This window comes from Ptychodera flava, chromosome 2 (genome assembly GCF_041260155.1).
Source record: "Ptychodera flava strain L36383 chromosome 2, AS_Pfla_20210202, whole genome shotgun sequence".
Taxonomy (NCBI): Eukaryota; Metazoa; Hemichordata; class Enteropneusta; family Ptychoderidae; genus Ptychodera; species Ptychodera flava.
This window is the reverse complement of record NC_091929.1, coordinates 49826144-49898232: the sequence shown is the minus strand read 5'-3', so window position 1 is coordinate 49898232 and position 72089 is coordinate 49826144. Positions and strand designations below refer to the sequence as shown.

General features: G+C 36.3%; 1 protein-coding gene and 1 long non-coding RNA gene across 2 annotated transcripts; both read right to left on the bottom strand.

The window, feature by feature from the left end:
- Nucleotides 1–22032: 22032 nt before the first annotated feature.
- On the bottom strand, nucleotides 22033–34805 carry LOC139123030 (stabilin-2-like). Its single transcript, XM_070689000.1, has 6 exons — nucleotides 34483–34805; nucleotides 29173–29311; nucleotides 28715–28897; nucleotides 27466–27600; nucleotides 26423–26587; nucleotides 22033–24421 (listed from the first exon to the last, which is right to left on the bottom strand). The coding sequence occupies exons 1-6, from the start codon at nucleotides 34795–34797 to the stop codon at nucleotides 24129–24131; spliced, it is 1230 nt and encodes a 409-aa protein (XP_070545101.1). The 5' UTR covers nucleotides 34798–34805; the 3' UTR covers nucleotides 22033–24128.
- An 8524-nt stretch (nucleotides 34806–43329) lies between these two features.
- Nucleotides 43330–46103, bottom strand: LOC139123072 (uncharacterized). The gene is made up of 3 exons (XR_011549575.1): nucleotides 45926–46103; nucleotides 45349–45483; nucleotides 43330–43472 (listed from the first exon to the last, which is right to left on the bottom strand). It is a non-coding gene; the product is annotated as an uncharacterized lncRNA (long non-coding RNA).
- Nucleotides 46104–72089: the final 25986 nt, after the last annotated feature.

The window sequence follows — 72089 nt, the reverse complement described above, 5'->3', positions numbered from 1 at the left end:
TGCCATGCGAATATTCCGTCAGCAGTTTTTAATTGAAAACGATTTATCCAAAACGAACACTAGCACAACCAGCAGCACAGTCTTCAAAGCTCGGAAGAACAGTCAAGAATTCAAAGACTTTGCCATTTAGAGCTAAGGTGATTAACAATTCAATTAGCATGAAAGGTAATGAATTGAGGAATATTTCTATCGGATTTCAATATTGATTTGAAGTTGTTGTTCTTTTTTGTTATAAACAGAAATCAAAAAGCCAAGGTAGACACACTGAATTTAGATAATTATTATTAACAAAATATATTCAACTATCTGCATCGTGGCAGACTTAAATTGATGTGTTTAAGTTTGCCAAAATAAGATAAACAATGCTGGCGACAATGACTAGTCATAATAAAAGTGGTTTGTCATACTTTCAATATCAAAGTGTGGAAGCGTATTCTTTCTTTGACACGTAGGGGAATTTTTTATGTACTTCATATACAGAAAAAGCTGCTCAGAATGCTCTATAAAATTGCCATCTATGCAAATTAGCTCTATGTGTGTCAAGTAAATGATATATTTACATCATACTGTGATTTTCTTGATGCAGTTTCCTTAAATATGTTCTATTTTGTTTATAAAAGTTTTATTATTTTTTAATGCAAATGTGATGATTTTTTTCATTAATACAATGTCCTTCATTCTTTTGAAGTGTTCGCTAAGTAGTACATGTACGCCCCTGTTGATTTCTATTGAAATATCAGGTAATCTATATTTGTCAATAAATATTCAGTGACGTGTTACAAGCAGGGCCACCATACGTGAGTGTTATTTTCAGAATACAACATTCCGTAATAGCAAGGTATGTGACTCTCTAAGAAGCCACATTGACACGACAAATACTTGTACAGGGTGATACATGAAATGAAAAATACCAAGTATTAACAATTATAGTTACTGTTGATTTAACACCAACAGTGTATACCAACAGTATATAAATATTTCTGTCACTTTAATGTAACGCAGCCAGCTATGCTATAAAGTTTATTCTCAATGACACACGTTGCTAATGATACTGATACTGACAGTGGATGCACATTGCCTTACCCATCGTTATTTCGTCACTACTTTAAGTGATCTTGCTCTTATGGTACTCGCTGAATCATAGAAAGTTCAAACAAGATGAAAGAGAGAGAGGGAGGGGCCGTCCGTTGCTAATGACACCGATATGGTTTGTTCAGATTTCGCGCCGTTGACCTCACTATTGTTATATAAATTACTGCAGCAGACGTGTACGAGAAGCTTCCCCCATCTCTATGTACCTAATGATGCCCTATTGAAATTTCTATGGCTATACTGTTTCATATGTATTGAAAATAATCTTCCCGCATCGGCAACTACGTTCGTGATCTTCAGTGTTTATCCAACATAACATGAATTGAATGCGACAACCCGCAGTGTGACCTGCAAATCTGAGGTCACACCCCTACCAACCAAGTGCCCGCATATCAACGGAGTTGTACCTCGAGATGCCGTTGGGTTACTTATAATTACGGCGTTCATACTTTTTTAAAAGCTTGAGTTAGGCCTCAAAATTAATATTTTATGTGAAATTGTCGATAAAAATTAAAATCACATTGCATAGTTTTGGCTGCGTGCAGAATGTTTACGCCAAATCATCGTACGGTCTGCGATGGTGAAGTTCAGGAGAGTGAAAACATACCGGGGCATGCGAAGTTTTAGGGGGGCATGAAAACAGCCTTGAGTCATGTAACATTCTTTAAAATGGAGAAGTTTTATGATCAGGAAATTCGATTTGGGATCAGGAAATAATCAAAACTAAGGGCGTGTAAAGAACCTGAAGAGAACCTTAGGGTGAAAAACGGAGGGACAAAAGTAACTCTAGAGATTTTTGAAAAAAATGATTAAAGTGTTAGCAAAGGTGACTTAAATAAATCTTTTAGCCACCATTGAATGCACTATATACTTTTTATCGAGGAAAAGTTGTGATTTTATTCCATATGACTCTTAATTTTGATTGTCAACGGTAATTCATACAGTTTGACAACCCCTACTATTATAATCGACGAACCATTGTCCAAGAATGCGCACAACTTTGCGCAGTGGATTTGTGCAGCGTCTGGACTCATCTCAGTAAATGCCCTCTAAAGATGACTAAACGTTTACTTTTGTTTACAATACCTCATTTGCATAACACAGCCTTGACTTACTGATTGTGAACTGAAACAGTCTAACTAACTCAAAGTTGCATATAATACAAGTACAAAAGACGACTTTAACTGAGAAGTCACAATATAGTGGGATTCCATAAGATGATCATTGTCTGTCACAATAGTTCATTTAATCCTTAGCCATTGTTAAGCGAAATGTATACACGTCTTACACAATGGAACACGACTTTCCCTTGAAGTTCCGTTGATACTTTAATTAACAATTAGCTTACTTAATACAAAAGACTCAACTAACCGATCATTATGTAGGGTTGTAGAGGACTAAAGCATCAGAATAGATTCAAGTCTGTACCTCAAAATGGGTCGTTACAAGCTATTCTGACGAAAACTGTATGCTTGTCCTTGCGAACGATGTATCTCAATAACCATTCATCCACTAACTGAACTGAATGAAAGCAAGTAAGGTCTTTTCCGGTAGGCAAGGCGTTGCATTATACGTATGGTTAACACTTTGCAGAAATTAGGCAGTGACTCACCGGGGTAACTGAACTGTGGCTGATAACACACCAAGGAAATAAATATGAGAAGGTATGACGATAAACCGTTGGTAAAAAGGTCACACGGACATGTTTTCATTTTGTCTAAGACTTGCCTAGAGACACGCAGAGACAATATGCATGGCTGACCGAGACTGCGAAGTTTTTGAGCCAATCATTCGCCTGAATCGAGAAACATCACTTTTTCGAGAGGTAAAAGTTCTACTACAGTGTATTCATTTTGTATGATAAGAGAACGTGCGGCAATTGACATATCATTTGATACTGTGTGTCAGAGTAAAATAACTTTTGTACTTAAAATAACTTTTGTACTAAAATAACTATTGTACTTTACATTCAAGAAATCCGTGTATGCGAAACACTGAAAATCCAAACCTAAATGACAAACTTTTTAAAAAGCATACATTCTTCACGCTTCTGCCTGTCTGTTTTTCGTCATTGCAGATGTGTCGTATATTTTAAGCATGTACTGGGACATGACGGTGTGAGAAGTATTTCGTCAAATTTGACCTATGGTTTTTGAATTCTATCGTAATATGAAGACAGTAAAAAACTGTAATTCAACATCTCAAATGAATACAATATGCGTCGAATTCCCTCAATGGTGGAAACTGCCAAAACGTCTTTATTCCTACTGTCTGACCACAACCAAGTCTTGATTCCTGCATCGGATAATGTGCATTGCCATCTGCTAGCCAACCAAGAGAACACTTTTCCATACCATTCTCCCATGCCTTGTAAAGCTCGTCATAGGTCGCCAGCCTTGCGTCATATTTGATGCATTCAGCCTTAGCTTCTGTAAAGTTCAGTTTATATACGCCCTCTTCACTTCGTATGAAGAAAAGTTCTATACCTGAAGATGAAACAGAGCATGTGAACACATTACAGACATTTTGATCAATGAAAAATCTTTACTTCAACTGAATGATTGTCTAAGTCGCAGATATGTCAATCAAACATTACCATTCTTGGCATTTAAAATCCCAAATATTTTAAACAGACCCAGACCTACCGCGGTGGGTCAATGGAGCTATTATGCAATATGCTGCTCGGTGCGTAATTTGTCTTGCACGAAGTGGGCCGGAAATCGAATTGATAGTGGACAATTTGAAATAAGTAACCGATATGGATATAGAGAAAGAAGGGGCCAATCACTGTTTTTTTGTTTTTGTTTTTAACAAAACTTTATTGACAGAAAGGAGGACAAGGGATACAAAACAAGAAAAAAACGAAGGGAGAAACACAAACAAAACAAAACGAGAGGGTTTCAAAGAAGCATAACAAGTTGAAATCTTTCTTAAAAGGCGGCTTTTACAAAGGAGAAATAGCATCCCATTTGTCGTGGAAGAAATTCATTTTTCCGTTCCTTTTTGCTATATCTTTTTCTGTAAAAATTACATCTTTAACTTTTTCAATGAAAACAGTAAAGGACGGATGATTTTTATTTTTGATTTGGTAAGAGAATGGTCAAAATCGTCATTGAGGAAAGTTTAAGCAAAAGTTAAGGCTTCACATTCGAAGGCCATACAATCTTAAAAAGTTTTAAGTGGATTTCATGGGAAACTTAATATGTGCTTGATATCAAATCAGCGTTGTAAACGTATATTTCACATGTCGAACGTAAACTTTCTATTGGTGGCATTTCATTCACGTCTCGTTACCTTCAGGTTTGCTCCCATATTACTGAAAGTGGAGTGCACAATGTTTGCCTCTGTTTGGTGGTACCATTTACAACTACAGATTGGTCGAAAATGTGACTGATAATATTTGTCTTTGTGAAGATAGTAAGCACGTTTGTTTCACGCTGTTACATGTATGTATGTATGTATGTATGAATGTATGTATGTATGTATGTATGTATGTATGTATGTATGTATGTATGTATGTATGTATGTATGTATGTATGTATGTATGTATGTTGTATGTATGTATGTATGTATGTATGTATGTATATTTTGTTACGTGCAGAGAAAACGAACAAAAGGGTGAACTCAGCAGTTAACGTTTAAACAAAATTTATTACGAAAATAAAACTAATTGCTAAGTCAGGGATAGAGTACAAGCTTTAAAAGTGTACAGACTACTTATCTCAGCTGGGACGGCAAAGCTCCAGTCTCAGAGTTGTAACAGTCAGTTGGATGAATGAACAGTCCTTTGGCTTGCAGGCTTGAAGCTTCACAAAGTCCACAGTATAAATCCAGCGTTGGCAGTGAAGGTCTTGAAAAGTCTTGAGAATGACTACTGCTGGAGTTTAGTAACACACAAGAGACACGATCCCAAAAGTCTGACTGGAAGCTGTGCACGTCCCTTTTATAAAGGCATATAAGAACAATCTAGAACTTTTATTGACATGCTAATTACTGTTCTAAAATTATCTCCCTTACACAACTAATCAACTTTCCAGAACATTCCAAACATGACTAATTGAATTCAAGGTTGTGAGGTCATTAAGGGCAGTGACCTTGAGAATGTTCTAGACTAATTGAACTCAGGTCATGATGAGTGTGGGGGGAAATGACCTACATAACACACCCGCTCTTCAAAAACGAAAATTTTTCAAAGAAAAATCTTTCCTTTGGAAATGTTATCTTGAAAAAGATTTAAGTACTCGAATTTTTTTTTTTTCTAAAGTAAAACTTCTTGAAAGTGAACAACAATAAACTCTAAATACGAGAAAGACAGTCTGCAATTAAATTGTCTCTGCCTTTGATATGTCTAATATCAAAATTAAACTCCTGTAACATTAAACTCCATCTTAGCAATCTCTGATTTTTGCCTTTAAATTTCTGTAGAAATACAAGAGGGTTGTGATCAATATAAACCACTATTGGCTGATTTGAAGAAGTAACATAAACTTCAAAATGCTGTAAAGCTAATATCAAAGATAAACACTCTTTTTCAATTGTAGAGTAGTTTCTCTGGGATTTGTTAAATTTGCAAAATTTGTTAAAAATAGCAAACAAGATGATCTGTCCCATGACTATCCTCTTGCAATTTGGTATTGGAAAACTTGAAATGGCACTGAATTTGGCATAAAGTATGCATGGCAAAGTCCGGTTATTTTTATTGAGTTCGATAAAGTCATTGTTCGGCAAATACTTGGCTTCCTCCTGGAGATATTCCGCTTTTGCAGGATTCAGTCCGTCTGGATGTTGTTCCACTGGATTACTGTCGCAGACATCTTCGTTGTGATAGGTGATGTTTGTCCTCGTTGGAATATCTTGGAACAAATGTTCATGGATTGGTTCTTTCAGCTGTTGTTGTTGTTCTGGCTGGAGGTGTGCCAACTTTGTAGACTCCAGCTTCTCCAGGATTTCTGAGTTCTGAAGCTTGACCGAGCCCAGCTTTGAGTTTAGAGTATTTTCACTCAAGTCAGTTTCAGTATCTTCATAATGGCTAGAACTGACTGCACTGACAGGCTGTGTTTTAGTAGGATTATCCCTATCCAAATATGGCTTAAGCATATTTATGTGACATAGCTGTTTTTGTTTTCGCCTGTCAGGTGTTATTATGATGTAATTTAAATCACTCAATTTCTTATCAATTAGGTATGGCCCAAAGTAACGATCATGGAGTGGTTTGCCAGGAATTGGAAGTAGAACAAGAACTTTTTGACCTGGTTCAAACTTCCGTTTTGAGGTGCCTTTATCATATTTGGTTTTCATTGACTGCTGAGATGACTCAAGATTTTCTCTGGCTAATTCACATGCTTAGAGAGTTTCGTACGAAAATCTGACACATATTGCAAAATATTCAGACAATCATCATCGTCTGATAGGAATTTCTCTTTAACGAGCTTAAGTGGGCCACGGACTGTATGTCCAAATACAAGCTCAAATGGGCTAAAACCAAGAGACTCTTGAATTGACTCTCTAACAGCAAAGAGCAAAAATGAATTCCTTCATCCCACTGCTTCTCTGTGTCAAAACAGTAGGTCCTAATCATGTTTTTCAAAGTTTGATGAAATCGCTCAAGAGCACCCTGACTTTCTGGATGATAGGCGGATGACCTATACTGTTTAATGCCTAGCTGATCCATTACTTGTTGAAAAATACCAGACATAAAGTTGGAGCCTTGATCGGACTGGACACATTTAGGGAGGCCGAATAAAGTGAAAAATCTGACTAAAGCTCTCACTATAGTCTTTGTCTTTATTTTCTCAGTGGTATGGCTTCTGGGAACCGAGTTGATGTACACATAATTGTCAACATGTACTCATTTCCTGATCTTGTTTTTGGTAGGGGCCCAACACAGTCTATTAGTATCCTACTAAATGGTTCTTGAAATGCAGGAATTGGCTGTAAAGGGGCCTTTGGAATGGTCTGATTTGGCTTTCCTACCATTTGACATGTGTGACAAGTTTTACAGAAATGTGCTACATCCTGCCTGAGATTAGGCCAATAAAAGTGACTGAGAATTTTATGATAAGTTTTCCTTACTCCCAAATGACCAGCCCAGGGCGTTTCATGGGCCAGGCGCAATATTTCAGCACGATAGGGCATTTGGAACCACAATTTGATGTTTTATAGCCCAATCGTCATCAACCAAAACATCTGGAGGTCTCCATTTACGCATGAGAATACCAGATTTTGTATAATAGGAAACAGAGCTATCTGAAGTTTTACCTTCATCATCTACCCTGTCAAACAAAGACAAAACATCTGGGTCTTTGTGTTGTTCTGCAATGAGATTTGATCTAGAAAATGTCTGACTTTGGTCAGCAGAAGTTTTACTGGAAGTTTCAAATCCACGAGGGATAACGGAATGATCCGTGTCAAACACCTGACTGAGAAAGGTGTCATTTAAGTCAACATCTGTGACATTATTTTTGAGAGTATTTTGATTCTCAGAAGTTTTCTTGGACATGGCTCGAGTAATGGCACATGAAGGAAAAATGCCGGGAATTTCTTCCTCTATTGGCTCTGGATTCTGATCTAAACTAGGATTATCAGTCACAAGTGGATTAGTAATGACCTTGTCCCCAGCAAGGTCGTTTCCAAGAAGAAGGTGAATCCCTTCAAAAGGCAAAAAAGGCCTAATACCTAAAGTCACAGGTCCAGAAACAAAGTCCGAAGACAAATAGACATTATGGAGAGGAACAGGAATAAAGTCATTGCAATCTACCCCCTTAATAAGAACTTTAGAACCTGAAAATGACTTTTCAGAAAACGGCAGGGTATCTGCCAACAAAAGAGACTGGGAAGCCCCGGTATCTCTTAAAATTTTGACAGGGGTAGCGGAAGAAAAATCACTAGAAAGTGATATAAAACCATTATGAATAAATGGTTCGAAAATACCCATAATGCTATCTTGAGAAGAATTGACCTTGACCTCATTAGTTGGGGATAAGAGGGGTTTAACCTCAGAAAATGTGTTACACACATTATTAGACTCTAATTGAGTTGATGAAGAAATAAAGCCGGTGGGCTTAGATCCACTTTGACCACTTTGACCTTCAAGTTTTCTTTTCAATTTGAAACACTCTGACATTAAATGGCCGTCTTTCTTGCAATAATTACAAGAAAGTGTACCGAACTGTTTGTCAGAAGGAGATTGAGACTTGGGATTTGATGATGTGGAAGTGTTACTTGAATTTTGTGAACTGTTGTCATTTGATTTCCTACTCTCCTTTGAAAAATTCTTGGATGAAAAGGAGGAGTTAAATTTACCTGCATTGTTTCTGTATGAAAAGGACTGGGATGGTTTGCTGAGAAATGAAGATTTGTGGGTCAATGAATAATCATCGGCCAAACGTGCAGCAACCTCTAATGTATCTGCCTTTTGTTCATTGATAAACGTCTTGATGTCACTCCGGATGCACCTTTTGAATTCCTCAATCAAAACAAGCTGTCGTAATTTGTCATAATTCTGACTGACCTTTTCCGAAGAACACCAACGATCAAACAGTTGTTCTTTTGTTCTAGCAAATTCAACATAAGTTTGATCCTTCACCTTCTCACAATCCCTAAATTTCTGACGGTAAGCTTCAGGCACCAACTCATAGCCCTTGAGAATTAATTCCTTCACAGAATCATAATTGAAGCCTGCTCTACTGACAACTGAATGTAAATTTCTCTGGCTTTACCCACCAAAGCACTCTGCAAAAGCATAGACCAGGACTCCTTAGGCCAATTCAGACTCTGAGCAATGTTCTCAAAATGAAGGAAATATTTATCAACATCCTTTTCTTGGAAAGGGGGAACTAACCTGAAATGCTTAGTGATGTCAAACTTGTCTGAAGGGAAGATTTTCCTGACTGTCCAAGCTCTAAACGTTTATTTCTACCTGTAATCGCTGTTCTTCTAATCGCAATTCCTTTTCTCTCTGTCTTTCTTCCATTTCTAATCTTTCCTGCCTATCTTTCTCTCTCTGTCTTTCTTCCATTTGCAACTTTTCACGTGCCAAATCTGCCTGTATTTCTAACTCTAATTTTCTGAGTTCAAAGGAAGACTCAGGTTCATAATCTTTTAAGGCAGACTCCTCAAAATGGCCAGAATTAACTAAATGTTTTGCAATCTTGAACTGTATTTCTCGCTTGCGCATAGATCTTTTGACATCTACTTTAAGGAAATTTGCCAGTGCTATGAGGTTGTCTTTTTTGAGGGAATCAAATGCGTCCTGATCAAGGTCATCCATAAATTCGTCTGGTTTAAATTCCGCCATGATTAAATTTCGCTGAGTTCACAGTATATAGTAGTTTTGAAAAGGCTGTCAAAATGTTGTCAAACGGCTCAAATATTCGTCTCCCGGACGAGCCCCAATTTTGTTACGTGCAGAGAAAACGAACAAAAGGGTGAACTCAGCAGTTAACGTTTAAACAAAATTTATTACGAAAATAAAACTAATTGCTAAGTCAGGGATAGAGTACAAGCTTTAAAAGTGTACAGACTACTTATCTCAGCTGGGACGGCAAAGCTCCAGTCTCAGAGTTGTAACAGTCAGTTGGATGAATGAACAGTCCTTTGGCTTGCAGGCTTGAAGCTTCACAAAGTCCACAGTATAAATCCAGCGTTGGCAGTGAAGGTCTTGAAAAGTCTTGAGAATGACTACTGCTGGAGTTTAGTAACACACAAGAGACACGATCCCAAAGTCTGACTGGAAGCTGTGCACGTCCCTTTTATAAAGGCATATAAGAACAATCTAGAACTTTTATTGACATGCTAATTACTGTTCTAAAATTATCTCCCTTACACAACTAATCAACTTTCCAGAACATTCCAAACATGACTAATTGAATTCAAGGTTGTGAGGTCATTAAGGGCAGTGACCTTGAGAATGTTCTAGACTAATTGAACTCAGGTCATGATGAGTGTGGGGGGAAATGACCTACATAACAGTATGTATGTATGTATGTATGTATTTGTGAATGTATGTATTTGTGTATGTGTGTATTTATGTATGTATCTTTGTGTATATATATATAATATATATATATATATATATATATATATATATATATATATATATATATATATATATTACTCGATCTACAGACATTAATGCGATTTTTGACTTCAGAGATCTGAAGAGATGTGTGACTATGAATCTGTGTTGCGTATGTATGCATGCAGATCTACTGAATACTTACCGCATAAACGTCTGCAAGGAGTAGTATCTTCTGATATTTCAGGATTGGAGCTCGTCCTGTCCGTGGCTGTTCGAGTCCGTACTCCCCACTTTTTCGGTGACATTGAAAAGGGACGTCCTTCACATTTACTCCAACTACTCCATTTACTCCAGCTGCCATCTGTAATAGAAGCTGTCTGCACTCTCAAAATTATTATACTTATACAGATCTTAGCCTTTTGTAACGAGATAGCAGGATATCTTATCTTACCGCCCTTCACTCCAGCACACTTTGTCAAGAAAACCTCTACTACAACATTTGAAATTATAAATTATCCCCACTTGTCAAATAATATTCCGTCAGCATCTGCTTATGGTGTGTACGTGTCTCAACTTCTCAGATATTGTTGAACTTGTGATTCCTTGTACACTGATTTTCAAATGAGACACAGCTCATTCGCATCAAAAAAAGTGAGACAGGGCTACACACCAAAAAGACTAGTGAGGACTTCCAAAAAGTTCTATGGCCAATATGACGGCATTCTGACCAAATACGACACCTCGGTCACTCAAATGATTAGCGACAGCATTCCCGACTTTGAATTATTACAATGGTTCATGTACTGTATCACTTGATACAATATATAGACAATTTTGGAACCATTGTAAAACACACACACACACAGACAGACATCAAGACAGAGAGGTAAACAGACAGATATCGCTACGACATTAAATCACGTGTGTGAACGCGTGAGCTAAAATGATAATTTGACCAGTTTTACGTGATATTGGCATATATGTGTGTGTGTTTAAATATAATAGTCTGAGGAGAATTAAATAGATTAGTCGACTGTCATGAGTTATGACCATATCAACATTTTAGCTCATGTGTTAACATACGTGTGCTAACGTCGTAGCGATGTCTGCCTGTATATCCGTGTATGTGTATGTGAGTGTGTTTGTGCGCCTGTCTGTTTGTCTGTCTGTTTACAAAATAAATGAAAAACGGCTGAAGAAATTCAAGTTAAATTTGGTATATAGGTACCATATTAAGTAAATAGACAGGTCATTTGCATAGTAAATGAAGTTTTGTAATTAGTGATTTGACTCCAAGAGTTCTATGCGAAAGTTGATGAGACCTGCTACATATAATGATCTGACAGATATCTGATTTTTCTGTGCAATGAACCTGTTATGAACCACGTGAGCACACATTGTTTAGTGATTGTAGTGAATGATTCCTATATCTCACAACCTTCCAATAATCAGTCCACGATATTTCCATGTGTTAAAAATTTATTTAACGATAAATTCTGATATTTCAACATTGAAATTTCATTCCCATAAACTAATATTTTATATTTGCTATTGATCAGACACGCCCATATCATTATTGGTATGAAGATTCATATTCCATTTAAGGTACTACCAAAACTTAATTGTACCGTTGCTTGATCGAAAACACACCCTGCAAACAGTGATGTTAAGGCCGAAGGAAAAAAAATGTGCTGTTCCGTTAATCCGACCTACCCTTTTTTTTGCCCGTCGACCCTAAACAATTTAGAGCTACGTTAACACGGAAGTAAAAATGGAAGAAAAAAATCGTAACGTCACGTGTTCTTTACCTGGCATTTGATATTTGCTTTAACGAGGATGTCGTTTACGTTTTTATTCCTTTCATATGTATGATACATTTTTTCTGGAAATGTTGTAGCCAGTGTGTGATCATCCTGAACCCCTGAAAATGCATATTTAATAAAAAAATATTTTGGGAAAAAATCCCTGCCGACCTATCTACCCTATTCTTGAACACCTTGTTATCGGACCAGCACAATTTATTTATTTTTGGCCAAATTCCTCTGTCTAAAAATGGTCCACATAGAAGTGCGGTTTTCAGGCACCGCATCACTTCATTGAAAATTCATATAATGCGCCCAGTTGAATCAGATTGCAGTCTTGGTTACTTTCTGATTTGTGTTCTTGGAGATCCTGTAGCTAGTTTCCAAACGACATGGGTGAATAATCTGCCACATACCTGTGAGTGAAGTCTGTGGAGGATTTCTTAACCATGTGCTTTCGCCATCAAAGACTGATTTCAGAAGGTTAGAGTAGTGCAAGTATCTGTCATGTGATAATGGCGGCCAAAGTAGGTTTCTGTCGCTTTGAGACACTGAAATGTATAGACAGTCGAGATTGGGTTTTTCATACGCCTTGGTGAGTAGTTGAACCAAAATTGTGACAATGTGACTCTGTGATTAGTTTATTCCCTGGCCTTCGAATTTTTACCTATTTCCTTTCAATAAATAAAGATTAATAAATAAAATAGCATTCAAATAGCCCATGTCCTCAATCGTTGCACAACACCTGAGATGCTTTTCGTTTCCATGTTGGAAAATTTCATGTTGGCATCTTCCCACAGGAGGGACAAACACAACAAAAGGAAACGATGATACATTCATTAGTCAAAGGCAATTTCTAAGTATCTTCATTTACGATATGTCTTTGCTTTGGAAACGTATTCTTTACATTTTCTTGAACAATTCAAGACAATTAAGAATGGCAGCGCTTTCTTATCACAAATTGTATCGACACGGTGTTTACATGAACCATCGAAATATATTAAAGATTTGGAAATCGTGAAGTGAATACATTACGCACCTTGACACTTATCAATGTTACACTTTTTGAAGTCGCTAGCATGTCCTTTACAACCTTCTTTACGACCAAGAGCGATAGTTCGGTTTATGCAATCCCTGTTCCTTTGTTGATAGCCTGTACCACAGGTAACCGTGCATTCCGTCCAAGCTGTCCACAGACTCCAGGTAGGTAATGGCTTTGATACTGTTGTGATAATTACATTATTAGCGAGATGATATTTGAAAGTACAATTGCGTGATCAATAGAGAAAATGTAGTTTTTGTTGATACTATTCATTTAAGTATCACATTTTAATGTCACCAATCAAGTACATTTTATAGAAAGGTGTTTGTATGAGATATTTGGACATGTGATCAAACTGTTTGGCTCCCAGCCAATGACAATTTTGTTAATGGCTTCTGATAAAATAATAAAAAACGATGCATCACTTTTGAAGTTTCTTACCTGGAACATCACACATCTCCCCTGTAAATCCTGAGTCCGCTCGACAAACACACTTGAATTCATAAGCAGATGTTGAGATACACCAACCGTTATTCTGACAAGGATCACTCTCACAAGGTGTGGTTTCATAAAAGGCGATCTGTCAGTGATGAAAGAACGTTTTTTGCTACAACTCCTTTAAACTTTAAGGGCAGATTGTTGACATTAACATTCTATTCTTCTTTTATTTTTGTAATTTATTTAAATGTTCACACCAGTCGCTGACTCACTATATCTTCTTTGACTATGAGAGACCTTAAGTATGAACGTGCCGTTTTAGAAAAGTACATGACCTTACTATCGCTTGCTATGCTTGATATACACGTAATACGAAGATATGCACTAGCAATTTACCAGTTGTATACTTGACTGATAATTTTTAAATTCTTGTTCAAACATTTTGCATAACATTTGATATTAAAGGGTAAACCTGCCACATTACGTATTTTTTCAGTGACAGACGAAAATACGATGCGTGTCTTTTCTACTACGGAAACTTTAAATATTGTAAACGCATATATCTTGATTTATTTTGATTACCTTTCATTGTTAGTTACTTTGTATATCTATGTATTCAGTGTTCCTTGTCTTTGTATGTTACATTTGCCATTTTGTCTAAATTCTTTTGTATCATTTGTCCTTTTTTCGTGGGACATACTATTTGGCGAAAGCATGATTCTCTAAATTAAATAAATAAATAAATAAATAAATAAATAAATAAATAAATAAATAATATTTTAGAGATAATTCGTATTTTAAGGGCGATTACGTCATATTTTACTTGACAACCAACAAGTTCAAGATCTCGTAACTAAATTTAGCCCACTATGGAAATCTATGAATACGGAGGCAGTAGATTTGTAGTGACGTTGTTCAGTTACAATATGCTTCACGTAAAACACTTGACAGTACACTGAGACAAACTATTCGATGATGCAAAAATGACCACAAGCAAAATGTACCGATTAATCTCGAAAATACTGCTTTATCTATATATATAATCCCATGGTATTGGGAAGTTGTACGGCTCCGCGAAAAACACTCTTATACGATGACGTCAAACAGAGAAAAATACCATGGGATTGTACATTTATCACATGAAGAATCTTCTTATTTTTCTTTTGACGTAGATGGATCAAAATTATCGTAACAAATTGCATGAATTTCGTCGCGATTTGTGGTTTACTTTCGCGGATTACTTTCATTTAAAGAGTAAAGCGGCTCGTCACCCAGGAGATATTCCATTCATAAATCCCATCAAGCTGAAATTTGATACATCAAATGGTATCTCCACCAACCAGACGTACGGATTCGGTCACGTGAACGTGTCAATCATTGTCTCGCGCTGTACCGATGCCAAGGCAAGTCGGCCATCGGCGGACGTAGCTTTCACCGTGCTAGCGACGGATAGCCATAGTATTCAGAGTTATTTAGAATATTTATAAATAGATTTATGAAGTAAATGCAACGACATAATCGAAACAGTAATTCTTATTCTCAGAGATGCCATGGCTTTAAAAATATCACACAAGTTTACGACCTTGGCGAGCGCGAAAGATTCCGTTCCATGACACACTCATTGCATGTTTGTGCTCACAACGCTGCCGTCACCGGTCTCTGCCGGTGTCAACTTCCCACTGTTAAACAGTTTGCTTATTGCACTACTTGGCCTCTTGAAAGTGTTCAGTTTTGTACTTTGTCCGATTTTGGAATGTACCATACCACACTCTCTGCTAGTGTGAGTTGCGTATAATAATAAAGATAAAGATAACTTGTCAATCCCGATCTCGATCGTCAATGTTTTCGTCCTACGGACTGTGATGTTTTGCAGTGACACATATCTCACCCGTGGTGGATAAATCCTAATTTTGTTACTTGACGGAAACTCTGTTTTGAGTGTTGTCTGAGTCAACTTTCGAAGTACATGGGATTCCACAGCGCTGCACACAGCTCGACAGCTTATGTCTTCGCTACAGCCTTTAATACGCCGCGCTGCAAGTTTGGTTCCGAGCGAGAATTTACGGAATTTTTGTGCGACGAGGGAAATTTTTCGTTGTTAGTCAAATGACTTTATGCTTGTGCCTCCTATGTCGCTTTCCCGAAGATTATACTGTACTCATTTATTCAGTTGAACTTACGTTGGGGTGTAGGTTTCGGTTTTATCGCCAACCGGGATCGCCAGGTACGACGTCCACATTGAGCCTACACGACTCGACTGGAGCCGCGACGTTACTGAGCCATTAAAATAAAACGATCGACGGTATCTCCATTCGATTCTCGGGAAAAGCTATAGTTTTAGCGACTCGAAATTTCGTTGGACAAATATGCCTTTTATGCTTCCATGTCTGGATTTATCGAGTCACCTTTTTGTAAAAATAACGTGAGAGCTAGCACGGCATCGATCACAACAAATCTGTCTGTGTCGCGACGCCTGCATGTATGAACGTTACCATGCAAGAAAAAAGTTCCGGTTGATGACGTACAACTTGGGGAATTCGGATTTCTTATCCGTCCTGTTCTACGTCACACAGGTGGGAATTCGGGCCAGTTCATGTGATAAATTAGTAAATTAGTTAACATGAAGTTAACCTGATAAAGTATGTTCAAGTCTGGACTTTATGATTTGTCAGATCCGTGATCCATGGCAAAAATACAACTGACGTAGGCTGGGCTCTTATTGATGGACATGAATTGTGCAATCTTACCTTTTCAGAAGACTTTGAATTACCCGCAGTACCTGTGTTGACAAGAGACAGTGATTGCAAAGTTCCTAAAGATGTCTCTGTTTCGCCGTTTCGTAGATGACAAAGGGTTACATCGCTAAATGTGAAATAGTCACACATTTCCCCATTTCGGAGACATTCGACTGCGCACAGTTCCTTGCTGATCAATCGGTACACGCTGCGGACCTTGTCGTAACTGTTTTTGCCATTGCTGTACAACACTTGCTCTTCACAAGTTACCAATTTGCCAAACAGGCAAAAACACAGTACAAGTAGTCGTATTTCGGAGAGGAACATTGCCATGGACGTAAATGCTCATGAAATGAAAAATAAGTTTCCACGCCAAGTGAACACTAAATGTCATCTGGTTAATAACTTGTCGGCAGATATTATTGATGAACATCAGTCGTGCCTGAAAACAAATTTAATTACTTGCAGATGAATATTGACAATAAAGCGAAAGTGTAATTCAGACAGCGCGGACAGTGTTTATGTGCAGCCTGTGTAGTGTTCCCGGACAGATAAATCTGCAATAGTATGCAGGGCTCGAAATTAGCGGTAGTCCCTCGTTCACAGACTACCAATATTTCCCTTGGGCTACCAAAACCTATGAAATGGTAGCCCACACGGACTACCAAAGCCTAGGACACGAAATTATTGAGTGGGCGACATGATGTTGATCTCTGTGAGATGACCGACGCTCATACAGTCAACGCAGCTGGACACAGAACGGACAGACTGTCTTTGTTATGCGAATCGAAAGGCGACAGTGCAGTCGAATTTGTTGCAACAAACTTTCAATAAAATATCATTATCCGAACTTGGATGACAGGCTCGGGAAATGATGACCAATGAAAATTTATTTTCATAGTTATTTAATAACAATGTATCAATCACAATAAGGCCTAAACACAAAGAAAAAGCTGTCGGGCCATTGACAAATTACGCTTTCCGAAGTGTACGAGATCATCCCATGATAGCGTACCATGGGGGAGAAATATTGCCAAAATTGCCACGAAAGTGTTAGTAACGTGACTGTGCCAAGATGTCATCATGAAAATCATAGCCAACTTATATGTAGCCACGTTATGTTTACACGTGCTGAGTGAAGTGTCATGGCGAGCATCAAAATTTGCGTAGGAGCTCTGAGTATGTGTGGATAGGTCGTCAAAATTTGAGGCGTCACCGTTCTCCTAAGGCTATGATGATCTGCTGGTATAAATGTTAAATGACTAGAAAATTCACTTCGTGAATAGAATCATGAAAAATAAATTTTCTTTCATTATCTAGATAAAAATATCCTTTCCAAAAAAAACCTTCTTCATTCATGCATGGGCTACCAGACCTTGTCACTGGGCTACCAACTTCAGAAAATGGTAGCCCAATGGGACTACCAAGGAGAAAAGTTAATTTCGAGCCCTGGTATGGCAACCTCATAGGCTAGAATATCACCTGTATCTTTCAGTATCAAGTCTACTCGATAAAATAGATGATAAGTGTAAAACGATCCTTTTTGTGTTTCTATACATACATTTTTAGAGTTTGAATTGGCCTTCAGACACTAACAAGACACTCCTCTCCGTTCAGACTTGTGAAATACCTACAATATATCATATCAAAATATTTAGAGCTACACGTTCTAAATATGACTCTGTCGTGTCAATGCAAAGTTGGACTGTTATATGCTTCAAATTTGCGATGTGCAATAATTATCAGCGATGCGTGGAACTAGAACGACTAATTCCTTATGCCCGCCGCACACGAGAGAAATTAGCTGAGCAAAGTTTCATTCGAGGCTGTTTGCTCAGCTAGTTTACCCTCGTGTGCGGTCGATTTTTCGTGAGTTTTTGTCCTCACGAAGCGTTGAGCAAAATATCTAACCTGTTTGATATTTTTTGTCTAAAGCCCATGCGTATCTCGTATCCGTGGCGGGGTTGATCTTTTGATGACCCGTATAGCAACGCACGCTACCCCGCCAACAGATAGCTGCGTTTCCACAGCTAATGTCGACAGTACCGTCGCAAGATTTTTTTCTCTGAGCGGACCTTTGCTTGCTGTCCTCTGGAACTTTATTATCTGCTGTGCTTCACTTCGATGAGAACTTTATGTCTCTGTTTTTAAAGTCAACAGACCTTACATCATATAGCGCAGGATAATTGCACCAAAGTTCCACTAGTACTAGACGACATCACTGGGGCGGCCATTTTTGTATCGTCATGTGATTTTAAGGCATGCGCTTTAGTGTAAAGGCGTGAGTAAAATGACTTTGTCCGGCGCACACGGTGAGCATTTTGCCTCGCGAGGCAAAAAATATCAAACAGGTTGGATATTTTGCTCAACGCCTCGCGAGGACAAAACTCACGAAAAATCGACCGCACACGAGGGTAAACTAGCTGAGAAAACAGCCTCGAATTAAACTTTGCTAAGCTGATTTCTCTCGTGTGCGGCGGGCATTATACGCTTGGGTTTTTGCATAATTAAGCGCTTAGCTGCAATGATGTAAGACTTGTAATATTGTTACCCGAAAGAGATGTTCTTGTGTGAGATGAATTGAATAGGAGTCAGATTGGTGTCAAATGACCTTTATTTTAGTGATATTCACAAATAAGGTAAAGAAGTCTAACAATTTGTGTTTCCACATACATATAATTGTAGAAATAAACCAATAGTGTGTTCATGCAGGTGATAAAGAATTATATCATGAATACACGAAATCTCTGCTAGCCATTTGTATGTTTGATTATATCGTCGGGAGGCTGTCATTGTGACCCGCCTGCACTCAGTAAGTGATGTACGTAAGGCGATCGCTGACTCTACTGACCATTTTTGTTTTTGATTTTTTTAATGCATTGCAGTCTTCACATATCTTATGTGTATCTAATCATATTTCTAGGCGTAAGCTGAATTTTCTCATTACAACAATAAAGAAACAAAGCAATCACCATAGGTGAGATGAGGACAAAACTCGCCCAGTTTGCAGTCGCGTGACATAGTTGCTCTCTATCTCACTGTTGTCACCATCAGAATGTGTCATCTACACCAGACAAGTGCCATACGAATATTCCGTCAGCAGTTTTTAATTGAAAACGATTTTACCCATAACGAACACTAGCACAACCAGCAGCACAGTCTTCAAAGCTAGGGAGAACAGTCAAGAATTCAAAGACTTTGCCATTTAGAGCTAAGGTGATTAACAATTCAATTACCATGAAAGGTAATGAATTAAAGAATATTTCTATCGGATTTCAATATGGATTTGAAGTTGTTGTTCTTTTTTGTTATAAACAGAAATCCAAAAGCCATGGTAGACACACTGAATTTAGATAATTATTAAAAACAAAATATATTCAACTACTGCATCGTGACAGATTTAAATTGATGTGTTTAAGTTTGCCAAAATAAGATAAACAATGCAGGTGACAATGACTAGTCATAATAAAAGTGGTTTATCATACTTTCAATATCAAAGTGTGGAAACGTGTTCTTTCTTTGACACGTAGGGGAATTTTTAAGTACTTCATATACAGAAAAAGCTGCTCAGAATGCTCTATAAAATTGCAATTTTATGCAAATTAGCTCTATGAAGAGTGTGTCAAGTAAATAATACATTTACATCATACTGTGATTTACTGGATGCCGTATTAACGTAGTTTCCTTAAAAATGTGCTATTTTGTTTATAAAAGTTTTAACTAACTTTTAAAGCAAGTGTGATGATTTTTTCCATTAACACAATGCCCTTCATTCCTTGGAAGTGTTCACTAAGTAGTACATGTACGCCCCTGTTGATTTCTATTGAAATATCAGGTTATCTATATTTGGCAATAAATCTTCAGTGACGTGTTACAAGCAGGGCCACCATACGTGAGTACTATTTTAAGAATACAACATTCCGTAATAGCAATGTATGTGACTCTCTAAGACGCCACATTGACACGACAAATACTTGTACAGGGTGATACATGAAATGAAAAATACCAATTATTAACAATTATAGTTACTGTTGATTTAACACCAAGAAAAAATATTGGAATATTAGAATATCAACTTTTCCTCTAGCAGTAAAGGCATATACTTTTTATTGTCTTCCGAGAAATGTCATCAAATAATTTTAAGTGGGTAGAGAGGGTCTGTTATCTAAACGGAGGTATTAAAAGAATTTGCCGGCCAACAACGCCAGCTACAATAATCGAACGCTTTCTTATAAAAGCTTTTCTGTTTTACACAAAACATTATTATACCTTGGAGTTTTTTGAAAAAAGATTAACAACGGCGCACTTTGTTGTGATAAGAGACTCTAACCGTCGGCTGAATTTAAAAAAAAATCTGTTTGTCAATTGTCGTTATGAGTACAATAGACTGCATTTAAAGATACTGTTATTTGATTACTGCCAGTTCATTTTTGCATTCGAGGCCACAGCTTAATGCTATGAAAGTTGTTAATTTTTGTGAACATCGTGACGACATCTCAGGAGTATTCATCAGATCGCAAACTACTCTTTTTGCTTTGACGAAATGATATTTTCAAATTCCTGACCTGTCAAGAAACATCTCTTAACATAGTGAGGAAGGCAAATGGTCGTTAATCCATTCGACAATTTTTCTTTAGTTCAAGCACTCTCGTATCATGTGCAAACGTTTTGTCTGTTACCTAATTTATTCTTAATTCTTTGCATACAGACACTCTACCATGAAGACAACACTGAGACCACAACTGGATTGTACAATGGTTGCATACATAGGTTTATTTCAAGAATCGCATAAGCAATGAAAAGGGCCATGTCAAAGACAGCAGGTTAATACTAATGGTATTGAATAACCCTCGTCTACGTCGATTTTGTGTCATATCATATTCATTAACTTATTTATTTATTTATTTATTTATTTATTTATTTATTTATTTATTTCTTTATTTATATTTATACTAGTTAACTCCTTTATTCAAAAATGTACTGATTTCCAGGGAGGACGAGTTTAAAACAAAATAAAATGTTATAGTAATATGTGATCAAAAAAACACCAGTCAGTCTGTAGCTGGTGATAATTAATAATTTTCGAGAGCTAGACAAAAATTTGATTGGATTGAAAGATATGTTCGTTAAGCAATAGTTGTATTATTTCAAGAAATGTTTTTGCAATATCACAGCTTGGCAAGCAATACCGTAAAGCAGTAGGCTTTGCCAGTCACCCGGTTATGCAAATGCTTTGTTTTTACCCTACAATATTTTAAAATTTTGACTTTTGACCTGGGTCAAGGTCAAATAGGTCTAAAAGGGGGTACTAAAATTACGAGACTTTTGCTCAAAATAGGGCCCTGGGCTTTTTGTGTGCGGCTACACACTCTACAACTCCCTCCGATGCGGGAGTCAGGGGTTTCGTCTTTGGAAATCAGCAGGACTGGGGCGGAAGGCCTAGAGCCGGTACCACACAGCCTTGCCACCCAGAACAACAAAAGGCAAACATGGTATTTTAAAAGCTGTTTTTGAAATCACCATTTGACCTGGGATACGTAACGGACCAGATATCATCTTCTTTGACGTCAAATTCATGATATCCCCCATCGCTTTACTGCAGAAAGGAGGTACCCTAACTCCATCATGCACGTAATAATGCATACTATCATCGTATGTATCGTCCAGATTATCGAGATTTGTGGAAAGATCAAGGTTGTTGCCTGCAGCTTCCTCCACTTTGACAGTTCTGAACGGGATTAAGCAAGATTCTGTATTGAATTGCGTTTCGGATTCGAGGTTGACTGTAGCGTGCAAACGAATTCCTTTAACTCAAAATAATTTGTCTGAAACTACTCTTTAATAGTCGTCTACAGATGATATTCCGCTATGCATTCCCTCTTAAATAAGATGAAGCAAATATCCGATCAATGTTTCACGTGATTTATTTGAATATAACCATTTCTTCAAGACTGAGAATAACTAATTCTCTTTGAACGATTAACAGAAAAAAGCAAACAAAAGATACGGAAAGTCTGAACTACATTCTCTTTGTTGACTCAAGGTCAAAGGTCACTTATGAGGGGAGTCATGGGACTCATCTCATCTCAGTAAATGCCCTCTAACGATGACTAAACGTTTATTATTGTTTACAATACCTCATTTGCATAACACAGCCTTGACTTACTGATTGTGAACTGAAACAGTCTAACTTTCTCAAAGTTGCATATAATACAAGTAAAAAAGACGACTTTAACTGAGAAGTCACAATATAATGGGATTCCATAAGATGATCATTGTCTGTCACAATAGTTCATTTAATCCTTAGCCATTGTTAAGCGAAATGTATACACGTCTTACACAATGGAACACGACTTTCCCTTGAAGTTCCGTAGACTCAACTAACCGATCATTATGTAGGGTTGTAGAGGACTAAAGCATCAAAATAGATTCAAGTCTGTACCTCAAAAAAGGGTCGTTACAAGCTATTCTGACGAAAACTGTATGCTTGTCCTTGCGAACGATGTATCTCAATAACCATTCATCCACTAACTGAACTGAATGAAAGCAAGTAAGGTCTTTTCCGGTAGGCAAGGCGTTGCATTATACGTATGGTTAACACTTTGCAGCAATTAGACAGTGACTCATTAGGGTAACTGAACTGTGGCTGATAACGACATCAGAATTTGTAATTCTCTAACCCAAATAATGGGAATTTGATTTTGACCGCAACATTGACAAAACCAACATTATTGCATACCGGCCAAATTGGTTTAACCATTGAATACAAAATCCAGTAATACTGTAAACTGAATAAACGACCAATTATAGCTTTTTCCTTTGTTTTATTAAATGCAGATGTACTCTTTCAAAGAATATCATATCACGATTACATATATCACAAGAGGGCGCCCTCTATCAAGAGTTACATCACAAAGAGCACAAACAAATAAGTTATGCAGTATATTTGAGCATAGTTAGTAGGAGGGACCCCTGCTACTCATAATTTAAGTTACTTTGACCTCTTATCTTATTCAAGGGTCACAATCCGTTAGTTCGAAACAGTTCATCTCCAACTTCGTCTGTACTCTATCAGCAATGCTATTGAGGGCGCACTTTCGCGATACCTCACTGATATCACGGATATGTTCGATGGTGAGGGGGTTCGAAAAGTTCATAAATAGTGTTGATCCATTTTTTTGTTCGTAGAGTTAGCTTACAGGGTTTGTCTACTACAATGAGTAATGCTAGGCGTCGACAATGTACACCTGTGTTTGACTCCTGCTAAACCCCTGTTTATTTACAGTGTTCATCTTAAAAATTATTAAAATTTATCGATGATCGTGATGATGATAAATATTGGTTTGACAATATTCTTATATTGTAACTCGACTGAAGCGATAACAAAATTTAACGTGTTGGATAATCATTAAAGAGATATTGTGATTGGAGGTCAACGAAAATGTTTTGATTTTGTGATCACGTTTCAATCGCAGTATTGCATGTTACTCCGATTTTTACTCGAAAAAGGTTGGGTTGCCTTGAGATTTGAAGTTCAGAGATTTGAGGTTATGCAGAGCCAATTCGGTTTCCATTTTGGCATGATCCATGAGCGGCCTTTCAGCTGGTGTCGTTAGGGCACATACAACTTTGTGGTAATTGTCTAGGTTCAGGGATATGTTGCACAGATGGAGACTCAACTCTCTGGGAACATTAGTTTCGAAACCTTTGTGTTATTAAATCTTCACCTGATGAATTTTCAGTTTCATTTCAAAGATTCGTTGATGTCACAACCGTGCCATCAAATTGATATTGCCTTTGGTTTTACAGGAAAATGAAAAATGATGAAAAGTAAATTACACCATGACTGTAACATTACCTTCTTCACGCTTCTGCTTGTCTGTTTTTCATCAAAGAAAATCAGTTGTATTTTTTAAGCATGTATATGGGGAGTACTTCGTTTAATATGACCAATGGTTTTTAAATTTTATAGTAATATGAAGGTTTTATAAATCTGCAGTTCAACATCTCACATGAATACAATATGCGTTGAATTTACTCGATTTTGAAGCAGTCCGATACGTATTTATACCTCTCTTCCCAGAACACTTTTCGATTGATGCTTGCAACGGGTAATGTGGATGCCCATCTGCCAGCCAACCAGCTATACACATTTGCATACCATTCTCCCATGCCTTGTAAAGCTCGTCATAGGTCGCCAGCCTTGCGTTATATTTGATGCATTCAGCTTCAGCTTCTGTAAAGTTCAGTTTATAACGGCCCTCTTCGCTTTGTACGTGGAAAAGTTCTTTACCTGACGAAAAAGCACGTGAATACGTTACTGATTAATTGCTTTTTACCGAAAAGTTCCAAGTGGGGTTTACATTTAAATCGTTATACAGCTCCGAGTATCTTAAATATTTCAAAGAAACTTTGCTCTTTTTTCCCCCAAAGGGTCAATGGACGTCACTGATTTCAAACTGTAAAGTTTGTGAATGTAAATTCCCCTCTGTTTCTTGCTAACAATAGAACCATGTTGTCGGGTGAATGACTTGATTGTTAAGTATGAAGGGGAAGGAACTGGAATTTAGAACGGAAACTTTAAAAACACTGACTGACGTGCACCCATTAAGGAAGAAGAACTCTGTTCCTTTCGAAATATTTACAATCAGATAGGAACACCGATTTACATGCAAGTAATCTTAAAGGTATACAGTCACCTGTAATGTAAATGCCCATGCGAGGGCGCTGTTTTTAAAAAGCGGCCATCCGCTTAAAATCTGTGATTGGTTAGATTCTCTCTTTCCATGGTAACTGTGGCAAAATTGGAATAGGTGACAGTATAGCTTTAAATATATAAAGAACAAAACAAAAAATTAGCACCATATATAGAAGACTTGTTCGTGCAATGAGAGAACATTTGATGAGAACGGGTGAGGTAGTTCTTATTTTCCATGAGCTAAAAGTATATTAAAGTAAAATGAGCAAGAGAATTGTTATTTTAAAATCATCGTAAAAATTTAAAAAGTACGAAAAAAACGAATGACTTTGTGAAAAAATGTACTTGCAATGTAAAAGAAAACACATCGCATGACGGGAATATGTAAAACGTATACAGACGTCATCATAGGAAATTAATAACCTTGTAACTAGAGCAGGACGTTGCAAACATATATTACGTATGGCGTACGAAGAATGTCATTAGTCGAGTTTCTGATACATTTCATCTTTGGTTTGCCCTCTAATCATCAAAAGTGAAAAATACAATTTGTCTCCATATTGGGTGGTTTTAAATATTTTAGCAGCAGAATCAGAAGGTGAATTGTTTTGGTGTGAATATTCCAAATGTTCTATTAGTGCAAGATGCGAGGTATAATGATATTCAAATATGCAGATTACATTAATGAGCATTGTTTCGGTATTAAAATTCTATGCTAATGACCCTTAATCAATGTGGAATATTCATGTACCTCGGGTCTTGCATTGTATACAAATGTTGAACAAAAATTATATCTGGTAGATATGGACTAAGTACCATCTAACTCAAGATAGACGGTGGTTTAAATCGGGTTCAAACTCACAACGTACGGTACCCAATCACCTAGCGAAGAAGACACAGACAAAACTGCTCGGCCGAATCCCCAATCTCAAAAGGAATAGGTTCAATAACCGAGCTAAGTTGTTAGAAGTTTTGACTGCGACCCCTCCACACGCTGTAGCTCGTGAAACACTCACACTTGTACGCTCACTATTACGCATCGCACACAAACTTTTTCGAAGCGAAGCAATGATAACATATCTTAAACTGGGCAAAAGACAGCCTCGGGGACAATTCAAAAGAAAGATTCAACATGATTTGGATATAACATCTTTTAATTTAAAATAGTGCGTGTGTGAGTGTGTGAGGCTTACGTTACAGGTGATCGTGTTGTCACGCCTTGCAACACTTGCCTCGCAAATAACAGCCTTGGATTTACAGGAGCCTAATAAAATACAATGTCACGACAAACTTTGGTAGAAGTTGTACTCGTCACTTTGAGCAAAAAACTAACTGAAGACCAATCTAAAGAACGTAAAAGCGTAAAACTCGAAAGAGAGAAAACCTGCGTGCTTGATGTGTTTATTCTATTCATATACTGTATGTATGTATGTATGTATGTATGTATGTATGTATGTATGTATGTATGTATGTTTGAAGCGTTCATAACTCAATTTTCGGACATTCTTGCTATCTTTGACTTCAGAGATCTAAAATGCATTGTGATTTTGATTTTGTGTCTAACATTTATGCATGCAGATCTACTGAATATTTTACCGCATAAAGGTCTGCAAGGAGTAGTATCTTCTGATATTACAGGATTAGAGCTCGTCCTGTTCGAGACTGTGTTTGTTCGAATGCGTACTCCCCACTTTTTCGGTGACTTTGGAAATGCAGGCCCTTCACATTTACTCCAGCTGCTCCATTTACCCCGGATGTCATCTGTTATAGAAGCCAAGAGAACTCTCAGAAAGTATTGAATTCATACACTATAAAGTCCTTTGTAATAAGATAGCCTTGTAAAGTTTGTACTTTATCCCTTGACTTGACTTGACATAGTGATTAGTTTTATTTTTTAATAAATATGGTTTTAAAAGGAAATAGCTTGAGTTCACCATTTTGTACGCTTCGTCTCACATAAATGATAAATAGTCAAACAAATATGTGCGTGTGTCGTTTTAATAGTCTGAGGAGACCTGAATTCATTAGTCGACTGTCATGAGGTATGACCATATCCACATTTTATTGCCTAGTGACTGTAGTGAATGATTCCTATATTTCACAACCTTCCCATCATCAGCCTATGATATTTACATGAGTTAAAACGTTTTTTCATAGTCAATTTTTATTTGAAAATATTGAAAGTGCAGCTAATATTTCTTCTTTGTTATAGATCAGTCACGCCATATGATCATGTGTATGATGACTCATATTTAGAAGGTACAAATTTGATTTGTATCATCGCTAGATCGAAAACACACCCGGGCGAAAAATGTTATCCCCTCTGTCTCAGGCATGGTTCATAGAGAAGTAAGGGAAACCTAGTGTCGGAGTTATTGCATCACTACATTTTAATTAAGTGAAATTAAATTTGTATTGTTAAATCAGATATCAGTCTTAGTGACTTTCTAATTTGGGTTCTTTAGGATCCTGTAGCTAGTTTCCAAACGACATGGGTGAATATGTCTGGCTTGTCAGTGGTACGTATACACAGGAAAGAAAATTTTAAGCCATGGAAAAATTTACACAGTTTTTGTCTCACAAATTCACTTGTCAGTTGGCAATTTCATTTTTCTGATTAGTAATAATTTGCCACATACCTGTAAGTGGAGTCTGCGGAGGATTTCTTAACCGTGTGCTTTCGCCATCAACGACTGATTTCAGAAGGTTGGAGTAGTGCAAGTATCTTTCACGTGATAATGGTGGCCAGAGTAGGCTTTTGTCGCTTTGGGACACTGAAATGTACAGACAACAGAAATGGAATTCTGTTCACTCATAATGTTATATTGAAAATTCACATATGGTAAATTCTCCAATACATCAGTCTCCACGGGTGTCTCGACTTGACTCAACTGCTTTTTAAATAGTCTAGTGCAGCAAAATATCACTTGTTATCTAAGGCATGGTTGATAACCCTTCCCTGTTGTTGTAACTCTTTGATATTGCATACTGATCCTCACACCTCTCTGCAACTTTGTTTGAAATGCGCAAATAAATTATGGTTCCCAAGAATAGTCGCCACCCAGATCCAATGCAACTCACACCCTGCTTAATAAGGGACAGTTCTAACAATACTCGGTATCGATTCAAATATGAAATTAACGCGGAATGAAATACAACATAGCTGACACATAGCGTGATATCAGTGTTATCGCTTTCAGAGAAATTCAGATATCCGAGAAAAGCAAGAATAGATTGAACCAATGTAGCTGCTGTCACGTGGTCAATAGCTGGTCTCATGTGGTCTGGCGAAATGTTGCACCTAACTTTTACTTATTTTCTAAGTGTTACAGTAATTACATTAACTGCTAATTATACAAACTGACAATCAATATATCAGGCTACTATGAAAACGAAGCAATTTTCCAGTTGTTGTGGTAATAGTGACAGACGATAAATTTTATGTCTGATAATTCCAAAAAAGTAAATTTATACTGACACGGACTCCAAGCAAATTTGGTTCACATGGTTTTAATACGCCTTGGGGTATAGGTGAACCAAAACTGTCACAATATGACTACCATTAGTGTTATACTCTGGCCTTCGGAATCTGGCCTTAAGATTAATGATATGGTAAATATCATGAAAATAACATAGGTTTTCATTTCAACGTTTTCATTTCAACGTGGAACAAACTCAACAAGTAGAAACGATGATATATAAACCAATCTTTGTATATTTAGTACGATATATATTTGCTTTAAAAACCTAGTCACAACATTTTCTTGGAAGGGTAAAGACAATTTGATGGCAGCTCTATCTTATCCTAACTTGTATCGACACGGTGTTTACATGAACCACTAAAATATATTAAAGACATGGAAATTGTGAAAGGAATGCATTACGTACTTGGACACTTATCAATGTTACACTTTTTGAAGTCGCTGGCATATCCTTTACAACCTTCTTTACGACCAAGAGCGATAGTTAGGTATGTGCAAACCCTGTTCCTCGGTTGGTAACCTGTGCCACAGGTAACCGTGCATTCCGTCCAAGCTGTCCACAGACTCCAGGTTGGTACTAGCTTTGGTACTGATGTGATAAGTTCATTGTTAGTGAGAATGATATTTCAAAGTAAAGTAAGTGAAAATAGAGAAAACGTTATTTTTTGTTGATAATATGCATTAAGTATTACATTTTAATTTCATCAATATAGTACACTTTATAGAAATCTGTTTGTAAAATGAGTTATTTGGACATGTTATCAAAATGTTAACGTTTGCCTGGTTGTCATGAAATATGACAATTTGTCGATGGCTTCTGATAAAATAATACCAAAAGGATGCATCACTAGTGATGTTTCTTACCTGGAACATCACACATCTCCCCTATAAATCCTGAGTCCACTCGGCAAACACACTTAAATTCATAGACAGATGTTGAGATGCACCAACCGTAATTCTGACAAGGATCACTCTCACAAGGTGTGGTTTCATAGAAGGCGCTCTAACAATGAAAACAGGATATTATATATTATTGCCTGAAAAATGGGTTTATGGGCCCGACGCCAGTAGGGCAAATTGTCTCCTGCTGCGATGGCACATAAACCCGTATATTGAGGCAATAATATTTTTATCTCATGCCTCTTCACAATAATGCTATATGATATTTAAGCAATAAAGCACACCCAGCGATGGTATACCACCAGATTTTGACCAGTTCGCGACATATATGCACGAGCGATAGCGAGTGCATACATGAAGTGAATTGGTCAAAATCGAGTGGTAAACCGTCGCTGGGTGTGATTTATTGCTATTATATAATGACAGTATATTGAAATTCTGGGCGTGGAACGTCAACAACGGATTTTTACTCAAGCTGAGAGCTCGCGTGCATGCCCGCCATGGTATATCGCCAATATACCATGGTTGTTATCGCGTGTCGACCAAACAGATCGCAGCATTTGCACCATCAATATACTGGTATGATATAATTAGTTATATGCATGGCATTTGAAAACGATTTTACCATTATCGATCAGCATCAAACAGATTTTCACGAAAATCAAAGTAGCGAATAGAGAAGTAAAAAAAGAGAATAAGGCCAAAGTAATGAAATTCTTTGTTTTGCGTCCCCGCCCGGTTAGGTTTTTACGGTTTTCATAAATATCACACACAGTGTATTTGAATAGGAAATTTTAGGACATATCCGCGTAGCTTTCTGAACTTAAAATTTTGTTACAATTTTTGTATTTGCTGCAATCGAATTGCATTGTGTTAATTTTCTCTTGTGTGTTTTTCAGCCGCTTAGGAGCGTAACTTTTCCCATATTGAGTGGACGTAAAACAAAGAATTTAATTTCTTTGGCCTAATGCAGCAACACACAGAACAAATATTGCTCTGACTGAGTTTCGGAGACGATGTATGATTTTCATTTGGACCGAACACGATCTTAATGACTTCATATCAAACATAAAAAATGCATCCTACTTTCAAATTTTCAAAAGCTCTTCTCAAGAAATCATATCGTTAGACCTCATTATCTATTAAGGTCATCGGTGCAACAAAGAGAACATTCTCGACTTCAGAAGACACACAAAACTAACATATACATTCCAGTTCATAAAACCAAACGGCAACTTTCAAAGGCCTTGTTAAACGCGAAACATTACGAAAAACTAGAAAAATCATGCAACAACAAAACAGTACAAAATACAAGATATTTTCGAGATAAAAGTAATGAAATCCGACAAAACGATTCTTAATATTGTTTAATTATTTCTAACTTTGGAACAATCGGATAACTTTTAAATGTTATTAAATTTTCATTGAAATACTTTCGAAACTTTGGAATCGTTAAAAGTAAAAGGGAACCAAAACATTTTTAGGTCTCCTATATGCAGATCAAAAACTCCAAGTGCCCCTCTACAATCTCCCAAAATTTTCGAATCCACCCAGAATTCCTCGCCCCTCAAAGTTATTTGTGAGCGTAGCCTAATCACATACATAAGAAACAGAAAAAAAGCGGTACGATTATGCCAGACTACACAAAACCTACAACAGCCCGATCTCCGATTTAAATAAACATAGACATATACAGCCTGACCGAACAGTAGACATTCTAGCTTCTACTTGAACTAACTGAACTTCAGTGGAACAACTCGATTGGTAACACGTACAATCATCCAATCTGTGCACACGTTCAACAAACTGAAAATAAAATTTTAGAGACTGATGAAGACAACTGTGTTGTCGAAATGTAGCATCAAAGGATCGCAGTGTCACATCAATCTTGCCACATCATAGGGCAAGACACGTAGATTAGGGGTATGTCTCGCCATGGCAAATCAACACTTTACATAAAACCGCCAAACATAACATAAAACAACATAAAATAACATAACAAAACATAACATAACATGATAAAATACACTTACAATATACACAATATCATACACAAAATTCAAACAACTAAGATTTGAATGACGTGTGGAGTTGCTTTCTCTTATTACATCTCACCAAACGGTCTGCTGTCAAATTAATCTTCCCTGCACAGACCATTTTCCTGCCAAGGCAGCGATAACTGTGGCAACCCTTTTACTCATGACAATGCAGGTGAAGAAGAGGACGATGAATTAATAGAATTACTAGATTTACTGGAAATGACAATGTATCGCCAAGAATGATTTTGATCATGAATCATGCTTCTCTGACACATTATTTTGACTACAGAGCTACTTTTGCACAGATGACCTTTTTAGATAATGGATCTTTCTTGATGTTTGCACTTAATAGTAATTGGTGATATTTTCCCAACACATCTGTACGATACGATGTTGGCGTTCCAATCGTTTACCATATATATTAAAATCAAAATATATATATATATATATATATATATATATATATATATATATATATATATATATATATATATATATATATACGATGTTGGCGTTCCAATCGTTTACCATATATTAAAATCAAAATATATATATATATATATATATATATATATATATATATATATATATATATATATATATATATATATATATATATATATATATATATATATATATATATATATATGTCATGGTTACAACATTACCAGAAAATGTATTCTTGAGTAACATTAAAAAGTTTCCGTATGCTGTGAATGGCTATATTATACTCCAAACAAAAGGCATGTTTGGAGAAACAGCCTCTGACCTATAAAAGCTGGACATCGGTATTGGATAATATTGTAAACAAGAATAAGTGTTCATATGTTTTATAAAAATTATACATTCAACAAAAAAGTAATCATTTTCAGTACTCATTTCAGCTGTTTGTTCTTTATGTTTAATGCACTTTTTTCTCATCATATTGCTTGTGGTTGCATTGATGCTTTTGTTAAACTTTTTAAAATAGGATTATTCAAAAGAGGAAATATTTTTTACTACGAAAGTATGAAATATTTCAGTAAAATTACTTTTGATATTTCTTTTGATATCAATGTTGTATTTACCATGCAAATAGCATAACCAAGTACCATATACCACTCGATACTGTAAAAGTATGTTTAGAATAGTTAACAATGAATTTTCTAATTATTTATCTCATTTATGCAAATTGCTTACCAGTGTAAATTATGAAAATTAAGGGATACGGTCAGTGGATAGCTCAACATTGTCAATTTTCTTCAAGTAGGGATAATAAGCTTTCAAATTACGTATGATGTGGCTGTATGATGTGGCTTTGTCTGTAGAAATGTTAAAATATTGTTACTCAAAAGGTTATAATATTTTTTTCAATATAAATATAAAAATATTTCACTGAAATAAATTTAAATATCTTTTTTGATATATCTCTTTGAAATACCTTTTATTTGATATATCACTCGATAGTTCAAAAGTATATTTAGAGAAGTTACCAATAAATATTTAATATTTTATCGCATTTATGCAAATTGGGTACCCGTGTTAATTATGCAAATTAGTGGGTTGTGATCCAACTTAGTAGCTCCACATTGTCAATTTTCTTGACGTGGAGATAATAAGCTTTCAAGTGATGTATGATGTCGCTGTATGTTCTGGCTGTATGTGTTAAAAATTTTAAATTATTGCTATTCAAAAGGGGAAAATATTTTTTCCATATAAATATGAAAATATTTCAGTGACATCAATTTCAATATCTCTTTGGATATTCTTTTTGTATTCTTCGTGCAAATAACTTTCATTTGACGTTTGGAGAATTTACCAATAAATTTCTAATATTATTCCTGATTTATGCAAAATTGGTACCCGTGTGAATTATGCAAATTAGGGGATCGTTGCCCTACTTAGCAGCTCCACATCATCAATTTTCTTGAAGTAGAGATAATAAGCTTTCAAATGACATATGATATGGCTCTTTTTGTGGAATCGCCGCTCGCCTAAACTATGTTGCTGAGAGGGGCAACAATAAATTAAGTCTTCTTTTGGCAAAAATGTTGAAACAAACATCTTCTGAAACAGTAATTTGGTTAGAGCCTACAACATTTTAGAGAATCGAAACAGAAAGCACATTGCTATGAGAGACTGCAGTGGTATACAATGATCGATCCATGAAGTTCTACCATGAGCATCGCTAAGTAAACGTACCCGAATCTTTGCCTGGCAAATGAAATGACATTGCCAAACTGCTTACAATGCTCCATCAACTCACGGCCAAATCCTGTATCAGTAGTAACATCAGTTCAAATCACCGATAAAAAAGACATTTGCTGTATTAACATCGAATGAATGGACACCAAGTAATCACTCAAAAATTCAAAATTGTCATTTATATTAGTAGGCAAATAACAATTAACAATAACAAGTTTGTCTGTGTCGTTTTCTAAAGTAAACCAAGCAAACGACTGTTATCAAAGTCTAAAATTCTTGCAAGGCTACTTAGAGATCTACGCCAAAGGATTGCAACACCCCTTTAATGTCTGCCTATATGGAGTTCAGAAGAATCAAATGCAGATAACCCATATGACATAAAATAATGTAATCCTAAAAGTTAGTATTATCATAGAAAATTATCATAGAAAATTATTTGATGAGGAACTTTACTGGACGTTTATCTGGACAGCGCTTTTTGAAATTAACATCAGCAATCAGTGGCGAATAAACAACAATAATAACAAAGTCAACACTCTATAGAATTGTCACCTTTTGTAAAGTCTCTCAAAGCACATCAGAAAGATTGACACATCTTTTTGTTGATTGCATACATCCTGTATATATCATGCAGCTCCCTGCGCTATTTCCGTGATAGACAACATTACAGATATCTGTTTCACTGCTTGTGAAGATAGAAGCCGCGCAATTTTGGCTAGTATGCCAATTTCATTGGCAATTATGTAATATTTTATTTTAACGCTGCTGAATTCAAGAGAAATGTGGCCATTTTAAACTCCTTTCTCACCCCTGTCTCTTGAGACTCTTCCCGGGAAGGAAGAAATTAATACAAAGACAATTTTTCTTTTAATCTTGAAAATGCTTCTGATTTAGCTATTAGTAAATTTGAAACCGTGAGTAAAATTATAAAGTATGAGAAAACCTGGACTTCGTGGTTTAACATCTCCACTACAGCCACTTTATAGAAGTCACATTTGAAGAATTGTATCATAAGGGCGCGTATCTATGCACCCGGATTATGTAATCTTACCTTCACAGAAGATTTTGATTTACCCACAGCTTCTGCGTCGACAAGAGACAGTGACGACACTGTTCCTAAAGATGTCCCTGGCTTGTCGTTTCGTAGATGACAAAATATCCCATCAATAAATGTGAAATAGTCACATATTTCCCAATGTCGAAGACATTCGACCGCGCAGAGTTCGTTACTAATCAATGGGTACACGCCGCGGATCTTATCATCACTGTCTTTGCCAGTGCTGTACAACACTTGCTCTTCACCAGCTACTAATTGACCCAGCAGACAAAAACACAGTAGACATACTCGTATTTGATTCAGGAGCATTGTTCTCGAAGAGTCTTGTCATACAGTGAACGTGAGCTTTAGTACTCTCAATTATACACTAACCTTTTTTCTGTTTAATAATTTATCGACTGATATTGTCGATAAGAATCAGTCGTCCATGACAGAAAACTATTTCAATTATTTGTAGATGGAAATTGTGCAACAGTATGGCCGTTTTATGCTAAAATATGCACTTTCGTCTTATAGCCACAATTCTACTCAACAAGATAGAAGATAAATTGTTAAATATTTCGTTATGCTTTATACAGACTTTTTCAGAGTCTACATCAACCTACATGACACAAAAAGAACACTTCAAACTAAAAAATACGAAAGACATTGGAAGATTTGAATATTCACGGCTCTACACAATTCTATGATGTAAAGGCCAAGTCGGGCAAGTAAATGCTATAATTTTTTGATAGGCAATATTTTGTAATTGCGCATCCAATTAGTTGCTCTTTGACTACCTATTCCCTCGACTCTTGAGTTTATGTATCTTTAATGCATTAAGATGCCATGATGTGAATCCCTAGAGTTACCAGAAATAAATAACTGTTCAAGTGTTAAATGAATTACATACAAAAAAAATTCAAAGTCGGGATGATTCTATGGGCCCTTTATATTTTTTGGTCAGGTGTATAAATTAAGACATGAAACTTTAATTGAAATTTTTAAAACAATTTACGTTAAAAGAAACGTGCCCTATGGAAATGTAAGAGTTCGGTCCTGCATTTTAACAGCATTTAAAATTCACTTGTTACTTTTAAAAATCTGAAACCTGTTTAGGATCAGTCAAGCGATCAGGCGGCTTCATTTCTTTTTTCCTTGTAAAAAATTAATGCGTACTGTGTCTATTTAGAAAGCTGCACATTTTAATGAAGTTCAGTATAAAACAACGGTTTAGTAACTTTCTTCTTTGGTGCATATAGTACAAACCATAGCCTTACACAAATTTCTTAATCAATTGTTTCATTTGTGTCTGCTTTTACAATCGCGTCATCAGTAGATCCCATGTCTTCAATGAAAAACATCTATGCTGATGATCGCTGTACCTCTTCGCTATTTCCAACCACAGTGTCTCCACCCTCTGTGGAGACGGTGGTCAAACGGGTGAGAAACACTAAATTCGAATATATTTAAACGATATGCAAATTAGAATTGCATTAGCAATCTATGGCAAGTTTAATACGGACGTACTTCAGATCTATTCACGATATGACCAAAGCTCATGCCAATTCTACCAATCTTCAGTCTTACAGTTGAGAGATGACGGATGAGATACTGAGAGTAAGTTAAACAGCACGTATCAAAAACACGCAGAAAAGACGTACGACAGGTTGGGAAGAGGGCCATTCTCCCTTTTAATACACAAATTACAAATATACCTTAAACGGCAGTGTCATGTATGATCTGTGTACGTTCGGTGATTTTCCTATTAATGCAGATCGGACAGGAAACTCGATCCCGATGAAACCTTTGGTGATTTATCAAGTATCGAGAACGGAAAGGAAGGTCAGCCCTATTCAAATACAAAATATATTTTATAAATGATAGTTACATTTCATACTTACTACCATTTTTTGTGAGACTATATATGTCTTTTTCAACTGTGCCTGCAATTAGCAAGTGTATTATGACAAGCGATCTCTGACTCAAAACTGATTTTGTTTTATCGGCTTGTTTTACGCATTTCTTGCAGTCTTTATATAGCTCGTGTATTTTTACTTTATTCCATCACGTAAGCTAGCATCTCGAATTGAATCGGTAGGGGGAAAGCAATCAACCAAGCATTCTCTTTATCGAATTTTTGCCGCCTTCACATCAAACATGTACTAAGCTAGCGCTCTGTCAGGAGGATTCAATAATTTTTATGGATACAAAATTTGCATCTACCATATATGAAATAATTCAGTAAGATGCTATTTCTTTTTTCCACCCACAAAAGGAAACAAATAAGGCATTTGGCAGAGTGCAATGCCATCTGCAAACAAGCTTAACACCCATCCATGCTATTTTATATTGTCATGGAATGTTGGTCATAAGTCCCAAGCTTTGCATAATTATAATTATTTCTTTTGGGCTTAGCTGCTTCAAAGTTCAGTCTAATCTGCATTTTTAAGACACTACGTCAACTTGCAAAATGTTATTTTGTAGTGGTGATAAGATGTGAAAACATCTGAAAGTTTCAGAGATCAGTACACCTGTATGTTATCAGTACCTTATTAAATGCAGTCGGGTACATGTGGTATTCCTTTATTAAACCTATTGCTAGATACCATTTTACAAGTGTCGACCATATGAAGAAACTATACACAGGAAAGGTTGAGAAATAGCAGCATTTACACCCTTGGAGGAAATGATCTTTAATCATGTCATTTAATTTATGTGTCATAGTATTAGGCCAAGTTAATTAGGAGCCCAAGCCCTATGCGTCCTGGGTCCCTATTGTATTTACTCAGGATCTTTCTTTTATAACTTCCTCTTAAAATCTCTTCAGAAGTTTTTTAAACGATACTACCAAGATGCTACATACCAAATATCAAGTAATTGACATTGTCGTTTATGAGAAGAATATTTTTAAGTATTATTTTTCTGTTTTTTAATCAACTTTTAACCTGCCTTATACCTCTGAAGCTATGCTATGGCCATGTCTTTTTCTGGCTCATTTAAAAATCTGGGAGGCTTTGTGTTTATTGAACTATGACAGGTAGGGGACCAAATGGCACAAAAAAATTTGGCATGTCCCCTAAACTTGACCCGATCAGTGACCTGTACCTAATTAATTATGCGTATATCTAATTCCGTATTCCATGTTAGTAGAGAAAAGGCAGAATTACTCAACTTCTTGCTTGGAGAAGGTTGGGTTGCCTTGAGAGTCGAAGGGTAGAGATTTGAGGTTATGCAGAGCAAATTTGATTCCATTTTGGCATGATTCATGAGCGGCCCTTCAGCCTTCGGTAGGGCACATACAACTTTGAGATAATTGTCTGGGATAAGGGATATATTGCACACATAGAGACCCAACTCTCTGGAAACATTTAGTTTCGAAACTTTTGTGTTATTAACTCTTGCCCTGCTTAATATTCAGTTTTAATTTCAAAGACTCGCTGATGAAAGAACGGTGCCTTCAACTTTACGCTGCCGTTGATGTTAGAGGAAATTTAAACTGTCCATATAACTCTGTAAAAAGATCGAATCCTCAGTTATTTGTAAATAAAGATATTGGCATTTACAACGACACGTCATTTTATGATCGTCCGAAGCCTGATTTAATTTCATACTTGAGGTATTTGCTGTTTTCGTTGTACTATCTCCAAACTTTTTCAAACCCTTCATTGATACTCCAGCCTCTTCATTTACCACGTACCTTAATTTTATTATGTTCAGTTTTGCCACAATAGTTATATCTCAATTATTAATTTCATACAAAAATGACTCAGAGGACAAATTGTCCTTCAATCATGTGTTTTGTTGCTCATTCGTTGGATATTGTGAACAACAAGACCATTGAGCATCCTAGAATAAAATTCGGTCTAGAAAATAGTTATCATATACGTCCGTACGTCCTGTTATTATGACAGTATCGTGAGCATGTTGAAGACATTTAGCCATTCTCTTTCCAAATCAAAAACAAAATCAGGGGTCACCGTGCAAATTTTGTAAAATTATGGCACACATTTCCGCGAACTCTTTGTGTGATAAAATGAAATTGTATATTTTCACAAAAATGTGATGGCAAAGATTTGATTTTCTCCAAGAGATTAAAACGAACCCACACCAATGGTAGATCAATAAAGTATTGTAACCCACACAAATGGTAGATCAATAAAGTATTGTAACAGTTTGAGTCTTAATACCTGTCTCCTAGGCGCATTCTACCTTAATATGAAGTCGATATCAAGTAACAGTTACACATTTCCAGTCAGAGTCATCTGCAACGATCGTCAGTCGTCCGCATTATAACCCAATAGTAATTGGCTATGGTTAGGCTTCTTTCAAAAAAATGGTGGAACTATTTTGGGATAAGTGGATTTTCATATTTTTCAAATTTCTCAAAAACGTTAGGTGCCCTATAGCTAAATGTCTCAATATTACAAATTACTCATAAAAACAAGTGTGTTACGTAAAAAGAAAAGCAGACGATCTTACATTTGCAAATTTTAAAAACATTACTTCACCATCAAATTATCCCAAATTAGTACCACCCTTGTTAAATGTTTTAGGGTGTTGAGGGGATCTGGAAAAAATAAGATTTCAATCGCAATCGCTCCGCCCCCACGATTTTTGAACGCGGCCTCATCGGAGGGTTCATCAGCCGATTAGCGGCATGATAATCATGGAGAGTCACCTAATGAACCGTATCACGAAATGAATGTTAATTTAAGAGACATTCATCTCAATTTTTCATACATATACATTTTCATTTTCACAATGCAAATTACCATTATTGGTGTATTGTTGTCATTTTTTGTCTACGTAATGGGGTCACTTCATTGCTAAAGATATCACTTGCAACGTTTTACACTGTACAAAATTAAAATACAATGGTAATTTTCCTCACTTTCTGTACATTCAAACCAAAGAACAAGAGGTATTTATGATTGGAAAATTTAAAGTCTTTATTCTTTGTATGATATGGAGAGTTAAGACCGGGTGTATTGAAGATTGCAAGAGCCGGAGAGCTCGGCTTCAGTAATATGTCTTACATCTACCCTGCGGCCAATATCAATCCCAACCTACCCTAAGTATCTGTCTTTTATGTTTTATCGTTTTTTTTTTATATTTTCAGATCCGTAGGTCGGGATGCCTTATGATCTTTGTGATGAAATAAAAATCAGTCCCGTAAAAAACGAAAATCGCCGCAGCTAGTATAATGGGCGACAAGAGCTTTGTGTCAGGAGATTCATGCATTCATGGCTCAGATACCTTCTGTAATCAATTTAGCTCGATTGTACATAAAATGATTTACCGACATCGCTGACTGCCTTATCTATTAACTGTTTTTTAGTTTCTCCATAGTACATTACGATGCGATATGATACGATAAAAAATCTAGCGCCTGGTATCCATCAACGTGTTAACTGGCGCTTTACACAGTATCAGATGGATAAGCTCTTTAAAAAGTAGGTACTTAGTCTAGATTTGAAAAGTCAAGTACTTGATGCAGAAGGACTATGACTAGGCAGCCCATTCAACAACCAAGTGGCAGCATATAAAAATGATCGATCTGCGCAAGACTTGAGTCGTGTCCGTGGAAATTTAAAAAAATAATCCATCTCCTGATGGTACAATTTGAGTTGGTCCTTATGGAAATTACAAAAGTTATATATGCATAGAACCAGGAGGCGTAGCTCATGGCGTGCTTCTAATTTGTTAGTTGTGACTTTGTGACCAATGACTAATCAGTTTTGATCATCATGGCTTCCTATGAACTCAACGTCAATATCCAGTGATACTCATCGACCACTGAAATGCAGTTGTAGTTTGTCAGGGTGAGTTACAGAACCGGTCTTGAAAAATCAATACTGAAATTTCTTTAGTGTCGATGCTGCTGATCAAAATATATCTTTTTGTTGTTTGTAAGTATGATATACGAAACCAATCGCTTTATCCCTACCAATGTTTTGTATTTCGTGAACTATCAATTGCTGGATCACTGCTGGTTGCCTTTCCACGGACGTACGTTCTTCCCTGTGTATTGCGCATTGTTTCAATGGGTTACGCCATATAAGAAGGTATGGCGATAAAGCTGGGTAAAAGTCACACGGACATCTTTTCATTTTGTCAAAGACTTGCCTGGAGGCACGCAGAGACAGCATGCACGGCTGACCTAGACTGCTAAGTTTTGAACCAATCATTCCCATTCGCGAAGTTTTGAACCAATCATTCGCCTGAATCGAGAAAAAATTGCTTTTCGAGATGTAAAAGTTCTACTACAGTGTATTTATTTTGTATTATAAGAGAAAGTGCGGCAGTCGACAAGAAATCCGTGTGTGCGCAACACTGAAAGTCCAAACCCAATTGACGAAACAAAAATTAAAAACAATTTAAAAAGGCATATTTATTCTTCACGCTTCTGCCTGTCCATTTCTCGTCATTGCAGATGTGTCGTATATTTGAAGCATGTACAGGAACGTCACGATGTGAGTGATATTTCGTCAAATATGACCTATGTTTTTAAAATTCGATCGTTATATGAAGGCAGCGAAAAATTCTAATTCAACATCTCAGATGAACACAATATGCGTCGTGTACATCTGATTTTGAAGCATTCCAATGCGTCATTATACCTATCGTCCCACCACATTGTTCGACTGATTTCTGCATCGGCATATGAGGATGCCCATCTGCCAGCCAACCGTAAGCACACTTTTGCAGGCCTTTCTCCCATGCCTTGTAAAGCTCGTCATAAGTCGCCAGTCTTGCGTTATATTTGTTGCATTCAGCTTTGGCTTCTGTAAAGTTCAGTTTATATACGCCCTCTTCACTTCGTATGAAGAAAAGTTCTATACCTGAAGATTAAACAGAGCATGTGAACAAATTACGGACATTTTGATCAATGAAAACTCTTTACTTTAACTAAATGATAGTCTAAGTCGCAGATATGTTATAGATGTCAATCAAACATTGTAATTTTAACATTTATAATCCAAAATATTTTAAAGAGACAGAGCCCCTACCGCGGTGGGTCAATTATGCAATATGCAGCTTGGTGCGTAATTTGTCAAATTGACAAAATCGGAAATCAAATTGACAGTGGACAATATGAAATAAGTAACCGATAGGGACATGGAGAAAGAAGAGTTCAATCACGTTTTACTAGCTAAGATTTTGAACATCGAATTACATATCTCCACTATTTTGTAGAATGTCTCCATAAGTGAAAATTTTAAGAATGCTGAATAAGAACATCTGATGGGGACTAGGGAAATAGCTCTTGGACAAATAACATTCTCTGATTCAAAAGTACGGTAACAAAAAATGAGTGAGCTTGTCGAAGTGATGCATCGCAATATTAAACTATAAAGCGAATTGGTGAGGAAATGTGCTTGAAACTTCTAAAAAATAACACAGCATGTCGGGATGATATAAAAATTGTCCTAACAAAAGAAGGCCAGATGAACCGAAAATACAAAATATGAATGGGAAAAATCTAAATTCTGGTCAGAGAGTGTGCTGGAAGTCTGCAAGCAAATACGTAGACTCTGCTATCAAGGAAAGTCTTCGTCTTCAATTTAACAATTTTTGCTATATTTTTCAGAATGTAGTTTCGTTTGAAACTCCAGTTTCGTAAATTGTCAAAAAAGTCAACTTTCAAACTACCAGCATGTGACAATATTGCTGCTGATATGATGTAGATGATAAACCTTCATTCACCTAAAGAAAATCAAAACATAGTACAAAACAAAACAATATCAACAGCACATTTAGATTAAGGTTGGCGGCGTCAAGGACAGATATAAATGCTTTTAAACTGTATGAATTCTTTTCTGATCTACTACTTGTGGGGACCCATTTTAAAACTCTTCGTGTAAGAAAATTTTTCATCGTCATAGTTTTTCGAAATAGAAGTGTATGTATCCCTATAGAGTTTACACAGTAGCTGCGGCCATTTTGAATTTCAATTATCGGGAAATCTTAGGATATTGATCGCTGTAGTACCAAACTTTGTATGGTGACTCCTGATTTTTATTTGTGATTTGCCAAGAGAATTGTCAAAACCGTCATTGAGGAAATTTTGATCAATAGTTTAAATCTTCACATTCCAGGACTATCTTAAGTACATCAATAGAAGAAGTATAAAGAGGTTTTTTACGGGAAACGTATGTGCTTGTTATCAAATCAGATCGTTGTAAACGTATATTTCACATGTCAAACTTTAACCGTTCATGGGTTGCGTTTCATTCACGTCTCATTACCATCAGGTTTGCTTCCATATAACTGAAAGTTAAGTGAGTTATGTGAGGACATTAGGCACGTTTGTTTCACGCTGTTATATCTATCTTTATATATATATATATATATTTATTTATTTATTTATTTATATATATATATTTACCACGAGGACATCTGTATACTTATATATATATATATATATATATATATATATATATATATATATATATATATATATATATATATGTATATATATCTGTGTGTGTGTTTGTGTGTATGTGTGTTTCACTCGATCTCCAGACATTAATGCAATGTTTGACTTCAGAGATCTGAAGAGCTGTATGACTGTGAATCTGTGTTGCATATGTATGCATGCAGATCTACTAACATGATTGGAACGAATTTGGGATAATTGGATGATGAACTAAGGTCTTTTTAACTGGCAAATGTAAGCTCATCTGTTTTCTTAATAAGCTACAGAAGTGTTTTTATGAGTAATTTGTAATATTGCAATTGCAACATTCAGCTATATGGCACCTTACACTTTCATGTCATTTGAAAGATAGAAAGATCCAATTATCCCAAATTAGTTCCAATCGTGTTTACTGAATACTGACCACATAAACTTCTGCAAGGAGCAGCATCTGTTCGTATTTCAGGATTAGCGCTCATCCTGTCCGTGGCGGTTCGAGTGCGTACTCCCCAGTTTGTTGGTGACATTGGAAATGTAGGTCCTTCACATTTACTCCAACTACTCCATCTACTCCAGCTGTCATCTGTAATAGACGTTTCGTGCACTCTAAAAATTATTCGACTTATACAGCTCTTAGCCTTTTGTAACGAGATAGCAGGATATCTTATCTTACCACCCTTCTCTTCAGCACACTTTGTCAAGAAAACATCTACCACAACTTTTGAATTTTGAATTTATCCCCACTTGTCAAGTAATATTCCGTCTGCATCTGCTTATGGTGTGTACGTGTCTCTCCTGGTACACTGATTTTCAAATATGAAAAAATGATGGTTCATAATTTCATTGATATACAAGCCGCACTAGCCAAAATCTAATCGGTTCTCGCCATTAGTATATGGTACCTGTCTCCCAAATCTGACTTGAATCCGTTCTTCCGGTGTTTAGTTATTGTGACTGTAAACACACACACGCACACACACAGACAACAAGACAGAGAGGTAAACAGACAGACATCGCTATGACATTAACTTACGTGTGTGAACACGTACGTGAGCTAAAATGATTATTTGACCAGTTTTACGTCATATTGACATATAAGTAGCCAAGAATGTGTGTTTTTAAATATAATAGTCTGATGGGAATTAAATAGATTAGCCGACTGTCATGAGTTATGACCATATCAACAATTTAGCTCATGTGTTCACATACGTGAGGTAATGTCGTAGCGATGTCTGTCTGTATGTCCGTGTGTGTGTGAGTGTGTTTGTGTGCCTGTCTGTTTGTCTGTCTGTTGACAAAATAACTCGAAAACGCCTGACGAGATTCTAGTCAAAGTTTATAGACAGGTACCATATTAAGTAAATAAACATGTCATCTGCATATTAAATGAAGTTTTGTAATTAGTGATTTGACTCCAAGAGTACTATGCGAAAGTTGATGAGACCTGCTACACATGATGATCTGACAGATAACTGATATTTCTGTGCAATGAACCTTTTATGAACGACATGAGCACAGTCAGTTCACATCTCGTATTGTAGTGAATGATTCCTACATCTCAAAGCCTTCCCATAATCAGTACATGATATTTCCATGAGTTTACATTTATTTAATTATAAATTCTGATATTTTATGACATTGAAATTTCATTCCCATGAACTAATATTTCATTTTTACTATTGATCAGACACGCCCATATCATTATTTGTATGAAGACTCATATTCCATTTAAGGTTCTAGCAAAACTTAATTGTGTCATTGCAAGATGGAAAACACACCCTGCAAACAGTGATGTTAAAGCCGAAGGAAATAACTCTGCTGTTCCGATAATCCGACCAACCCTATTTTTAGCCTGCCAATCCTAAACAATTTAGAGCTACGTTAACACGGAAGTTTAAAAAGGAAAAAACCCGTAAAATCACGGGTTGGTTACTTGGCATTTGGTTTTTGCTTGAACGAGGATATCGTTTATGTTTTTATTCCTATATATGATACGTTTTTTTTCTGGAAATGTTGTAGCACGTGTGTGATCTCCCTGAACCCCTGAAAGTGCATATTTAATAATAAAAATATTTTGGTAAAAAATCCCTACCGACCTACCTACCCTATTCTTGAACACCATGTTATCGGACCAGCACAATGAATTTACTTTTTGGCCTAATCCCTCTGTCTAAAGTATGTGTACATAGGAGTATGATTCTCAGGCACTGCATCACTTCATGAAAATTCATATAACGTGCGCAGCTGAATCAGATTGCAGTTTTGGTTACTTTCCGATTTGTATTCTTGGAGATCCTATAGCTAGTTTCCAAACCACATATGTGAATATATCTGGCTTGCCAGTGGTACACAGCTAAGAAAATTTTAAGACATGGAAACATTTACACAGTTTTTGTCTCACAAATTTACTTGTCAGTGGGCAATTTCATTTTTCTTATCAGTAATAATTTGCCACATACCTGTGAGAGGAGTCTGCGGAGGATTTCTTAACCATGTGCTTTCGCCATCAACGACTGATTTCAGAAGGTTGGAGTAGTGCAAGTATCTGTCATGTGATAATGGCGGCCAAAGTAGGTTTCTGTCGCTTTGAGACACTGAAATGTACAGACAATTAATTTGGTTTTTTCAAACGCCTTGGTGAGTAGTTGAACCAAAATTGTCACAATGTGACTCTATCATTAGTTTTATTCCCTGGCCTTCTGATTTTGACCTTTTTCCCTTCAATAAATATAAACTAATAAGTATGGAAAATAATATTCAAATAGCGCACGTCCTCGATCGTTGCACAACACCTGAAATGCTTTTCATTTCCATGTTCGAAGATTTCATATTGGCATCTTCCCACAGGAGGGACAAACACAACAAGAGGAGCGGCTTTTACATCAACCAAACGCAATTTCTAAGTATCTTCATTTACGATATGTCTTTGCTTTAGAAACCTATTTATTACATTTCTCGCTTATCAAAAATTATGTCGATACGGTGTTTACATGAACCATAAAGACATGGAAATTGTGAAGTGAATACATTACGTACTTGGACACTTATCAATGTTACACTTTTTGAAGTCGCTAGCATGTCCTTTACAACCTTCTTTACGACCAAGAGCGATAGTTCGGTTTATGCAAACCCTGTTCCTTTGTTGGTAGCCTGTACCACAGGTAACCGTGCATTCCGTCCAAGCTGTCCACAGACTCCAGGTAGGTACTGGCATTGGTACTGGTGTGATAATTACATTATTAGCGAGAATGATTTCAAATTACAATATCGTGAACAATAGAGAAAAAGTAGATTTTGTTGATACTATTCATCTAAGTATCACATTTTAATGTCATCAATCAAGTACATTTTATAGAAAGGTGCTTGTATGAGATATTTGGACATGTGATCAAACTGTTTGGCTCTTAGCCAATGGCAATTTTGTTGATTGCTTCTGATAAAATAATAATAAAGGATGCATCACTAGTGATGTCTCTTACCTGGAATATCACACATCTCCCCTGTATATCCTGAGTCCGCTCGACAAACACACTTAAATTCATAAGCTGATGTTGAGATACACCAACCGTTATTCTGACAAGGATCACTCTTACAAGGTGTTGACTCATAGAATGAACTCTGATAGAGAAAAAAAGACATTTCGTCTTATTATTACTGTAAAGTTGTTTACATTGAAATTCTATTCTTAATAGTTTATATTTTTTAAGTATATACTCCACTCACTCATAGTATTTCCTTTGACTATTGACTATTCCATGCTATGAAAGTACATGATCTTTAAGGTAGAGTACACCCCAGGGACAGCTATTTGGAATCTAAAACTTTTACAATTCTTTTCTGATCTAACTCTTGTGGATTCTGATTTTGAAGTTCTTGAGTTCTTTGAGTTAAGAGTGTTTTAATTAGGCGAAATAGACCAAGGAGGTATTCGAATGTTAGATATTTGTACAATGCAGACTTCCTTTAAAATGACTTGGATCAAACAGTATCTTGCGTTAAATGTTCATCTTTTGAAACTTGTTCTTGATTACTATCTGAAACTGGTTGGAGGAAATCTCATTTCCAAATGTAACTTTTTGTTGAAACGCTGAAGATTAGGTTTCTCCCATACTATGGTAAAATGCTTAAACTGTGGAGTGTTTTTGGATTTGATAAAATATCTCCCCCCTTTTTTAAATAATATTGAATTACATTTCTGTAAGAGATAAGGGAGTTTTTCTTGGAAAAGTTTTTAATGCTGGTATTAATTATATTTCTGATAGCTTTTCAGCTTTTCAAAGATTGGATTTTTTTGAAGAAAATAAGTATAAATCAAATCAGTTTCCTAAGATGGCATTAGATAATATGAGCTCTGTAAATTCTGTCGAAGCACATCAGAAACATTGACACATCTTTTTGTAGATTGCATATTTTCCAAAAATATATGGAGTGATCTGTATAAATCATGGAACAAAGTTCTGAACTGTTCGGAAAATCCTTTACCCAAGCAAATAATTCATGGAGAAAGAGAATGGCCAACCGTTTTGAATCATAAGATGACAAACAAGTCGTATCCCAGCTTTAAGTTGTTAAAGATACATATTAAATATATTCAAAAGTAAGAATGGACAATTTCTGAAAGAAAAGGTACAATGCATAATTATTTTGAGAAATGGCAAGTCTTTGCTGTGTAGAGTGATCCTGTTTTTTGACACTGGACCTGACACATGTTTCTTTAATATTTTACATCGTTTACGTGGTAGAATGATAACCTTATCTTTTTCCATGGCATTGTTGCCTACTTTTAAGTGTTTTATATCTCTCTTCAAAATTGACCAAATCTATATCAGAGATCTTCTTACAACACTATTACAGAAATCTGTATAGTCTTTTGCTGTCTGTAGCTACAGTCATTGTTCGCTTTTTTGGTTTATTTTCAATACAAAGTTTTAATAAAAGTTCTTGGTGTAGGAAAATTTTACTGTCTTAGTTTTTCGAAAATCGAAAAGAGGTGCATACTACGGTAACATTTCAAGCTCAAACTTGTTCATTATAGCTAGCTGTGCTTGATAACAAGTAATCAAACGACTATAACTGGCTCTTCATTAGTTAATATGCTTGATCAAATAATGTTGGCTCTATGCTCAAACTAAATGCAGATCATAGTATGTCAAAGGTTATACCTGCCACTCCCTGCGTTATTTCCGTGATAGACAACAACATTACAGATATCGGTTTCACTGCTTGTGAAGATAGTAGCCGCGCAATTCTGGCTAGGATGCCAATTCCATTGGTTATTAGGTCATATTTTATTTGAATGTTTCCGAATTCAAGACATTGCGAACATCTTAAACCCCTCTTTCAACTCTATCTCCTCCTGGGAAGAAATGAAACAAATATAATTAGCTATTAGTAAATTTGAAACCTTAAATGAAAATGTTAAAGTATAAGAAAACCTTGACTTCATGGTTTAACATCTCTACGACAACTATTTTATAGAAGTCATATAACATTTGAAGATTTGTATCATAAGTGCGCATATCTATATGCACTCGGATTATGTAATCTTACCTTCACAGAAGATTTTGATATACCCACTGCTTCTGCGTCGACAAGAGAGAGTGATGGCAATGTTCCTAAAGATGTCCCTGATTTATCGTTCACTAGACGACAAAATATTCCATCCATAAATGTGAAATAGTCACACATTTCCCCATGCCGAAGACATTCGACCGCGCAGAGTTCGTTACTGATCAATGGGTACACGCCGCGGATCTTATCGTCACTGTCTTTGCCAGTGCTGTACAACACTTGCTCTTCACAAGTTACTAATTGAACCAGCAGACAAAAACACAGTAGAAATACTCGTATTTCGTGCAAGAACATTGTTCTTGAAGTGTCTTGTCATACAGTGGACGTGAGCTTTAGTACCCTCAAATTAAAACACTAACTTGTTTTGTTTAATAATTTATCGACTGATATTGTTGATAAGAATCAGTCGTCCATGACAGAAAACTATTTCAATCATTTGTTGATGGAAATTGTGCGACAGTATGGCCGTATCATGCTAAAATATGCACTTTCGTCTCATAGCAGCAAGTCTACTGAACAAGATAGAAGATAAATTGTTGAATATTTCGTTATGTTTTCTACAGACTCTTTCATAGTCGACATCAACCTACATGACACAAAAAGAACACTTCAAGCTAAAAAATACGAAAGACATTTGAAGATTTGAATATTCATGGCTCAACACAATTCTATGATGTAAAGGCCAAGTCGGGCAAGTAAATGCTATAATTTTTTGATAGGAAATATTTTGTAATGGCGCGTCCAATTAGTTGCTCCTATGACTACCTATTCCCTCAACTCTTGAGTTTCTGTATCTTTAATGCGTTAAGATGCCATGGTGTGAAATCCCTAGAGTTACCAGAGGTAAATGACTGTTCAAGTGTTAATGAATTATACACAAAAATTCAAAGTGTCAAAGTCGGATGATTCTATGGGTCTTTTATGTGTTTTTGGTCAGGTGTATAAATTAACACATAAAACTTTAATTGAAATTTTTAAAACAATTTATGTTAAGAGAAACGTGCCCTATGGAAATATAAAAGTTCGGTCCTGCATTTCAACAGCATTTAAAATTCACTTGTTGCTTTTAAAAATCTGAAACCTGTTTAGGATCAGTCAAGCAATCAGGCGGCTTTATTCTTTTTTCCTTGTAATGCGTACTGTGTCTATTTAGAAAGCTGCACATTTTAATGAAGTTCAATATAAAACAACGGTCTAGTAACTTTCTTCTTTGGTGCAAATAGTACAAACCATAGCCTTATACACATTTCTTAATCAATTGTTTCATTTGTGTCTGATTTTACAATCTCAATCAAACGTCGTCAGTAGATCCCATAATGTCTTCAATTAAAAACATCTATGCTAATGTCAAACCACAGTGTCTCCACCCACTGTGGAGACTGCGGTCAAACGATATGATGTGATACTGAGAGTAAGTTAAACAGCACATTTTCAAAGACACGCAGAAAAGACGTACGACTGGCTGAGAAGAGGACCATCTTCCCTTTTAATACACAAATATACCTTAAACGGCTGTGTCACGTGTGATCTGTATACGTTCAGTGATTTTCCTATAAATGCAGATCGGACAGGAAACTCGATCCCAATGAAACCTTTGGTGATTTATTAAGTATCAAGAACGAAAAGGAAGCTCAGCCCTATTCAAATACAAAATATATTTTATAAATGATAGTCACATTTCATACTTACTGACATATTTTTCTGAGACTATATACGTCTTATTCAACTGTGCCTGCAATTAGCAAGTGTATTATGACAAGCGATCTCTGACTAAAAACTTGTTTCGTTTTATCGGTTTGTTTTACGCATTTTTTGCTGTCTTTATATAGCGCGTGTATTTCTACTATATTCCATGATGTAAGCTAGCATCTCGAATCGGATCGGTAGAGGGAAAAGCAATCAACAAAGCAATCTCTTTATCGAATTTTTGCCGCCTTCACATCAGACATGTACTAAGCTAGTGCTCTGACAGGAGGATTCAAGAATTTATATGGATGCAAAATATGCATCATATTCATCCATCAATTGTGAAATGCTTCAGTAAGATGCTATTTCTTTTTTCCACCCACTAAAGGAAACAAACAAGGCACTTGGCAGAGTGCAAAGCCATCTTCAAACAAGCTTAACACCCATCCATGCTATTTTATATTGTCATGAAATGTTGGTCGTAAGTCCCAAGCTTTGCGTTATATTTATTCCTTTCGGGCTTAGCTGCTTCAAAGTTCAGTCTAAATTGGCATTTTGAAGACATACTACGTCAACTTGCTAAGTGTAAATTTGTAGTGGTGATAAGATGAGAAAAAATCTAAGAGTTTAAGATATCAGTACACCTTTATGTTACCAGTACCTTATTAAATGCATCCTTTGCAGACGGGTACATATGGTATTCATTCTTGAAAGCTATTGCTAGATACAATTTGAAAAGTGTCAACCATATGAAGAAACTATAAACAGGAAAGCTTGAGAAATAGCTGCATTTAGAGCCTTGGAGGAAATGATCTTCAATCTTGTCATTAAATTTATGTGTCATAGTATTAGGCCAACTTAATTAGGAGCCCAAGCCCTATGCGTCCTGGGCAGCTATTGTATTTACTCAGGATCTTTCTTCTTTAACTTCCTCTTCAAATCTCCTCAGAAGTTTTTTAAAAGATACTACCAAGATGCTACATACCAAATATCAAGGTCATTGACGCTGTCGTTTATGAGAAGGATATTTTTTAAGTATTATTTTTCATTTTTTTCAATCACCTTTTAACCTGCCTTACACCTCTGCAGCTAAGCTATGGCCATGTCTTTTTCTGGCTTATTTAAGAATCTGGAGGCTTTGTGTTTATTGAACAATGACAGGTAGGGGACCAAATGGCACAACAAAATAATCGGTATGTCCCCTGACCTTGACCCGGTCATTGTCCTTGACTTAATAAATTATGCATATACCTAATTCCGTATTTCATGTTAGTCGAGAAAAGGCAGAATTACTCAACTTCTTGCTTGGAAAAGGTTGGATTGCCTTGAGAGTCGAAGTATAGAGATTCGAGGTTATGCAGAGCAAATTTGGTTCCATTTTGGCATGATTCATGAGCGGCCCTTCAGCTGGATTCGCTAGGGCACATACAACTTTGAGATAATTGTCTGGGATAAGGGATATATTGCACACATAGAGACCCAACTCTCTGGAAACATTTCGTTTCGAAACCTTTGTGTTATTAACTCTTCCCAAGCTTAATTTGCTACCAATGGTAGATCAATAAAGTATTGAAACAATTTGAGTCTTAATACCTGTCTCCTAGGCGCATCCTACCTTAATATGAAGTCGATATCAAGTAACAGTTACATATTTCCATTCAGAGTCATCTGCAACGATCGCCAATCGTCCACATTTTAACCCCACAGTAATTAACCATGGTTAGGCTTCTTTCAAAAAACGGTGGGGGGACTCGACGAATTTAGGGGGGATTCGTAAAGTCTGGGAGTAGTCAAAGGGGGCGTTAAAGTTTTGATCTGCCTATAGGGGGACCTGAAAATATTTTGAATCCTAACATTTTGATGTCGTCCAAAGGTCCAAATGTTAGTAATAATTAAACAAAAACTAGAAGCGTTTTGTTGCATTTTATGACTTTTTATTCTTGAAATGTCTACAAATGCATGAATGCCATTAAATATTCGTAAAAACAACAAGTTGTGTATTGGCTTTATCACGGGGCAGGAGCTACAACTATTTGTTGATAATCCTGGAGTTGATACACTCAAGTCGGCTTATTTAAAAATGAATCAAGTTAAGAACTTGTCCTAGGTATATGTCTCTACGACCTACTGGTAAGAGATAGTGTTGAACATCTGCTCGCAGAAGTATGCAATACATGTTTATTTTTAATCTGCGTGCATTCCTTGTAAATATTCGGCTATATGATAATTGGGGATACTTCATATAGACGCGGGGACTTGAAAATAACACGATTGGAACTTCTTGGAATAATTGGATTTTCATATTTTTCAAATTTCTCAAAAATGTTAGGTGCCCTATAGCTGAATATCTCAATAATACAAATTACTCGTCAAAACAAATGTGTAACGTAAAAAGAAAAGCAGATGAGCTTACATTTGCAGATTTTAAAGACATTACTACACCATCAAATTATCCCAAATCGTGTGAAATGTTTTAGGGTGTTGAGGGGGATCTGGAAAAAATAAGATTTCATTCGCAATTGCTCCACCCCCACCAATTTTGAACGCGGCCTTACCGTAGGGTTCATCAGCCCATCAGCTACATGATAACCATGGAGAGTCACTTAATGAACCGTATCACGAAATGAATGTAAATTTCAGAGACATTCATCACAATTTTTCATACATATACATTTTCATTTTCACAATGCACATTACTATTATTGGTGTACTGATGTCATTTTTGTCTAATTAATGGTATCAATTTTTCGCTGAAGATATCACTTCTAACGTTTTACGCTGTACAAAATAAAATGGTAATTTTCCTCACTTTCTGTACAGTCAAACCCCAAAGAACAAGAGGCATTCATTATTGGAAAACTTATAGTCTTGGTTCTTTGTATAATATGGGGAGTTCTTGACATACTCTTGCCACAGAGTAAAGACCGCGTGCATTGAAGATTGCAAGAGCCGGAGAGCTGGGTTTCAGTAATATGTCTTACATCTACGTATCTGTGTTTTATGTTTTTCGATTTTTTATATTATCAGATCTGTAGGTCGCGTTGCCTGATGATCTTTGTGATGAAATGAAAATAAAGAACAGTCGACGTCAGTCCCGTAAAAAACGCAAGTCGCCGAAGCTAGTATAATCGGCGACAAGAGCTTTATGTCGGGAGATTCACCCATTCATGGCTCAGATACCATCTGTCATCAATTTAGTTCGATTGTACATAAAATGATTTACCGATATTGCTGACTGCATTATCTATTTACTGTATCTTTATTTTTCCCACAGTCCCAAATACCATACGTTACGATACGATACGATAAGAAATTTATATAGCGCCTGGTATCCATCAAAATGTTAACTGGCGCTCTACACAGTATCAGGTGGGTGAGCTCTTTACAAAGTAGGTTTTTTGTCTGGATTTGAAAAGTCAAGTACTTGATGCAGAAGGACTATGACTAGGCAGCCCATTCCACAACGTAGCATATAAAAATTGATCAATCACCGCAAGACTTGAGTCGTATCCGTGAAAATTTGAAAAAATAATCCATCTCCTGATGGCACAATTTGAGCTGGTCTTTATGGAAATGACAAAAGTTATATACGTATAGAACAAGGAGCGTGCTTATTATTTGTTAGTTGTGACTTTGTGACCAATGGCTAATCACTTTTGATGGTTACTCATGAACTCTACGTCAACATCGAGTAATACTCATCGACCACTGAAATGCAGTTGTATTTGTCAGGGTGAGTTACAGAACCGGTCAATACTGAAATTTCTTTACTGTCGATGCTGCTGATCAAAATATCTCTCTTTGTCGTTTGTACGTATGATATACGAAACCAATCGCTTTATCACTACCGATGTCTTTGTATTTCGTGAACTATCAATTGCTGGATCACTGACGGTTGCCTTTCCACGGACGTACGTTCTTCCTTGTGTATTGTGCATTGTTTCAATGGATTACTCCATATAAGAAGGTATGACGATAAACCGTTGGTCAAACGTCACACGGACATGTTTTCATTTTGTCCAAAACTTGCTTAGAGGAACGCAGAGACACAATGCATGGCTAACCGAGACTGCGAAGTTTTGAATCAATCATTCGCCTGAATCGAGAAAAAATTACTTTTTCGAGATGTAAAAGTTCTACTACAGTGTATTCATTTTGTATTATAAGAAAAAGTGCGGCAATCAACATATCCTTTGATGTTGTGTGTCAGAGTAAAACACCTTGTACGTTACGGTCAAGAAATCCGTGTGTGCAAAATACTAAAAAACCAAACCAAAGTGACAAAACAAAATTATTTTTTAAAAAAAAAAGGCATATATATTCTTCACGCTTCTGCTTGTCCGTTTTTCGTCATTGCAGATGTGTCGTACATTTGAAGTATGTACAGGAACGTCACGATGTGGCCATGGTTTTTGAATTCTATCGTAATATAAAGATAGTGAAAAACTCTAATTCAACATCTCAGACGAATACAATATGCGTTGTATTTATTCGATTTTGAAGCAGTCCAATACGTCACTATCCCTATCGTCCCACCACCACATGCTTGGATTGATTCCTGCATCGGGTAATGTGGATGACCATCTGCCAACCAACCAGCCGAACACTTTTGCATACCATTCTCCCACGCCTTGTAAAGCTCGTCATAGGTCGCCAGCCTTGCGTTATATTTGTTGCATTCATCTTTAGCTTCTGTAAAGTTCAGTTTATAATTGCCCCCTTCACTTCGTATGAAGAAAAGTTCTATACCTGAAGATAAAACAGAGCATGTAAAAAAATAACAGACATTTTATAAATGAAAACTCTTTACTTCAACTGAATGATAGTCTAAGTCGCAGATACGTCATAGATGTCAATCAAACATTGTCATTTTAGCATTACTCTGTACTTAAAGTAATTTTTTTATATATCTATATATCTATCTATCTATATATCTATATATATATATATATATATATATATATATATATATATATATATATATATATATATATATATATATATATGTGTGTGTGTGTGTGTGTATGTGTGTAAGTACTTCAAGTTTCATGCATCCTGCAATCATCTGACAGAAGAATTTTGTGTAATTATTTATAACGCTCTGCTTGATTTCCCATAAGGACATCTGTATATTTAAGCTTATTATATATATATATACATTTATGCATGTGTGGGTGTGTTTCACTCGATCTCTAGACATTAATGCAATATTTGACTTCAGAGATCTGAAGAGCTGTGTGTGACTATGAATCTTTGTTGCATATGTATGCATGCAGATCTAATGACACGATTGGGATAATTGGATGATGAACTAAGGTCTCTTTAACTGGCAAATGTAAGCTCATCTGTTTTCTTAATAAGTTACAGAAGTGTTTTTATGAGTAATTTGTAAAATTGCAATTGCATCATTCAGCTATATGGCACCTAACACTTTCATGTCATTTGAAAGATAGAAAGATCCAATTATCCCAAATTAGTTCCAATCGTGTTTACTGAATACTGACCACATAAACGTTTGCAAGGAGCAGTATCTTTTCGTATTTCAGGATTAGCGCTCGTCCTGTCCGTGGCGGTTCGAGTGCGTACTCCCCACTTTGTTGGTGACATTGGAAATGTAGGTCCTTCACATTTACTCCAACTACTCCATCTACTCCAGCTGTCATCTGTAATAGAAGTTTTGTGCACTCTAAAAATTATTCGACTTTTACAGCTCTTAGCCTTTTGTATCGATATAGCAGGATATCTTATCTTACCGCCCTTTACTTTGGCAGACTTTGTCAAGAAAACCTCTACCGCAACATTTGAAATTTTATTTATCCCCACTTGTCAAGTAATATTCCGTCTGCATCTGCTTATTGTGTGTACGTGTCTCTCCTGGTACACTGATTTTCAAATGAGACACAGCTCATTTGCATCAAAACTAGTGAGACAGGGACACACACCAAAAGACTAGTGAGGACTTTCAAAATGTTCTATGGTCGATATGACGACATTCTGACCAAATACGACACCTCCGTCACTCAAATGATTAGCGACAGCATTCCCGACTTTGAATTATTACAGTGATTCATATACCCTATCACTGGATACAATATATAGACAATTTTTGAAGCAATCCTGACGAATGTAGGACACTGCAGTGTACGCTTACCCATTTCATACACCTGATACCACTGTCAGTGGTTAAGAATGGACCTGGAAATGTATTTCCTTGAATGACCAGATGTGAACTGAATGTGCTCACGTGGTTTACAATAGGTTCACATAGTATTACTCTTTACAAAACAATCAGTTATCTGTTATATCATTATATGTAGCAGGTTTTATTAACTTTCACACTACTAAATGCTTCACAACACAGTCAGATATCTGTAGAATCAGTACCTCAACAGATTTCATCAAATTTGGTGCAGATATTTCGGAGTATTATAACTAATGACAAATCTTCATTAAATATGCAAATGAGTTATTTATTAACTTGACACTGCTCACTTCTTCATGGGATAATTATATTGCTGGCAGATCAACATCTGTTACACGTTTCAACAAATTTAACACAGTAATTCCGAGTTGTTTGACTAATCAAAAATCTTCATTAAATATGCAAATTAGTCAATTATTAACGTGGCACTGCTCTGTGCTTCACATGACAATTAGATATTTATCACATCAATATGAGTTATTATGAATATGAGTTATGAACATACCAACATTTTAGCTCGTGTTCACACACGTATGCTAATCTCTTAGCGATGTCTGCCTGTAGGTCCGTGTATGTGTATGTGAGTGTGTTTGTGAGCCTGTCTGTTTGTCTGTGTGTTTACAAAGTAACTCAAAACGCCTGAAGAGATTCAAGTCAAATTTTGTAGACAGGTACCATATTAAGTAAATGAACATGTCATTTACATATTAAAGGCGCAAATTTCAATCCCAGGTTCTCGCATTAGTGGAGTTCTCCTCCCAGTCAAACACTTGGCCAGTACGATGTTTGATTTCTATAACATTAATTACACAAACTAATCTAAACCTTTTGTCACCTTTTTGCTAATCCTGCAAACAGAGTTTATACAAGCGTTTGATTTACAGTCAGTTCAAATCGCCAATGGTCATTGATTCCCCGCCACAAACGCTCGAATTTCCTAAAAAATTGTCTTCCAGTCACATTAGACTTTGAATATAACCATAGAGTTCGATCGGCAGCAACTTTGCGCTGACCGCTTGGTAGCCTGCCTGTGTTTTTTGCGGCCCGGGAAAACTAAAAAGTGGCATTTTCTGGAGCGTGTGCCCACGTTTTGCCTGTTTGGTGTCCGTAAATGAATGCCGCCATAGGTTTGCGTCCTTTTAAAGGGAGGCTCCGCCTTTAAATGAAGTTTTGTAATTAGTGATTTAACTCCTAGAGTACTATGCGAAAGATATCTTATTTTTCAATGCAATGAACCTATTATGAACCACGTGAGCACAGTCAGTTCACATTTCGTATTGTTTATTGATTGTAGTAAATAATTCCTGTATCTCACAACCTTCCAATAATCAGTCTACGATATTTACGTGAGTTAAAATTTATTTAATGATAAATATTGATATTTCAACATTGAACTTTCATTCCCATAAACTAATATTTCATATTTGCTATTTATCAGACACGCCCATATCATTATTTGTATGAGGACTAATATTCCTTTTAAGGTACTACCGAAACCTAATTGTATCGTTGCTAGATCGAAAACACACCCTGCAAACAGTGATGTTAAAGCCAAAGGAAAAAAGTGTACTGTTCCGATAATCCAACCTACCCTATTTTTGCCTGCCGACCCTAAACAATTTAGAGTTCCGTTAACACGGAAGTAGAAAAACAAAGAAAAACAGTAAAGTCACGTGTTCGTTACCTTGCATTTGATTTTTGCTTGAACGAGGATGTCGTTTACGTTTTTATTCCTTTGATATATATGACACGTTTTTTTTCTGGAAATGTTGTGGCCAGTGTTTGATCACCCTGAACCCCTGAAAGTGCATATTTAATAATAAAAATATTTTGGAAAAAAAATCCCTGCCGACCTACCTACCCTATTCTAAAATTCCTTGTTATCGGACCAGCACAATTTATTTATTTTTGGCCTAATCCCTCTGTCTACAGTATGTGTACATAGAAGTATGGTTCTCAGGCACTGCATCACTTCATGAAAATTCATATAACGTGCGCAGCTGAATCAGATTGCAGTCTTGGTTACTTTCTGATTTGTGTTCTTGGAGATCCTGTGGTTAGTTTCCAAACGACATGAGTGAATATGTCTGGCTTGTCAGTGGTACACAGCGAAGAAAATGTTAAGACTTGGAAAATTTACACAGTTTTTGTCTCACAAATATACTTGTCAGTTGGTAATTTCATTTTTCTGATTAGTAATAATTTGCCACATACCTATAAGTGAAGTCTGCGAAGGATTTCTTAACCATGTGCTTTCGCCATCAACGACTGATTTCAGAAGGTTGGAGTAGTGCAAGTATCTGTCATGTGATAATGGCGGCCAAAGTAGGTTTCTGTCGCTTTGAGACACTGAAATGTACAGACAATCCAGATTGGGTTTTTCATACGCCTTGGTGAGTAGTTGAACCAAAATTGTCAGAATGTGACTTTATCATTAGTCTTATTACCCGGTTTTCAGATTTTGACCTATTTCCTTTCACTAAATAAAAATTAATTTTCGTTTCCATGTTGGAAGATTTCATATTGGCATCTTCCCATTAACCAAAGACAATTTCTAAGTATCTTCATTTACGATATATCTTTGCTTTGGAAACTTATTCATTACATTTTCTTGAACACTTAAAGACAATTAAGAATCGCAGCGCTCTCTTATCAAAAATTGTATCGACACGGTGTTTACATGAACCATTGAAATACATTAAAGACATGGAAAACGTGAAGTGAATACATTACGTACTTGGACACTTATCAATGTTACACTTTTTGAAGTCGCTGGCATGCCTTTTACAACCTTCTTTACGACCAAGAGCGATAAATCGGTTTGTGCAAACTCTGTTTCTTTGTTGATAGCCTGTACCACAGGTAACCGTGCATTCCGTCCAAGCTGTCCACAGACTCCAGGTAGATACTGGCTTTGGTACTGGTGTGATAATTACATTATTAGCGAGAATGATATTTCAAAGTACAATTGCGGGATCAATAGAGAAAAAGTAGATTTTGTTGATACTTTTCATTTAAGTATCACATTTTAATTTCATCAATCCAGTATATTTTATAGAAATGTGCTTGTATGAGATATTTGGACATGTAATCAAACTGTTTAGCTATTAGCCAATGACAATTTTGTTGATGGCTTCTGATAAAATAATAATAAAGGATGCATCACTAGTGAAGTTTCTTACCCGGAACATCACATATCTCCCCTGTAAATCCTGAGTCCGCTCGACAAACACACTTGAATTCATAAACAGATGTAGATATACACCAACCGTTATTCTGACAAGGATCACTCTTACAAGGTGTGGACTCATAGAATGAACTCTGATAGAGAAAGGAAGACATGTTGTCATAATATCGCTGTAAAGTCAAGTTGTTTACATTGAAATTCTATTCTTCTTAGTTTATATTTTGTTTAAATATATACTCCACTCATTCACAGTATTTCATTTGACTATTTGTGGCCGTCACTATAATATTCCATGCTCTAAAAGTACATGATCTTTAAGGTAGAGTACACCCAAGGGACAGCTATTTAGACTCTTAAATTTTTACAATTCTTTTCTGATCTAAGTCTTGTGGCTTCTTATGTTGAAGCTTTTGAGTTCTCTGAGTTTAGAGTGTTTTAATTAGGGGACTTTTTCTAATGAAATAGATACGCACTTTCAACAGGTAGACTCAAAAATTATCAAAAGGTGTCATTCCCAAGTTTATTTACATTGTCAAGATGAATGTAAATCATAGTGATATTAGGAAAAAATATTAGTCACATCTGCGGAATAGAAAATAGCACGTGACACAATGATAGGCGAAATAGGCCAAGGAGATATTCGAATGTTAGATATTTGTGCAATGCAGACAGCCTTAAAATGACCTGCTTCAAAACAGTATCTTGCGTTAAATGTTCATCTTTTGAAACTTGTTCGTGATTACTATCTGAAAGTGGTTGGAGGAAATCTCATTTTCAAATGGAATTTTTTGTTGAAACGCTGAAGATTGGGTTTCTCCCATTCTATGGTAAAATGCTTAAAAATGGAGTGTATTTGGATGTGATAAAAATGTCTCAGCTCAACATTTTTGTAAGATATAAGAGAGTTTTTCTTGGAAACATTTTAATGCTGGAATTGTTTATGTTTCTCATAGCTTTTCAGATTGAAATAAATCAAAGATTGGATTTTTTTTAAGAAAATAGGTATAAATCAAATCAGTTTCCTACAATGGCCTTCAATAATACCAGGATTACCTTTAAGGTATAGATCTTGTAGACCTATATGTGTACGACCAGAAAATACATATCTGGTTTATTCTCAGAAGTCACAACCATTGTGCAATTCTCCTTCAAAGCATCCGAGTACTATGGTCAGTAGTAATTATTTTGTAATTTCTAAAGTCAGTATTATCATAGAGAATTGTCATAGAAAATAATTGAAGAGGAAGTTTATTTAGGCAATGCCTTTTGAAATTAACATCAGCAATACTCATCGCTAGTTTCAGTGGCAAATAAACAACAATAATAAACATACAAAGGCAACAATGTATAGAATTAAGTCACCTTTAGTAGGTTCAGATCTCTGTAAATTCTTTCGAAGCACATCAGAAACATTGACACATTTTTTTGTGGATTGCATATTTTCCAAAAATATATGGAGTGATCTGTATAAATCATGGAACAAAGTTCTGAACTGTTCGGAAAATCCTTTACCCAAGCAAATAATTCATGGAGAAAAAGAATGGCCACTTCTGTTGAATCATAAGCTGACAAAATAGCCGTATCCCAGCTTTCAGCTGTTAAAGATACATATTAAACATATTCAAAAGTAAGAATTGACAATTTCTGAAAGAAAAGGTACTATGCATAGATATTTCAAGAAATGGCAAGACTTTGCTGTGAAGTTTGATCCTGTTTTATTGACACTGGACCTGACACATGTTTCTTTAATATTTCAAATCGTTTAAGTGGTAGGATGATAACCTTATCTTTTTCCATGGCTTTGTTGCCTACTTTTAAATGTTTTATATCTCTCTTTAAAAATTTACAAAATCTATATGAGAGATCTTCTTTAAACACTAATACAGAAATATGTAAAGTCTTTTACTCTTTTTAGCCACAGTCATTGGTCGTTTTATTTTTGGTCTGTTTTCAATAAAAAGTTTTAATAAAAGTTCTTGGTGTAGGAAAAGTTTTACTGTATTAGTTTTTCGAATATCGAAAAGAGGTGCATACTACGGAAACATTTCAAGCGCAAAATTGTTCCTTATAGCTAGCTGTGCTCGATTAACAAGTAATTAAACGATTATTACTGGCTCTATGTCAAAGGTTAGACCTGCCATTCCCTGCGTTCTTTCCGTGATAGACAACAACATTACAGATATCGGTTTCACTGTTTGTGAAGATAGGAGCCGCGCAATTCTGGCTAGGATGCCAATTCCATTGATAATTAGGTAACATTTCATTTGAATGCTGCCGAATTCAAGACAATGTGGCCATTTTAAACTCCTCTTTCACATCTATCTCCTCCTGCGAAGGAAGAAATGAAACAAACATAATTTTCCTTGTAATCTTGATAATGCTCTGATTTAGCTATTAGTACAAAAAATTTTTGAAACCGTGAGTAAAAATGGTAAAGTATAAAAAACCAGGACTTCATGGTTTAACATCTCCACGTCAACTACTTTAAAGAAGTCATATTTGAAAAATTGTATCATAAGGTCGCATATCTATGCACCTGGATTATGTAAGCTTACCTTTACAGAAGATTTTGATTTACCCACAGCTTCTTTGTTGACAAGAGACAGTGATGACAGTGTTCCTAACGATGTCCTCGTTTTTTCGTTTCTAAGATGACAAAATATTCCATCCGTAAATGTGAAATAGTCACACATTACCCCATGTCGAAGACATTCGACGGCGCAGAGTTCGTTACTGATCAATGGGTACACGCCGCGGATCTTACCATCACTGTCTTTGCCAGTGCTGTACAACACTTGCTCTTCACAAGTTACTAATTGACCCAGCAGACTAAAACACAGTAGAAATACTCGTATTTCGTACAGGAACATTGTTCTTGAGTAGTCTTGTCATACAGTGAACGTGAGCTTTAGTACTTTCAATTAATACACTAACTTTTTTCTGTTTAATAATTTATCGACTGATATTGTTGATAAGAATCAGTCGTCCATGACAGATAACTATTTCAATTATTTGTAGATTGAATTTGTGCAACAGTATGGCCGTATATATGCTAAAATATGCACTTGCGACTCATAGCAGCAAGTCTACTCAACACGATAGAAGATAAATTGTTAAATATTTCGTTTTTCAACAGACTATTTCATAGTCTACGTCAACCTACATGTCACAAAAAGAACACTTCAAACTAAAAAATACCAAAGACATTTGAAGATTTGAATATTCATGGCTCAACACAATTCTATGATGTAAAGGCCAAGTCGTCAAGTAAATGCTATTATTTTTTGATAGGCAATATTTTGTAATGGCGCGTCCAATTAGTTGCTCCTATGACTACCTATTCCCTCGACTCTTGAGTTTCTGTATCTTTAATGCGTTAAGATGCCATGATGGGAAATCCCTAGAGTTACCAGAGCAAAATGACTGTTCAAGTGTTAAATGAATTATATACAAAAATTCAAAGTCGGGATGATTCTATGGGCCATTTATGTGGTTTTGGTCAGGTGTATAAATTAACACATAAAACTGTAATTGAAATTTTTAAAACAATTTATGTTAACAGAAAGGTGCCCTATGGAAATGTAAGAGTTCGGTCCTGCATTTTAACAGTATTTAAAATTCACTTATTACTTTTGAAAATCTGAAACCTGTTTAAGATCAGTCAAGCAATCAGGCGGTTTTATTTCTTTTTTTCCTTGTAAAAAAATAATGCGTACTGTGTCTATTTAGAAAGCTGCACATTTTAATGAAAATCAATATAAAACAACGGTTTAGTAACTTTCTTCTTTGAAGCAAATAGTACAAACCACAGCCTTATACACATTTCTTAATCAATTGTTTCATTTGTGTCTGATTTTACAATCTCAATCAAACGTCATCAGTAGATCCCTTAATGTCTTCAATTAAAAACATCTATGCTAATGATCGCTGTACCTGTACGCTGCGTCAAACCACAGTGTCTCCACCCACTGTGGAGACCACGGTCAAACGAGTGAGGAACACTAAATTCGAATCCATTTAAACGATATGATGTGATACTGAGAGTAAGTTAAACAGCACATTTTCAAAGACACGCAGAAAAGACGTACGTTTGGCTGAGAAGAGGACAATCTTCCCTTTTAATACACAAATATACCGTAAATGGCTGTGTCACTTGTGATCTGAATACATTCAGTGATTTTCCTATAAATGCAGATCGGACAGGAAACTCGATCCCAGTGAAACCTTTGGTGATTTATCAAGTATCAAGAACGGAAAGGAAGCTCAGCCCTATTCAAATTCAAAATATATTTAAATAAATGATAGTCACATTTAATACTTACTAACATATTTTTATGAGACTATATACGTCTTATTCAACTGTGCCTGCAATTAGCAAGTGTATTATGACAAGCGATCTCTGACTCAAAACTGATTTCGTTTTATTGGTTTATTTTACGCATTTCTTGCTGTCTTTATATAGCGCGTGTATTTTTACTATATTCCATCATATAAGCTACTATCTCGAATTGGATCAATAGGGGAGAAAAGCAATCAACCAAGCATTCTCTTTATCGAATTCTTGCCGCCTTCACATCAGATATGTACTCAGCTAGTGCTCTGTCAGGAGGATTCAAGAATTTACATGGATGCAAAATTTGCATCATATTCATCAATCATTTCTGAAATGCTTCAGTAAGATGCTATTTCTTTTTCCACCCACAAAAGGAAACTAACACTGCATTTGGCAGAGTGCAAAGCCATCTGCAAACAAATGTTGGTCATAAGTCCCAAGCTTTGCGTTATATTTATTCCTTTCGGGCTTAGCTGCTTCAAAGTTCAGTCTAAATCGGCATTTTGAAGACTTACTACGTTAACTTGCTAAGTGTTATTTTGTAGTGGTGATAAGATGTGAAAAAAATCTAAGAGTTTAAGAGATCAGTACACCTTTATGTTACCAGTATCTTATAATATACATCCCTTGCAGTCGGGTACATGTGGTATTCCTTCATGAAAGCTATTGCTAGATACCATTTTAAAAGTGTCAACCATATGAAGAAACTATACACAGGAATGCTTGAGACATAGCTGCATTGAGACCCTTGGAGGAAATGATCTTCAATCAAACGGAATTCGGGGCCCAAGCCCTATGCGCCCTGAGCCCCTATTGTATTTACTCAGGATCTTTCTTTTATAACTTCGTCTTAAAATCTCTTCAGAAGTTTTTTAAACGATACTACCTAGATGCTACATCAAGGTCATTGACGCTGTCGTTTATGAGAGGAATATTTTTTAAGTATTATTTTTCTGTTTTTTCAATCACCTTTAACCTGCCTTACACCTCTGCAGCTAAGCTATGGCCATGTCTTTTTCTGGCTTATTAAGAATCTGGGAGGCTTGGTGTGTATTGAACAATGACAGATAGGGGACCAAATGGCACAACAAAATAATTGGCATGTCCCCTGACCTTTACCCGTTCATTGACCTGGACCTAATTAATTACGCATATATCTAATTCTGTATTTTATGTTAGTTGAGAAAAGGCAGAATTACCCAACTTCTTGCTTGGAAAAGGTTGGATTGCCTTGAGAGTCGAAGTGTAGAGATTTGGGGTTATGCAGAGCAAATTTGATTTCCATTTTGACATGATTCATGAGCGCCTTTCAGCTGGATTCGCTAGGGCACATACAACTTTGTGATAATTGTCTGGGGTAAGGGATATATTGCACACATAGAGACCCAGCACTCTGGAAACATTTAGTTTCGAAACCTTTGTGTTATTAACTCTTCCCCTGCTTAATATTCAGTTTTCATTTCAAAGATTCGCTGACGAAAGAACGGTGCCTTCAACTTTACACTGCCGTTGATGTTACAGGAAATTTAAACTGTCCATATAACTCTGTAAAAAGATCGAATGCTCAGTTATTTGTAAATAAAGGTATTGGCATTTACAACATCACGTCACTTTATGATCGTCCGAAGCCTGATTTAATTTCATACTTGAGGTATTTGCTGTTTTTGTTGTACTATATCCAAACTTTTTCAAACCCTTCATTGATACTCCAGCCTCTTCATTTACCACGTACCTTAATTTTATCATGTTCAGTTTTGCCACAATAGTTATATCTCAATTTGTAATTTCATACAAAAATGACTCAGAGGACAAATTGTCTTTCAATCGTGTGTTTTGTTGCTCATTCGTTTGATATTGTGAACAACCAGACCATTGTGCATCCCAGAATAAAATTTGGTCCAGAAAATAGTTATCACATACGACCGTACGTCCTGTTATTATTACCGTATCGTGAGCATGTTGAAGACATTTAGCCATTCTCTTTCCAAATCAAAAACAAAATCAGGGGTCACCGTGCAAATTTTGTAAAATTATGGCACACATTTCCGCGAACTCTTTGTGTGATAAAATGAAATTGTCTATTTTCACAAAAAATGTGATGGCAAAGATTTGATTTTCTCCAAGAGATTAAAACGAACCCACACCAATGGTAGATCAATAAAGTATTGTAACCCACACCAATGGTAGATCAATAAAGTATTGTAACAATTTGAGTCTTAATACCTGTCTCCTAGGCGCATTCTACGTTAATATGAAGTCGACATGCCAGAAAATGCCAAGACATTTTGACCGGTTGACCTCGCTGTTAATTTTATGCAGGAAATTACAATAACAATGCCTGGTCGAATGACGCAGTGCCTTGAGGGTGGGATCGCCAGTGGTATATGGGGAGGAGTACCTTCCCGATGGTGATAAGTGGTGCAGATTACCGTCGCCTAGGTGACTGGCGTATACTCGTGCCAAAAGACAACTATGGTTGATTTCCTGTTGACCAGTCGGATGGCAGAGTTGCAAATACCTGGACTGAACCATTTGGTTTTTTGTGGGTGTCGGTGGTACTTTGACAATATAAGTAAAGATGCACATATATTGAGTTTATTGTCTTGTTTATGAGCGGCCAGTATTTCCAACAGCATAAATTATGTGCATTTGCCCTTGAAGAAATAAATAATTTTCGAATAAAACATCGCGAATGTAACTACATTCCTTAAGCTCGACGTACACTTAAGTGCCCCAAAGAACCATGAAATCGCCCGACTTTCGATTGAAGAGAAGAATTTTGCCAAACCGCGTATACAGAAAAAGTGGCAGATGACTTTATTTTTAGAATCATAGACAGTAGGCCTATAGCGAGATGTAAAAAATGTGAAACAGGCTCCCCACCTAACTATCCTAAATGTTTTTTGTGTCGAGTTTGTGTTTGATTCGTTTCGAAAATGTGTTCCTACATTCTTATCCGATTGTTTGTGTTAATGAAATGTTTGTTTCGCTTTGGATATTTGTAGAGAAGTTTGGATTAGTGTGTACGGTAATGTTTTGTTTGTGTGGGGAAAGCTTATGGCGAGACGCAGCCGGACCTATGTTGTTACAAAAGTTGATATAGTCGCCCTTTGACGCTTGCGTTTCGAAACCGAGTGTGGTTTCTCATCAGTCGCAGTGTAGATTCTTTCCTTAGTTTGTGTTTGTGAAAATTTATTTTAATGCATTTTAGTGGTCTTGCTTTCCGATTAGCGAGGCAAGTATATTAATTTTGGTCACGTTGTGAGTCCGTTTGGTGGTTCGGTTTGTTTGTTCTATATTTCTTTACTTCGGTAAATTTTGTTTTGACTGGTGTGTCTTTTAGATTTTGTGAATTTTTAGGCAATAAGTACCACTGCGGGGTACGGATTTTATGTTTATTGGATCAAGATACTTACAAGTATCCTGGTTGATGTGCTTGTTCTCGTACATTTTAATTAATAGTTCGTTTACTTTGTTTACTGTTTGTTCTGGCTTGTTGTGTATAATACTGAGTGTTACGTAATTGCCTTTCGCATTGGAGTACGTAATCGATTGTGTTGACAATAACGAAAAACCGACCCTTGTCGAAGGGTTATTTTCCCAAAATTTGTCCATTGTTTGCAAGCTGGTTTATCGCGATTCTTTTGGCACGCGACATGTTTTGTTTCCTTGTTTGAAAGGGTATCTCTAGAAGTGCGAGTTTAGAAGCTTCAGATAGCTCATAAGTTTTTGTTTTTTCGTTGTTCGTGGAGTCCAATTTGACTTTTCTTTGAATTGGTGTTGCGATTGTTTGTGTCTCACGATGTAGCGTAGTCACATTATACGACTTTATTTGTTGAAATCCGAGGTGGTTTTATTCTGTTTGGTTTTGTTGGTGTCCGAATGAGTTTTAAGGCTTTTGCTTAGTACTATTTTTCGGAGTTTCATAGTTTGAGCGATGATAGGTTGTTGTTGAATTTCATGTTGTTGTCGGCTTTTCTTTGGAAATAGCTGATTTATTTCCACGGCCATGTTTTCTGTTACGTTACTGTTTGTTATGTGTACGATTTTTGTTATTTCTTTTAAGTGTTTGTGTGTTCTATGTCATTTTATCGTATTTTTTGGTAGTTCTCTTTTTGGAGTATTTGGTGGCCCTGAAAAGGGCCGCTTGGTATGGGTTTTTGTTAGCGCTTGGCGTGTTTGTTTTGGCGATGAGCCTAGCTTTTTTATGCTTCTTTTCGCCGATTCGATGTGCTTGGTGAGTAGGTGTTTGCCGCCTTCTTGTCACTGTGTGTGCGTACATGGACAGTCTGCATAGCCCTTGAATGTGGTCTCGATTTTGATCAAACTTACAATTTAGGAGTATATATCAAAACTGATAAATGATTTATGTGATTACTGTAGCTATAGATAGGCTACATTCAGGACGAGCAGCGACGGGCAGTAATTAGTAGGCAAAACAGGTGGTTTTCACCGTGGGCAGAACTCTGTGCAATGATACTGAACATTAATAGTAAGCCTGTCACCTTGAAGGTAATGCTGTAGGTGAAACAAGGACTTCAAACGCACGATGGTACAAACAACACCACAAGTGAAACGTACAAATAGAAATACACGCGTTCCTACGTTGTGCCAATCCGGGCCACGCGATTAAAATATGACTGATACTGCTGGATAGTGTTAATTGGGTCGGTAAACAGTCAATTAATAGTTTAATTGACTACCTGGGTGATTGGCAGGTCGTGTCCAACGACGCATATGCAAAGCAGGCCAAAAGACAAAAGCCCCCAAAGATATTGACAGCTGGCCAGGGGTCACCATGAATACGTAATGAAGCTTCACTACGCAGAAACTGCGTAGTCAAGCCCTTCTTAACCGGTCAAACTCTCTTGGCATTTTCCCTCATGGATATCAAGTAACAGTTACACATTTGCAGTCAGAGTCATCTGCAACGGTCCTCAGTCGTCCGCATTGTAACCCAATAATAATTGGCTATGGTTAGGCTTCTTTCAAAAAAATGGTGGAACTATTTTGGAATAATTGGATTTTCATATTTTTCAAATTTCTCAAAAACGTTAGGTGCCCTATAGCTGAATGTCTCAATATTACAAATTGCTCATAAAAGCAAGTGTGTTTCGTAAAAAGAAAAGCAGACGAGCTTACATTTACAAATTTTAAAAACATTACTTCACCATCAAATTATCCCAAATTAGTACCACCCTTGCTAAATGTTTTAGGGTGTTGAGGGGGATCTGGAAAAAATAAGATTTCAATCGCAATCGCTCCGCCCCCACGATTTTTGAACGCGGCCTCATCGGAGGGTTCATCAGCCGATTAGCGGCATGATATCATGGAGAGTCACCTAATGAACCGTATCACGAAATGAATGTTAATTTAAGAGACATTCATCGCAATTTTTCATACATATACATTTTCATTTTCACAATGCAAATTACCATTATTGGTGTATTTTTGTCATTTTTGTCTACGTAATGGTGTCACTTCATTGCTATAGATATCACTTGCAACGTTTTACACTGTACAAAATTAAAATGCAATGGTAATTTTCCTCACTTTCTGTACAGTCAAACCAAAGAATAAGAGGTATTTATGATTGGAAAATTTAAAGTCTTTATTCTTTGTATGATATGGAGAGTTCCTAACATACTCTTGCCACAGAGTTAAGACCGGGTGTATTGAAGATTGCAAGAGCTGGAGAGCTCGGCTTCAGTAATATGTCTTACATCTACCCTGCGGCCAATATCAATCCCAACCTACCCTACGTATCTGTCTTTTATGTTTTATCGTTTTTTTTTATATTTTCAGATCTGTAGGTCGGGATGCCTTATGATCTTTGTGATGAAATAAAAATCAGCCCCGGAAAAAACGAAAATCGCCGCAGCTAGTATAATGGGCGACAAGAGCTTTATGTCAGGAGATTCATGCATTCATGGCTCAGATACCTTCTGTCATCAATTTAGCTCGATTGAACATAAAATGATTTACCGACATTGCTGACTGCCTTATCTATTAACTGTTTTCTTTATTTTCTCCATAGTACCATACGATGCGATATGATACGATAAGAAATCTATATAGCGCCTGGTATCCATCAAAACTGGCGCTTTACACAGTAGCAGATGGATACGCTCTTTAAAAAGTAGGTACTTAGTCTAGATTTGAAAAGTCAAGTACTTGATGCAGAAGGACTATGACTAGGCAGCCCATTCAACAACCAAGTGGCAGCATATAAAAATGATCGATCTCCGCAAGACTTGAGTCGTGTCCTTGGATATTTAAAAAATAATCCATCTCCTGATGGTAAAATTTGAGTTGGTCCTTATGGAAATTACAAAAGTTATATATGTATAGAACCAGGAGGCGTAGCTCATGGCGTGCTTCTAATTTGTTAGTTGTGACTTTGTGACCGATGGCTAATCAGTTTTGATCATCATGGCTTCCTATGAACTCAACATCAATATCCAGTGATACTCATCGACCACTGAAATGCAGTTGTAGTTTGTCAGGGTGAGTTGCTGAACCGGTGTTGAAAAATCAATACTGAAATTTCTTTAGTGTCGATGCTGCTGATCAAAATATATCTTTTTGTTGTTTGTAAGTATGATATACGAAACCAATCGCTTTATCCCTACCAATGTTTTGTATTTCGTGAACTATTCATTGCTGAATCACTGCTGGTTGCCTTTCCACGGACGTACGTTCTTCCCTGTGTACTGTGCATTGTTTCAATAGGTTACGCCATATAAGAAGGTATGGCGATAAACCGTTGGTAAAAGTCACACGGACATCTTTTCATTTTGTCAAAGACTTGCCTGGAGGCACGCAGAGACAGCATGCACGGCTGACCTAGACTGCGAAGTTTTGAACCAATCATTCGCCTGAATCGGGAAAAATTGCTTTTCGAGATGTAAATGTTCTACTACAGTGTATTTATGTTGTATGATAACAGAACGTGCGGCAGTCGACAAGAAATCCGTGTGTGCAACACTGAAAATCCAAACCCAATTGACGAAACGAAAGTTAAAATAAATTAAAAAGGCATATATATTCTTCACGCTTCTGCCTGTCCATTTTCCGTCATTGCAGATGTGTCGTATATTTGAAGCATGTACAGGAACGTCACGATGTTAGTGGTATTTCGTCAAATATGACCTATGTTTTTAAAATTCTATCGTAATATGAAGGCAGCGAAAAATTCTAATTCAACATCTCAGATGTACACAATATGCGTCGTATACATTTGATTTTGAAGCATTTGAATGCGTCATTATACCTATCGTCCCACCACATTGTTCAACTGATTTCTGCATCGGCATATGAGGATGCCCATCTGCCAGCCAACCGTAAGCACACTTTTGCAGGCCTTTCTCCCATGCCTTGTAAAGCTCGTCATAAGTCGCCAGTCTTGCGTTATATTTGTTGCATTCAGCTTTAGCTTCTGTAAAGTTCAGTTTATATACGCCCTCTTCACTTCGTATGAAGAAAAGTTCTATACCTGAAGATTAAACAGAGCATGTGAACAAATTACGGACATTTTGATCAATGAAAACTCTTTACTTTAACTAAATGATAGTCTAAGTCGCAGATATGTTATAGATGTCAATCAAACATTGTAATTTTAGCATTTATAATCCAAAATATTTTAAAGAGACAGAGCCCCTACCGCGGTGGGTCAATTATGCAATATGCAGCTTGGTGCGTAAATTGTCATGCACGAAGTGGGTCGGAAATCAAATTGACAGTGGACAATATGAAATAAGTAACCGATAGGGACATGGAGAAAGAAGAGTTCAATCACGTTTTACTAGCTAAGATTTGGAACATCGATTTACATATCTCCACCATTTTGTAGAATGTCTCCATAAATGAAAATTTTAAGAATGCTGAATAAGAACATCTGATGGGGACTAGGGAAATAGCTCTTGGACAAATAACATTCTCTGATTCAAAAGTACGGTAACAAAAAAAATGAGTGAGCTCGTCGAAGTAATGCATCGCAAAATGAAACTATAAAGCGAATTGGTGAGGAAATGTGCTTGAAACTTCTAAAAAATAACACAGCATATCGGGATGATATAAAAATTGTCCTAACAATAGAAGGCCAGATGAACCGAAAATACAAAATATGAATGGGAAAAATCTAAATTCTGGTCAGAGAGTGTGCTGGAAGTCTGCAAGCAAATACGTAGACTCTGCTATCGAGGAAAGTCTTCGTCTTCAA

What these genes read in the sequence shown, in the direction of transcription:
- LOC139123030 (XM_070689000.1), bottom strand. Translation starts at nt 34,797, where the DNA reads ATGCTCCTGAATCAAATACGAGTATGTCTACTGTGTTTTTGTCTGCTG. An exon ending in TCCGCAGACTCCACTTACAG is followed by an intron (nt 26,588 to 27,465) that starts GTATGTGGCAAA and finishes CTTCTATAACAG; the next exon opens with ATGACATCCGGGGTAAATGG. An exon ending in TCCTTGCAGACCTTTATGCG is followed by an intron (nt 24,422 to 26,422) that starts GTAAAATATTCA and finishes CTTTTTCGTCAG; the next exon opens with GTAAAGAACTTTTCCACGTA.